Genomic DNA, 72089 nt, shown 5'->3' with positions numbered 1-72089 from the left:
TTATAGGGTGATGTATATAAAGGCTTATGTTTCCATATACTTATATTTAAATCTGAGCCGATCTGGGCATCATTTTTTACTATTTAATTTTCCCTCTTACTTTTTGTAATACAAATATTTTTTAACTAACAGGTTGGCTGATAAGTCCCCGGTCTGACACATAGATGGCATCGCTAGTATTAAATGCATATTATTTTTATATAGTACCAACCTTCAAATGATTCGTGTCAAAATTTGACGTCTGTAAGTCAATTAGTTTGTGAGATAGAGCGTCTTTTGTGAAGCAACTTTTGTTATTGTGAACAAAAATGGAAAAAAAGGAATTTCGTGTTTTGATAAAATACTGTTTTCTGAAGGGGAAAAATACGGTGGAAGCAAAAACTTGGCTTGATAATGAGTTTCCGGACTCTACCCCAGGGAAATCAACAATAATTGATTGGTATGCAAAATTCAAGCGTGGTAAAATGAGCACGGAGGACGGTGAACGCAGTGGACGCCCGAAAGAGGTGGTTATGGACGAAAACATCAAAAAAATCCACAAAATGATTTTGAATGACCGTAAAATGAAGTTGATCGAGATAGCAGAGGCCTTAACGATATCAAAGGAACGTGTTGGTCATATAATTCACCAATATTTGGATATGCGGAAGCTCTGTGCAAAATGGATGCCGCGCGAACTCACATTTTACCAAAAACAACAACGTGTTGATGATTCTGAGCGGTGTTTGCAGCTGTTAACTCGTAATACACCCGAGTTTTTCCGTCGATATGTGACAATGGATGAAACATGGGTCCATCACTACACTCCTGAGTCCAATCGACAGTCGGCTGAGTGGACAGCGACCGGTGAACCGTCTCCGAAGCGTGGAAAGACTCAAAAGTCCGCTGGCAAAGTAATGGCCTCTGTTTTTTGGGATGCTGATGGAATAATTTTTATCGATTATCTTGAGAAGGGACTATTATATGGCGTTATTGGAGCGTTTGAAGGTCGAAATCGCGGCAAAACGGCCCCATATGAAGAAGAAAAAAGTGTTGTTCCACCAAGACAACGCACCGTGCCACAAGTCATTGAGAACGATGGCAAGATTCATGAATCGGGCTTCGAATTGCTTCCCCACCCACCGTATTCTCCAGATCTGGCCCCCAGCGACTTTTTCTTGTTCTTAGACCTCAAAAGGATGCTCGCAGGGGAAAATTTGGCTGCAATGAAGAGGTGATCGCCGAAACTGAGGCCTATTTTGAGGCAAAACCGAAGGAGTATATATATATATATATATATATATATATATATATATATATATATATATATATATATATATATATATATATATATATATATATATATATATATATATATATATATATATATATATATATATATATATATATATATATATATATATATATATATATATATATATATATATATATATATATATATATATATATATATATATATATATATATATTCTGAGTCGTGGTGAAATTCTGAGTCGATCTAAGCATGTCCGTCCGTCCGTCGGACGCTAACTTCCGAACGAAACAAGCTATCGACTTGAAACTTGCCACTTGGTATTGCAAATGGGCTATATCAGACCACTGTTACGTATAGCCCCCATATAAACAGATTTGGCTTCCAGAGCCTCAAAGAAAAGTAAATTAAATCCGATCCGGCTGAAATTTTGTACATAGTGTTGGTATTAGAGGTGTGCACGTGACACGAAATTGTCGTGACTCACGAAAATTTTCGTGACTCACGCGTGAGACACGCTCATGGCAACGGCGTGATCGTGATTAACAAACCAAAATGTCGTGCGTGAGCGTGAGTCACGAAAATATTATCTCCATGAGTGTGCGTGAGTAAAGGTTTACGCTCACGAAAATAATCCCGCTCACCAACATAAAACGCATAAGAGTTAAATTATTTTACAATTTTAGTGACACCTGGGATGTTAAGAGTGAAATAACGCTCCCGATTTTAATAATGCTCATGTTTTCAGAGACGTCGTTAAGGTAAATTTGTTCGTGAGTCACGACATTTTTCGTGAGTTACGACATTTTCGTGCGTGAGTGTGCGTGAGCGTGAGTCCTACCAAACAATATCGTGCGTGAGTGTGCGTGAGTAAGATTTTTCCGTCGTGAGTGTGCGTGAGCGTGAGAAAAATATTACTCACGTGCACACCTCTAGTTGCTTTGTGGTCTCTAACAACCATGCAAAAATTGGTCCAAATCGGTCCATAATTATATATAGCCCCCATATAAACCGATCCCCTGATTTGGCTTGCAGAGCCTCTTAAAGGAGAAAAATTTATCCGATCCAGCTTAAATTTGGTACATGGTATTAGTATATGGTCTCCAACAACCAAGTAAAAATTGGTCCACATCGGTCCATAATTATATATAGCCCCCATATAAACCGATCCCCATATTTGGCTTGCGGAATCTCTAAGAGAAGCAAATTTCATCCCATCCACTGAAATTTGGTACATGGTGTTATTATAGTATTTATAAACCGATCCCCAGATTTGTGCTCCGGAGCCTCTTGAAGGAGCAAAATTCATCCGATCCGGTTAAAATTTGGTAAATTGCTCTAGTATATGACCGATAACAACCATGCCAAAATTGGTCCGTGTCAATCTAAACCGATCCCCAATCACAGAAAAATTGGCCCTTTTCGCTTCATAATCACGATTGCCACTCGAGCCAAAAATAATCTAACAAAATTTTATTTCTAAAGATAATTTTGTCAACATTTTATTTCTTTAATTTTGTCAAAACATAATTTCTATAGAAATTTTTTTTAAAAATTTATTTCTAAGAAAATTTTGTCAAAATTTTATTTCTAATTTTTTTCAGAAATTAATTTCTGTAAAAAAGTTTGTCAAAATGTTATTTTATAGGAAATTTATGAAGCACCTCTTAGTTGGAGAGGAACATTTTGCAAGATCTTCCAAAACATCAAGAATTCTATCAATCTACCAAACAGTAAAAAATCTGCCATATTTGTAGAATCGTGTTCATAATTGTATATATGGTACTTAGCCCCCATATAAAGCGACCCCCATATTTCAATTCTGTTTTTATAATTACCGCATAAAAGTTCATATCGGTTCGTAATTATTTCTTCCCTATATATACCGATCAAGAACTGAATATATACGTATTTAATCGGCCTTTGTTTTGCCTAATATATATTCCGCATGGACTAACTTACAATTTAGAAGATGATGTTAAGAAGCTTTAAGATGCCTTGCCATCGGCCGCAATCCAAGTAATTCAATTGTGGATGACCCAGTGTTGCCAGGTTAGGGGTTTCCCCCCAAATTTAGGGGGTTTTTCACGTTTAGGGGGATTTTTAGGGGTAAACTTTATTTGGGGGATTTTTGGGGGTAAAAAATTATTTCAGATCTTATAAAGTGGAGCAATTCTCAAGCAAATTCGGATCAATTCTAGCATGAGTTATGAGAAAAAAGATGCGGAAAGTCAACAAGAAGATCCTAAATACAAACAAGTATCCAATAGCATTATTTTCGTTATCTTTTTTAAACTCTTCTGTTGAAAGGGCATTTTTAATATTTGACAAAATTAAAAACAATCGTATTTTAACTTAGCAGCTGAAAGCTTTTTAAGAGTAAGGCCGCTTTTTAAATTGATATACATATTGTATTATTACATCCATAGAAAAAATAATTTCCTCAGGGATGACATTTTAAACAAATTTTATTTACTTCAAACAAAAAAAAATTTTAGCATCAAAAGAAAACTTAGTTTTTCTAAAATTTCGTTTCTCAGGAAAGAACTCTTCTTTCAGGATATATATTTATTTGTGTTAAATTTAATTTTTAAAGTGTATCACTACAGGATTTTTTTCACGTAATTTTGGGACCACTTTTTGTACTTTTATATTCTGAAATTTTTTGGGGGTTTTTGAAAAAAGCTTAGAGCAATTTAGGGGTTTTTTTCTTAAGATTTGGGGGGAAGAATCAAAAATCACCTGGCAACACTGGGATGACCGTCTTTAGTGGAAGTTTCTCCACAATCCATGGTACGGCCTAGCCGAACTTACTGCCGTATATACTTGTTAATATATAACCCTTTTCCTTAAAAAGTGTCATTAGCAACTAAGCTAAATGATCTGTATAATAGCTGCTTCTCATCTCTGAGCTGAAACATCAACTATTGCCGCCTCTTAGGTTAGGTTAGGTTAGGTTAAAGTGGCAGCCCGATTAAGATTCAGGCTCACTTAGACTATTCAGTCCATTGTGATACCACATTAACTAAAAGTACCTATTACATATGGGCACTTCTAGTTTTAACCGCTGAACCTTCTTGATTATTTTTCTTTGTTGAACCAACCAGATTGTTCCAAAAACAGTAGCAGACTGCTTAAGTTAACGTTTTCCAGATCCGCCAGTAATCTGAAGCTATATGCTCCTAAAAGTTGCTTGCGCTTTACACAAAATGCAGGACACTCACACAAGAGGTGTTTAATTGATTCTTTTTCCTCCGCATCATGACAGCTCATACAATAGTCATTATACTTCGCGCCAATAGTTTTTGCAAAATCGCCTATCAGGCAGCGACCCGTTATAGCAGATATCAGGAGTGATATCTGACGTCTCGAGAACATTAGCATATCTAGTGTGCGGTTTAAGTTGAAATGGGGCCATATTTGCTTGGTGTCGTTACAACCCTTGCAATTCTCCCATCGAACATTTGCCATCATAACAGCCTTCTCACGCAGCATGAGCTTGCAGGTAGCTAGGGGCATACCAACAAATTCTAGTTCCCCTGGAATATGTAAGGTAGTCCCTAGCCTTGCCAACTCATCCGCTTCGCAGTTCCCCGGTATGTTCCTATGGCCAGGCACCCATATTAGGTGAATATTGTACTGCTCAGCCATCTCATTGAGAGATTTGCGGCAGTCGATGGCCGTTTTCGAGTTGAGGAACACAGAGTCCAAGGATTTTATTGCAGGTTGACTGTCTGAGTATATATTAATGCCCACATTTTTTGGAACATTACTTCTCAGCCAATTCGCCACCTCTCTTATTGCTAATATTTCAGCCTGAAAAACACTACAGTGATTAGGTAATCTTTTCGCTATTCGAAGTTCCAGATCATTAGAATATACTCCGAACCCCACTTGTCCATCCAATTTGGAGCCATCAGTGTAGAAATCTATATATTCTTTATTCCCCGGGGTCTGTGTGCACCACGCCTCACTGTTGGGGATTAGAGTCTCAAACTTTTTGTCGAAAAGTGGACTCGCCAAAGTGTAATCCACTACGTTAGGCACATCTGGCATTGTTTTGAGGACAGAACTGTGACCGTAACCTTTTTCCGACCACAGCGATAGTTCGCGCAACCGCACAGCCGTTGTTGCAGCTGACTGTTTGGCCAAAATGTCTAAAGGCAATAGATGCAGCACGACATTAAGGGAATTTGTTCCTGTCTTGCTGAATGCGCCTGAAATACACAAACACGCCATACGCTGAACTTTATCTAAACAAGTCGGTTTCTGAAGTGCCGGCCACCAGACTACAACACCATATAGCATTATAGGTCTAACCACTGCCGTGTATAGCCAATGCACAATTTTTGGTTTCAGTCCCCACTTTTTTCCTATTGCCTTTTTGCACGAGTACAAAGCTACAGTTGCCTTTCTCGCCCTTTCTTCAATATTAAGCTTAAAGTTCAGCTTCCTGTCCAAAATAACGCCAAGGTATTTTGCACATTCACCAAAGGGAATTTCAATACCCCCTAAGGAAATAGGCCTAACCGTGGGAGTTTTGCGATCGTTGCAGTACATGACTAATTCTGTCTTTGCAGGATTTACCCCAAGACCATTGTCTTTCGCCCATTTCTCAGTCATCCGGAGGGCCCTCTGAATAATATCTCTGATTGTGGATGGGAATTTTCCCCTGACTGCCAGAGCCACATCATCTGCGTATGCCACCACTTGTATCCTTTCTTTTTCTAGAGTAACCAGAAGGCTATTTATAGCAACATTCCAAAGAAGAGGTGATAGGACTCCTCCTTGGGGAGTGCCTCTGTTCACATACCTTTGTATGTTTGCTTGTCCTAGTGTGACTGAAATACGTCTCTTCATTAGCAGTTCGTCTAACAGCCTGAGTATACATGGATCAACATTCAGAGTTATCAGTCCATTTAATATCGAGCTCGGATGGACATTATTGAACGCCCCTTCGATGTCTAGAAACGCCACGATTGTGTATTCTTTGACAGATAGTGAGCTTTCAATAAAGCTGACTAGTTCATGTAGTGCGGTCTCAGTAGACCTGCCCTTCGAGTATGCATGCTGTCGTTTCGAGAACAAACTTGAATCGATGCTAGTTCTAAGATAAATATCTATCATCCTCTCCAGAGTCTTAAGTAGGAATGAGGATAAGCTGATTGGTCGGAAATCCTTCGCCCTCGAGTGAGAGGCTTTTCCCGCTTTAGGTATGAAAACGACTTTTGTTTCCCTCCACTTTCCTGGGATATATGATAAGTTGATACATCCTTTATATATCACCGACAACCAGGGGATAATTTTGTCAGTTACAGCTTGTAACTCCGCCGGAGTAATTCCATCAGGTCCAGGGGATTTGAATGGTCCAAAGCTATTTAGCGCCCATCTTATTCTAGTTTCCGATACAATTTCCTCGACAGGAAACGACCGCTGAGCAACTGTGGCACCGCCAGTACATGGTTCAACCGTCTGATTTCCAGGAAAATGTGTGTCCAATAGTACCTCCAGCGTCTCCTTACTGGACGTTGTCCAATTGCCCTCCGATGTTTTAATGAAACCTGGAGCGGAGTTGGTGGATGCTAGAACCTTCCGTAGTCTGGAAGCCTCGGACGTATTCTCAATACTGCTGCAGTAAGCATTCCAAGAGTTATGCTGAGCCTTTCTCAGTTCTCGCTTGTATCCTCTCAGATTCTTCTTGTAAGCGTCCCAGTCCTCAGGGGCTCTGGTGGACTTTGCCTTGTTAAAGAGCTTCCTGCAGGATTTCCTCATATTACTTAATTCCGTAGACCACCATGGTGGTCGATGTTTCCCCCTTGGCTTTCCTCTAGGGCATGCAGCTTTCAGTGAGATGTTGAAGGCCTTAGTAATCCGCTCCACTGCGTGTTCGATATCTTGCACATTTCTCATATTTGTCTCTGTTATTTCCGGTATCATCATATTGAACGATTCCCTATACCTATTCCAGTCAGCTTTCCTAACATTTGGCGGAAATATGATCTTGGTGATATGAACATCAAATTTGAAACTGATGTAGCGATGATCTGAGAAGCTGTGTTCACTTAAAACCTGCCACTCAGATATCATTTCATTTAGTTCTTGCGAGGCCAAGGTGATGTCCAAAACCTCTTGCCTGTTTTTAGTGACAAAGGTTGGGACATCTCCCTTGTTGCAAACTACCAGATTAGTACGCAAAATAAACTCTATTAGCGACTCTCCCCTTGCATTAGTATCACTACTTCCCCATATACTATGATGTGCATTCGCATCGCATCCCATAATGAGTTTCGCCTTTGTTTTCAGTGACTCCTCCACTAAGGTCTTAACGGCATATGGAGGCATCTCCCTGTCATGTCCCATGTAGACCGAAGATACCCAATATTTGCATTTGGCTATTTCTAAACTTGCAACGACAGTGTCTGTATTGCACATTGAGGGAAGCAGAAACAAATTGAGCTCGTTTTTAGCAATTATACAGGCTCGATTTACATCATTACCAGTATACTGCAATAGTTTGAACCCCGGAGTACTTAATTCACATATTTTGTTTTTGTAAACATATGGTTCTTGAATAAGAACTATATCTATGTCCCCTTTCATCAGGAGAACTTTTAAGGCAGCACATGCAGCCTTACAATGATGAAGATTTATCTGGAGGATCCGTAGGACCATCGAGATTTTCAACAACCGTCACATCAGCCGCTTCGATCGAGTCATCAAGAATGTCCTCTTCAGAGATATCGGTGACTCTCGCAATAACCATAGGTTCGACTTTGGTGAGTTCTGAGGCAATAGAAGCCTCCTCACGCATACGGTATCTATCCATGTCTTCAACTTTGGTATCTCCCTCGACTTCGCAAGAGGATCCGCTTACTTCTGATTCAGACAGAGGCTTGTCCATTTCTGAATCCTTTAGCTGATCGTTTTTATACACCTTCATTTGGATATAATGAAAGCCATAACATACACGGCCCTGGGACTTTGCCAGATGTGGCAAAGACTGAGTGTTCAATATAAACACTGCATGCCGTCTTGGTCCATCCACTTCATCCAAACGGCCAACCTTCCAATCAGCTGTTGGAAGATCTGGATTGCATCGTTTCAGTCTATTTAAAATAGATTCAGGGTCAGAAGGGTTTGCAGGTATCCAGGCATGTGCTCTAGGTCTAGCCGGTATGTCTTTCTTCTCGACTAACTCTAGAGCAGCTCCTTCCCAAACTTCACCAATTAGTATCAGAGCAGCTTTAAAACATTCTATAGACCTCTGGTCCTCAAATGCGACTAGCTTAAATCGTCCTTGATACCAACCAGCCTCTTGGTGTCGAGGATCTGGGCCGGGAAACTTTTCCAGTACCTGTGAGTAGACGACAGATAGAGCATTCTCAATTTCCCCCCATTTTTGCTTTGGAACCATACCGTCCAATGCTCCTTTATTAATGATAGCCATCACAAGGCTATCTTTAGCAACTGAGGCAAACGATCTTTGATCCCTTTTGGAGGATGGCAGCTCATCCGGCGATCGTTCCCTTTTTCCAGTCTCAAGAATTCCTTGAGCCCATTTTAAGGAATCGCTTTGTTTAGCCGACAACGTGCTTGGGTCGACTGATCCTAACTTCTTTAGGATAAACAAAGCATTTCTGCGTTCCTTGAATCTCTTTCGTGAGGGATTACCTCCTTTTGATGTCGTTACCTTAGAAAAAGTTCGACTTGTCAGTGTGTCGCCACCTGTCGACCCGTCTACAGGTCGACTAATTGGGCCTAACTCTTGGTCATTGCCCAGATTTATAACTCCAGTCGATACCCGTCCACTGGGCCCTGAAGTTAGCAACCCAGTGGATGACTTGGAATTTCGCTGCATGGTGGCTTAATATCCCACCACACTTGAAATTCGTAGTAGGTACCTATTACTATGAGTTTATCCGCTATTGAAAAAAAAACACGTCCGTTCCGTTCGACGGTTGAATAGGAATTGCCGCCTCTTAACAATTATGTCAATAAAATGTCAATCCAACATCTCATCTCAAACACCTCATTACAAAAACAATACAACAATAATGTTTTCACTTCACTTAAAGTGCTATAAATTCGATATTAGAATTCAATCACTTTGCTACTCCTCCCCGTCCTCTCTCACTCTCTCTCACACATACACGCATGCCAATCAAAGTAATTCCATCACTATCGATATGTCTCGATTGCATGATGGATGCATTGCGATTGCATTGCACTGACTTCTCAAATTGAGTCATAGCGCATAACAAATGACATTTGAGATTCGATTAAATAGCATTTTACAGATGTACACGAGATTCTCCGTAAATCAGTTAAACGGCACGAATAACATTTATAGAAGGCAGAATTGAATAAAACAATTGATTGAAACGATACCTATTGGACAGACGATTGAACAAGTATAATAAACTATTATTAACAACTATTAGCATTAACAAAATACTTTCAGTGACAGAGATAAATTAACACTTTACCATTATAATGATCGAAGGTGGGAACAATGGGAGATCTTTTGTACAATAAATAAAAGAGAAAATCAATAAGATCAAATTCAAATCATCAGGGCCCAGACCAATAATACACTCAAAAAAATTATTTTGTATTGTTCGGAAACAAGAACCAAAGATATTGATTTTACCAGTTATTTCACTGCAAGAAATTTGAGGATATCTCCCACCAAATCCTCAGTGGTAAACTATGCAGCACCAGTGTGGACACCTCAAACGACCGACACGCAGTGGAATAACATACAGACATGTCAGAACGCTGTCCTTAGAATTGCAACAGGATGTCTCCGCAGTACACCCCTGGATCATCTTTATGCGGTGACCAAGATCATCCCAGTGCGATTACATGTTGTACCTCTTGGGTTGCTATCGAAGCAGTCATCCAAATCACCATTTTGTGGATAGACAACCTCCACCCAGGAATGTAAGGCTGACACCGTGGTGCAATGGTTAGCATGCCCGCCTTGCATACACAAGGTCGTGGGTTCGATTTCTGCTACGACCGAACACCAAAAAGTTTTTCAGCGGTGGATTATCCCACCTCAGTAATGCTGGTGACATTTCTGAGGGTTTCAAAGCTTCTCTAAGTGGTTTCACTGGAATGTGGAACGCCGTTCGGACTCGGCTATAAAAAGGAGGTCCCTTGTCATTGAGCTTAACATGGAATCGGGTAGCACTCAGTGATAAGAGAGAAGTTCACCACTGTGGTATCACAATGAAATGAATAGTCTAAGTGAGCCTGATACATCGGGCTGCCACATAACCTAACCTTACATAACCTAAGGCTGATCTTCTTCTTCTAGAACGCAAGATCACGCGTTATAAAAGAGAGCCTCTAGCTTTAAATCTATTTGTTGAATCAATTAAATTTTTTTATGAATATTTTTAAAACTCAATTAAGACTTTAATTGGAAAATTTTTTGGATTCAATCACGAAATTAATTGATCCAATTAATTTTTAATTGAAATGTCTTCAATCACTGAAATGATAGTATCAATCACCAAAGTCAATTAAAAACTTAGTTGATTCAATTAAAAAATTAATTGATACTATTAACTTTTGTTATTGATCATTGGTTTAATTTAAAAAATTGTTGAATCAATTACATTTTTAATTGAATATTTGTAACGTGGTTTTATCGTCGGCTGAGGTAGACCAGTGGTCGTCCAGGATCAACTGTAAGGACCCACAAACTTTAAATTAAGAACCCACGATCTGGTGGTATTTATACAATAATAGTAGTAGGCACTTTATTTATTTGACCTTCTATACGTATAATGCCTATGTTTGCAAGGTACGCTGGGAAGTCGGTGATTTATTATGTAGCTTCTTAGTAAAGATGTCGGCGGATCGGTTGTTGACGATTTTGTTCGGCTAAAGTCGCTGATACGGTGTCGGTGACGATCGGATAGTGATTCGGTTGATGGTTCGGGATTGTCGTTGACAATTCGGCGTCGTTGACTATTCGGTTGATGGCTCGGTTGATGATTCGATTGATGATTCGGTTGATGGTCGGGATTGTCGTTGACGATTCGGCGTCGGTGACTATTATGTTGATGGTTCGGTTGCTGATTCGGTTGATGATTCGGGTGATGTGGCGATTCGGTTTTGATTGTTGATTCGTTGTTAGGTTAGTAACAAAACTACAAACTACTTGCCGAACCTACTAGTGGAAGCAAGCTAATAGCCGAAGCTACTAGTGCGGAAGCAATCTAATAGCCGAAGCTACTAGTGCGGAAGCTAGCTAAATGCCGAAACACTTAGTGCGGTGGTAGAGTTCCTGTCGCTTAGTGTGAACTGACTGCGGTCGTGCCACTCGTCGTGTTTAATACCCTTCGGCTGTCGGGACTCCTTCTCGTTGCCCAAAAACCCTGAGTTTATATTCTCCCACAGCCACGACGTAAATGGGAATTATACTCATAGCACGCAAAAATAAATGTTGCCCAAAGTCAGATTGCCTTATAAATCATTTTTCCCATACCCACCCAGACTGGATTGAATGACAGTGGGTATGTGGAGAGTAGAGCAGTGGGTATGTGGCCACACAAGGAGTGTACCTTTATATTATACAACATGAGGCACAATCAATTAAATCTATGTAAGGACGAATACAATACAAAAATGTATTTCGTTCCGTTACATATTTTTTAAAATACATTTGAAATTTTAATTGGACATATTTTTCTGTATATAAAGGGTGATACGGTCAAAATTTGGTCAATATAAACTTGACGTATTTCTTTCAATTTTGCATTTAAAAAACCAGAACACTCCTCATTTTGAAGGTGTGTGTGTGTAGAATGTTGCTCCAATTTTGATTTTGGAATTCACTCTTCAGTTGTCGAAATGCCGTCCAAGCAAGAAGAGCAGCGTATCAAAATTTTGCTCGCGCATCGCGAAAATCCGAGCTACTCGCACCCAAAGCTGGCAAAATCGCTAAATGTTTGCCAAATCAACCGTTACAAATGTAATTAAAGTGTTTGGGGAACGTTTGTCGACAGCCAGGAAGTCTGGATCGGGGGGAAATCGAAAACCGGAAGCCGCTGAGACGACAAAGAGAGTTGCCGGTAGTTTCAAGCGAAACCCTAACCTCTCTCTCCGAGATGCCGCAAATAAGCTGGGTGTATCGTCTACAACCGTGCATCGAGCCAAAAAACGAGCCGGACTATCTACTTACAAAAAGGTAGTGACTCCAAATCGCGATGATAAACAAAATACGACGGCAAAAGCGCGATCCCGGAGGCTGTACACGACGATGCTGACGAAGTTTGGCTGCGTGGTAATGGACGACGAAACCTACGTCAAAGCCGACTACAAGCAGCTTCCGGGACAGGAGTTTTATACGGCAAAAGGAAGGGGAAAGGTAGCAGATATTTTCAAGCACATAAAACTGTCAAAGTTCGCAAAGAAATATCTGGTTTGGCAATCCATCTGTACCTATGGCTTGAAAAGCAGCATTTTCATAGCTTCCGGGACTGTCAACCAAGAAATTTACGTGAAAGAGTGTTTGAATAAACGTCTGCTGCCTTTCCTGAAGAAACACGGTTGTTCCGTACTGTTTTGGCCGGATTTGGCATCTTGCCATTACGGTAAAAAGGCCATGGAGTGGTACGCCGCCAACAACGTACAGGTGATTCCCAAGGACAAGAACCCTCCCAACACGCCAGAGCTCCGCCCAATTGAGAAATACTGGGCTATTGTCAAGCGGAACCTAAAGAAGACCAAAAAAAACTGCTAAGGAAGAAGGTGGACAAGGTGGCTGTACAAAATCTGATGGCAGGTGTCAAGCGTGAGGCCCGGCAATTAGGATTTGGAAAAGCGAAAGCCTAACTAAATATTTTTCCTGAATTTTATACTAATTGAACTTGAAAAAGAAATTTAATTTGATTTTTTAAATAAACGATTTCACCGATTTACACGCGTTTTCCCTTGACCAAATTTTGACCGTATCACCCTTTATGGACACCAGGAGAAGGAATAAAAAACATATTTCAAAAACAAAGTGTTATTTTTGGACGGTGAACATGTAACATTTTTATCGGAAAAATTTTGTTTTTTGGCAAACATACATGGTTGCCGAAATCAGATAGATTCCGTTGTCACCGTCCAAAAATATTATTTTGCTCTTGAAACCTGTTTGGGGTGGTCATATTTCTTTTCCAGACAGTGCATACAGGACGAAAAAATCGTAGTTTTAATTTAACTAACGTACACAAAAAATTATTAAAATTAAGGAAATTTTCTCAAAACATAATAATAATATGAACTAAAATAGAATTAAATTGGCTTTATGGTGTACACTTTTTTTGAGTGTAAAAAAAATGTTAAACTTGTTAACCACTTATTCCTCTTGAGAACAAGTAAATTCTTACAGACATAAATCATCTGACAAACATAAAATCTCCCATTGTGTCCAGTTTCATTAAACTATCGCCAAGCTAACCACCCAAGCCAGATATGTTCAAATCGCCCAGTCCATATGGTATGCAACCTTTGAAACAATGTGGTAGCAATAATTTAGATCCAATCGGAATTATCTCAACTTTGGAGGGTATAATTAAAAATTTATAAACAAACCATGCCCTGACTGTCCATCCAAATGAACAGTAGTCGGTTATATGTACATATGTATACACATGTGTTGAAATTAAATAATAAAAAAACAGGTTAAAAGAATAGAATATTTAAAATAGTTTAAAACGCAATAAATAATAATTAAAAAATCGAAAATATTTGGGATTTTTGAATTGAGAATAAATTCTAATGACTGTCAAGATACTCCAAAAACAGAATTGTGAAAATTTTTGGCCTGTCATTATTTATTTATTGTCAACCGTCAACTTTCTCAAATACTTGTCATTGAGATAACTGACAAATGGTCGGATTAAATAAAACGACAAAGACTTTGAATAAATATCATTTTTGTCATCAATCAAATTTTAAATGAAACTGATGAAAAAATTTCAATGATTCGATTGAATGAATTGAAATCCTATATAAACTGTATTCAGTTATTAATTGAGTAAGCAAAGATTGATTATGATTTTTTTATTAAGTATGTACTTAAAAATAAGATCCGGGTAAATATACCAATTTTTACAAAACTACACTAGTTTACAATTTTTTTTTTCATGTACATTTGATGAGATGTGACTTTTCTTTTGTATTTTGATCTGATGAATTCGAAAAAAATTTTTTTATGGAACAGTTTTTGAGATATCCCGTTATTTTCAGTTTTTTCCGATTATATCGTCGTTGGTACTTAAATGAAAGGTATTGAGATGAGACGAATAATCGTTTATAATTGGATCTGTGATAAATGGTTCAAAAAATATCGATGCAAAAATGACAAATTAAAAACAAGTATATACGGCCGTAAGTTCGGCCAGGCCGAATCTTATGTACCCTCCACCATGGATTGCGTAGAAACTTCTACGAAAGACTGTCATCCACAATCGAATTACTTGGGTTGTGGTATCTTAAAACTTCTTAACATCGTTTTCTAAATTGAGAGTTAGTCCATACGTGGTATATACTAGACAAAAAAGTTATGTATAAGTAAGTCTACAAATAATTACGAATCGACATGGAAATTGAAATTTGGGGGTCGCTTATATGGGGGCTATATCGAATTATGAATTTGATATGGACCAATTTTTGTGTGTTTGGGGATCGATTTATCTCAGGCCTATATATAACTATAGACCGATATGGACCTAGTTTGGCATGGTTGGTAACGGCCATATACTAGCACAATCTACCAAATTTCAACTGACTCGGATGAAATTTGCTCCTCCAAGAGGCTCCAAAACCAAATCTCGGGATCGGTTTATATGGGGGCTATGTATGATTATGGACTGATATGGACCACTTTTGGCATGGTTGTTAAATATTATATACTACCACCACGTACCAAATTTCAACCAGATCGGATGAATTTTGCTTCTCCAAAAGGCACAGGAGGTCAAATCTGGGGATCGGTTTATATGGGGACTATATATAATTATTGACCGATGTGGACCAATTTGTGTATGGTCATTAGAGACCATATACTAACACCATATACCAAATTTCAGCCGGATCGGATGAAATTTGCTTCTCTTAGAGGCTCAGCAAGCCAAATCGGGAGATCGGTTTATATGGGGGCTATATGTAATTATGGACCGATGTGGACCAATTTTTGCATGGTTGTTATATACCATATACTAACACCATATACCAAATTTCAGCCGGATCGGATGAAATTTGCTTCTCTTAGAGGCTCAGCAAGCCAAATCGGGAGATCGGTTTATATGGGGGCTATATGTAATTATGGACCGATGTGGACCAATTTTTGCATGGTTTTTATAGACCATACACTAACACCATTTCAGCCGGATCGGATCAAATTTGCTTCTCTTAGAGCAATCGCAAGCCAAATTTGGGGGTCCGTTTATATGGGGGCTATACGTAAAAGTGGACCGATATGGCCCATTTGCAATACCATCCGACCTACATCAATAACAAATACTTGTGCCAAGTTTCAAGTCGATAGCTTGTTTCGTTCGGAAGTTAGCGTGATTTCAACAGACGGACGGACGGACATGCTCAGATCGACTCAGAATTTCACCACGACCCAGAATATATATACTTTATGGGGTCTTAGAGCAATATTTCGATGTGTTACAAACGGAATGACAAAGTTAATATACCCCCATCCTGTGGTGGAGAGTATAAAAAATCGAACTCGAGATATAATTTGTTTAGTGAAAATGTTCGAAAAACTAAAAATAACGGGTTATATCAAAAACTGTTCCATAATTTTTTTTACATTTTTTTCGAATTCAGCAGATCGAAAAGTCATCTCCCATCAAATGTACATTTTCAGTGTAAACTAGTGTTATCAGACAAACAAAATGGACATAAAAAATTGTTTTAAAATTTTAAAATAAAAACCAGTATATACGACCGAAAGAAAGAAATTTTCTCCTCCTTAAGGCTCTAGAAGTAAATATGGGGTCTCTTCCAAGAGGCTCCGGAAGACAAATTTAGAGACCGGTTTGTATGGGGTCTGTATATAATTATGGACCAATGTGGACCAATTTTTACATTAAATTTTGAGATTTATTAAATTAACGAAAATTTTCCGACATTTTTGGATTTTTAATTACCATTTACGAAATTCATATTTTTCGAAAAGAAAAAATGAACTAAACATAATGAAAAATCTTAGGCGCCAGATCATTCCCATTTCCATTCCCACACTGTAGTTCATTCTTACTATTGTTGAGAGGTGTACAAAAAACTTCTTCTGTTTTAGTTAGAATTGAACTAATGTGTATATCATTGAAATTTTATTGCATTTAGTTCATAAAATTTTTGAGACATACATGCTGGAGATATGAAAATGGGAGTTCAGTCACCTTGTAATTATGAACGAAAATTTACTTCTAAATATTCAAGTGGTAAAATTGGGTGGTAGGTAACACGTTGCCAAAGTTGGTAGAATTCTACCAGAAATGGTAGATTTTTTATTGTTTGGTAGATTGGTAGAATTTTTGATGTTTTGGTAGATTTTGCAAAGTGGTACACGCACAGAAAAAACATGTTTGGACATGGTTGCCGCATCCATTTAATGCTTATTTAGAGTATGTAATTGTAGCAAAAACCATGTATTTTGTCTTTGTAAAAATAATTTTCGAGCGGAGAAAAATATATGTTGGCAATAAGCATTTAAATGGTTCTCAAATGCCGCAAACATGTTCTATTATTTAAATGATAGAATTTGACACCATTATATGGTCAGGAAAATCATGTACCTGACCATTCAATTTTTTTTACTTTTTTGCAGAGAAAAAAGTATTTTTATAGTTTACGTATAGACATGTCTACAACCATTACATGGCCATAAAGACCTGTATATTGTTTTCGTGACCATTTATTTTTTTAATTTTTTGGCAGCGACAAGAATTTTATAAAAACATTGAGCAGGTACACACGATTTTCATTCTGCGCGTCAGTCGTGTGTTGATTGTTTCTTGGAATGGACGGAGAATACGGAATGGCACGTGGTTTTATGTGAATACAAAAAAGGAAAGTGTAATTGAAAAGAATGTACCTGGTTTTTGTTCTGCATTTTAATATATGGTATAATTTATTTTTATTTGCAGTTACATGATGTCTGCGTTTGTACATTTGATGGGCACGAAGTAAATATGGAATGATTACTTATTGTTGAAATTGAACCAAACTAGAGTGTGTAAAAATATGTGAAGTTTGCTTGCACGACATTATAAATACAAATAAACAATGAATTAGTTTATAAATAAATAAAAACAAATAAATAAAGTTGATTTTGTGTTTTCTTTTCTCAAGTGGCGTCCTTTTTTCGACGACGAAAAAAGTTTTTTCATAAAAATCACAACATTTTAGGTTGTGACCATGTTTTTTTAACTAGAAGAAAAACATTTTTGACGAATAACATAACGTTTTGGATCGTGACCATTGTATTTTAATGGAAACAAAAGCCAACATGGTTACAGGTTAAAATGTTACATGGTCGCCGCAAAAATAGCTGCTATCATATTATTTTGCTCTTCGAATATGATTGTGACAATCCTGTTTCTTCTCTGCGTATATTCCACAAGTTTTCTATAGAAATAAACTTCTGACAACATTTTCTATATAGAAATACAATTTTGAGAAAATTTACTACATAGAAATAAAGTTTTGATAAAATTTCCTATAGAAATACAATTATGGCAAAATTTTCTATGGAAATAAAATTTTGATAAAATTTTGTATAGAAATAAAATTTTAACAAAATTTTCTAGGGATAAAAAAATTTTAACAAAATTTTCTATAGAAATAAAATTTTAACAAAATTTTCTATAGAAATAAAATTTTGACAAAATTTTCTATAGGAATAAAATTTTGACAAAATTTTCTATAGAAATAAATTTTTGGCACAATTTTCTACAGAAATAAGATTTTAACAAAAATTTTGATAAAATTTTCTATAGAAATAAAATTTTAAGAAAATTTTCTATAGAAGTAAAATTTTGACAAAAATTTCCACAAAGGAATAAAATTTGGACAAAATTTTCTATAGAAATAACATTTTAACAAAATGTTCTATAGAAATACAATTTTGACAAAAATTTCTATAGAAATAAAATTTCAACAAAAATTTCCACATAGGAATACAATTTTGACAAAATATTCTAGACAGGAATAAAATTTTGAGAAAATTTTCTATAGAAATAAAATTTCGAGAAAATTTTCTATAGAAATAAAATTTTAACAAAATTTTCTATAGAAAAAAAAATTTAACAAAATTTTCTATAGAAATAAAATTTTTACAAAATTTTCTTTAGAAATAAAATTTTGACAAAAACTTCCACATAGGAATAAAATTTTAACAAAATTTTCTAGATTGGAATAAAATTTCGAGAAAATTTTCTATAGAAATAAACTTTTGACAAAATTTTCTATAGAAATAAAATTTTGACAAAAATGTCCACATAGCAATAAAATTTTGACAACATTTTCTAGATTGGAAAAGAGGTATTTCATAAAGGTATTTCATAAATTTTCTATAGAAATAAATATCTGACAAAATTTTCTACATAGAAATAAAATTTTGAGAAAATGTTCTACATAGAAATAAAGTTTTGACACAATTTCCTATAGAAATAAAATTTTAACAAAATTTTCTATGGAAATAAAATTTTGATAAAATTTTCTATAGAAATAAAATGTTAACAAAAATTTCTATAGAAATAAAATTTTGACAAAATTTTCTATAGGAATAAAATTTTGACAAAATTTTCTATAGGAATAAAATTTTGACAAAATTTTCTATAGGAATAAAATTTTGACAAAATTTTCTATAGAAATAAATTGTTGGCACAATTTTCTACAGAAATAAAATTTTAACAAAAAATTGAAATAAAATTTTGAGAAAATTTTCTATAGAAGTAAAATTTTGATAAAATTTTCTATAGAAATAAAATTTTGATAAAATTTTCTATAGAAATAAAATTTTGACAAAATTTTCTAGGTGGTAATAAAATTTCGAGAAAATTTTCTATAGAAATAAAATTTTGACAACATTTTCTATAGAAATACACTTTTGACAAAATTTTCTATAGAAATAAAATTTTGACAAAAATTTCCACATAGGAATAAAATTTCCAGATTGGAATAAAATTTCGAGAAAATTTTCTATAGAAATAAAATTTTGAGAAAATTTTGTATAGAAATAAAATTTTGACAAAAATTTCCACAAAGGAATAAAATTTTGACAAAATTTTCTGGTTGACCATTTTATTTATCTTTAACAATTATTTTTCATAGTTTCGGCTATAGGTCGATTAAAAAACATAGATATGATGTTTTTCTTTTATTTTTATTTCCAAAATTTCGGTTGACTTCGTCAAAACCGTTTTCTAGGATTTGTTCTGGTGTGCACAGCTTCAGTGTAAAACAGAGTGTGAAGCTGTGCACACCATAACAAATCCTTGAAAACGGTTTTGACGAAGTCAACCGAAATTTTGGAAATAAAAATAAAAGAAAAACATCATATCTATGTTTTTTAATCGACCTATAGCCGAAACTATGAAAAATAATTCTTAGAAATAAAATTTTGCCAAAATTTTCTATAGGAATAAAATTTTGACAAAATTTTCTATAGAAATAAATTTTTGGCACAATTTTCTACAGAAATACAATTTTAACAAAAACTAGAAATAAAATTTTAAGCAAATTTTCTATAGAAATAAAATTTTAATAAAATTTTCTATAGAAATAAACTTTTGACAAAATTTTCTATAGAAATAAAATTTTGACAAAATTTTCTAAAGAAATAAAATTTTAACAAAAATTTCCACATAGGAATAAAATTTTGAAAAAATATTCTAGACAGGAATAAAATTTCGAAAAAATTTTCTATAGAATAAAAATTTTAACAAAATTTTCTATAGAAATAAAATTTTAACAAAATTTTCTATAGAAATAAAATTTTAACAAAATTTTCTATAGAAATAAAATTGTAGTATATATGATGAGAGTATGTTGATAACATTAACAAGAGAGTGAGATTGAATTAAGCTAAGTGTTATAATAAGCAAAAGAATATGTATATATATAATGCTCTGCTGCCTAACAGAGAGCTAGAACAGAGTATCATTTTTGTTTAAGAATTCATTCCTATTGTAACTGTAGAACTGAGTTGTCACTTGAATAAAACCTTGGAACATAAATACATAACATTTTTTGGCGACGAGGTTGTAAATAAATATATAGAACCCGTTAAAAAATTTGTTGAAGCAAAAAGGAAAAATTCAAGTAAATTGGAACACATAAAAAAAACGTGATCGTGCAAAATGCCGCTAATAGGTTCTATTGAACAATTTATTTTTGGGGATGACTTCGAGGAGTACTTAGAGAGGATGGAGGAGTTATTTAAAATAAATTCTGTGGATGATAAAAACAAGGTGGCTCTGTTTTTAACTCTAGTAGGCCCAGAAACATACAAACGCATAAAAAGTGTTGTGTTGCCTGATAAAGCTACCAGTAAAACGTATAAGGAGTTGATTGAAATCATTTTACCCCATTTCACCCCAGAGCGAAATATCATTGCTGAGCGGTTTAAATTTTACAATTGTTCACAAAAGCCAAACGAAACCGTTGGAGAGTTTATTGTGAATTTGAAACTATTAGCTGGCCAGTGTCTCTTTGGAAGTTTTTTAAAAGAAGCCTTGCGTGATCGCATGGTTTGTGGAGTCTGTTGTGCTCAGTTACAAACCAAGTTATTGTCGACGCCAAATTTAACATGGGAAGATGCTTGCAAATTGGCTCAGTCTTTTGAATTAGTAAACAAAGAGCAAAAGAGTATGCAACCGTCATCGTCATACGAAATGAATAAGTTACAGCAACAGCAAGGAAATCAGAAGGGTAACCACAATTCATACGAGAAATGTCCTAAATGCACTACAAGACATGAATTTGGTAAATGTCCGGCGAGAATGTGGAATTGTTTCAAGTGTGGGAAAAAAGGTCATTCTGCCAAAGCATGTTTTGCCAGATCATACTACAAAAATCAACATGGGGACAGCAGTCAGCACGGAAATTCTAGATTGAACGAAATGGATTTTAAACTTGCTACCATCAACTGGGTTAGTAGAGAAAATGGGCCGTTGCTGGTGCACGTTCCAGTCCAGGGCATAACTATGGTGATGGAGATTGATACGGGGGCCGTAGTGTCTGTTATATCTAAGTTTGATTATGAATCTAGTTTCAAAAATTCTAAATTACGTATTGCAAATTATCCACCTTTGCAGGTTATAACAGGGTCAAGAGTTGAGGTACTTGGGGAAATTTCTGTGATGGTGAACAATGAAAATATGCCATTATTGGTAGTGGACTCACCCCGGCCTTTCAAGCCCCTGCTTGGTAGAAATTGGATGGATATATTGTATCCCACATGGCGTAGTTTTTTCGCTGGTCATATCGGTAAGTCAGACGAGATAGTTTGTATAAAGAACATCTGCCAGAACAATACGATGGAGGTACTGAAATCTAGATTTCCCTCGCTGTTTGTTAAGAATAAAAATCCAATAAAGGGATTTACGGCTGAAGTAGCGGTGCAAGAGGATGCACCACCGAAGTTTTTTAAGCCATATTCGGTTCCGATAAGTTTAAGGTCTAAGGTGGAAAGGGAGTTGAAGAATATGTGCGAGGAAGGGTTTATACAACCGGTGCATAATAGTAGATGGGCGGCTCCAATTGTGTGTGTTTTGAAGAGGGATTCGAGTCTAAGGATATGTGGGAATTTTAAGGTGACCATAAATCCGGTAATCCATATGGATGTGTATCCGTTACCTGTAGTGGACGATATTCTTACTAGCATGGCGGGCAAATCTTATTTTTGCGTTTTGGATTTGAGTAAGGCGTATCTGCAGTTGCTAGTAAGTGAGACATCTCGGTCGTACTTGACGATTAATACGCACATGGGATTGTTTGAATTTTGTCGATTACCTTTTGGAGTGTCTACGGCGCCGATGATTTTCCAAAGGGTCATGGACCAGATAGTACAAGGATTGGAGGGTATAGCAGTTTATCTGGACGACATTTTGGTCGCAGGGGTCGATAAGGAAGACTGTTTTAGGAAACTAGTTTGTGTTTTAAGTAGACTTGATGAACATAATGTAAGGGTTAACTGGGAGAAGTGTAGACTGTTGGAAAGTAATTTGGAGTATTTGGGTCATGTGTTGACCCCTGACGGAATTCGCCCTTCGAAAAGGAAGGTTGAGGCAATAATGATGGCTCCCGAACCTGTAAATGCTGATCAGCTTCGTAGTTTTTTGGGACTAGTAAATTATTATTCGAAATTTTTGCCGAATAGTTCTACGGTGTTGGCACCACTCTATAATCTTCTTCGGAAAGAGGTCCAGTGGCAGTGGGATAGTAAGTGTTCTCTGTCTTTTTCAAAGTGCAAGCAATTACTTTGTGAAAATGACTTACTAGCTCATTTTGATCCCAGAAAGCCGATAGTAATTGCTTGTGATGCATCTTCGTATGGGGTAGGAGCTATACTGAGTGTTGTAGAAGATGGTGTGGAGCGTCCGTGTTATATGGTTTCAACTACTCTATCAGAGGCAGAGAAAAATTATCCTCAGATACATAGGGAGGCCCTCGCTGTCGTGTTCGCAGTTAGGAAATTTCACAAATTTGTTTTTGGCTATAGATTCACTGTGTACACTGATCATCAGCCTTTGGAGCGGCTATTAGGTGATCAGAAAGCATTGTCCAATATTGTGTCGGTTCGGTTCCATAGATGGATACTATTTTTGTCGAATTATAATTGTATGATTAGATACCGCCCTGGATCAAAACAGGAGAATGTTGACGCACTTTCGCGCTTACCATTGGAAGGAGGCACGGATATCGAGAACTTGAACTTAAATTTTTTTAATTTCGATACTGACTTCATGCCGATATCATTTTCGGATGTAGTAGAATTCTCGAAGAAAGATCCACAGATGAGGCAGGTTATGGATCTAGTTTTGAATGATTGTTGGCCAAATTTTCGGAGTGTGCAGGATTGCTTGAGACCATATTATAATATACGATTTTCCTTAGAAGTGAGGAATGGCTGTTTATTTTACGCTGATCGGTTGGTAATACCGACTATTTTGCGGGGTAGGATTTTGGGATTGTTGCACGATACGCACGTGGGGGTGGTGCGCATGAAATTGTTAGCTAGGAGCTGTGTTTGGTGGCCACTTATTGATCAGGAAATCGAAAGATTCGTTCTGATTTGTTCTGCGTGCCAGAAGACTAGGAATAAAGTCAAGGATTGTCCGAATTTCACATGGGCCCCCACATCGTATCCGTGGGAGCGGGTGCATGTTGATTTATTTGAATTCAACAATACAGATTTTTTAATAGTTGTTGACGATTTTTCGAAGTGGATAGATGTCCATATTCTATCGTCTACTACGGCTGATTATTGAAAGATTGAAGTTGATATTTTCGAATTTTGGGTTTTGTGGGACATTGGTTAGTGACAACGGACCTCAATTCCGTAGTGAGGAATTTGCTTTGTTTTTGAGATGCAATGCGATAAGTCAACTTTTCAGTCCGGCTTATCACCCCCCTAGTAATGGTTTGGCAGAGAGAGGGGTACAAACTATCAAACACAGTTTAAAAACATATTTCTCGTCTGACCAAGTGAAGAAACTATCCGTGCAGAATGTAATTTTCAATTTTTTGTTTAAGTATCGTAATACCCCGACTACTGTCACAGGTGTTTGCCCAAGCGCACTAGTCTTAGCTTATAAACCAATTACCCCGTTGTCATATAGTAAGGACAAAATGTTTTCGAATGTAAGTTCTCCCACTGATTATAAAAATAAGAAACTACAAGATAAAAGAGATTTCATGAATGGTCGAAAATCAAAAGATTTCAAATTGGCAGTTGGAGAACAAGTTTTGTATTTGAATCCGGACGTGAATTCGAATGCAAAGTGGGTCAAAGGTATCATTAGGAAGCATATTTCAGAATCATTATATTTAGTGGAAGTGTACGGTAGGCATCGAGTAACTCATCGAAATCAATTGAAAAGAATTGAAAAAGATGTAGTATTACCATTTACAAATGAGGCTGGTGAATCACATGTTACACCGGAAAATGAGTTCCTTGATGCCGAAGATGAAACAACAGAATATGTACCAACAACCATTAAGGATAGGTTGAGGCAGAAACCCCGGGTGGACTATAAGCATATGGTTCATGGTAAATAAGGATTTACGTCATATTGTATGATTTGTCAAGGTGGATTTATTACATATACCATATAGTTATTATTATTTGAATATTGGTTCTTTCTGGATATATCTATACATATATATATTATTTTTTTTTTCTTTTTGAAAAAGGGGGAAAATGTAGTATATATGATGAGAGTATGTTGATAACATTAACAAGAGAGTGAGATTGAATTAAGCTAAGTGTTATAATAAGCAAAAGAATATGTATATATATAATGCTCTGCTGCCTAACAGAGAGCTAGAACAGAGTATCATTTTTGTTTAAGAATTCATTCCTATTGTAACTGTAGAACTGAGTTGTCACTTGAATAAAACCTTGGAACATAAATACATAACAAAAATTTTAACAAAATTTTCTATAGAAATAAAATTTTTACAAAATTTTCTATAAAAATAAAATTTTGACAAAAATTTCCACATATGAATAAAATGTTGACAAAATTTTCTATAGAAATAAAATTTTGACAAAAATTTCCACATAGAAATAAAATTTTGACAAAATTTTCTATAGAAATAAAATTTTGACAAAAATTTCCACATAGCAATAAAATTTTGACAAAATTTTCTAGATTGGAATAACATTATTAAAAAATTTTCCATAGAAATAAAATTTTGAGAAAATTTTGTATAGAAATAAAATTTTGTTAAAAAAGATTAAGTCGATTTCTCGAAAAAAATCCCCACAAAAACCCAAATTTATGGAAATTCCCCAACAAGTCCCCAACTCAGAAATTTCGTCCTCATTTACGAAAAAATATCCCCAATTTGTGGACAAATACCCAATACTGTCTACACTGTATGCTTGGAATAAAGAACAAATCGTTGGGCCTGGGAAAATTTCTTACAAAATTTTAAAAATAAACTAAAACAAAATAAAATGTTTGCAATAAATATTAGTTCTTTTTAGCATCATGCATTAAATTTTGACACGATCGGATAAAATTTGGTCTTCCAAGAGGCTTCGGATTTCAACAGACGGACGGACGGACGAACATCCCTATATATTATAAATTATTTGGATTAATTAATTTCGTGATTGAAGACAAAACTATTTTTTTTACTGTGTAGATTGGCTCGGACTTTCACCACGTTTCACATTATATATACTCTGTTGTGCCACTTTAGTGGCAAATTTGCTACTTTTTTCATGCGGTGATACACTTGTGTCACCTTTTTTGTTTGCCACTAAATGTGCAAAAAATATCTTTTACTGTGTAGTTTGGCTCAGATCCATATTATATATGTACTCAGTTGCGCAACTTTAGTGGCAAATTTGCCATTTTTTTAATGCGGTGATACTTTTGTGCCACTAAATACACTTTTTCTCTTTTTTGTGCCATTTTTCGACATACGGTGCCAGTTTTTAATTACATTCCTCTATATTGTATTAAAATTTTACACATTTCAAACGCAAAAAGCGTTAGGGAGACAGATATGATTGGATTCTTAACAAATAATCGAGTTCACGTGTTGAATAATGTATTTGTGAGTATTTTTTCTTTTTTTACCATAAATGTATTCATGAATATTTTTCTATAGTAGATAAACCGGGACTAGACTAGCTAAGATCTAGATTAGAAAAAAAATATTTCACTACGCTATATAATATACTGTTATATTTGCATTTAATTGTTGAATTTTCTTTATGAAAAAATGTGTCACCTTTTTATGAGTGTGCCACCTTTTTATGGTTTGCAACACTTTTTGTGCCACTTTCTAGAAATTCTCAACACTAACGCTGTATATACATTATAGGGTCTGAGACCAAGATTTAGATGTGTTACAAACGGAATGATGAAGTTAGTATACCCCAATGCTATGGTGAAATAAACGGCTTTTCGAAGACCACTTTGGCTATGCCAAGGGCCATGCGAAAATTGACACCCAGTATCTCCCATACTGGCCACCCACGTCACTACTATGCAAGTAAAAATTTCTCATATTGTCGATATAACCAAAGGAATTCCTCAAAAATGTAAATGAATGACAGGAGCAATATCATAAATTTCTATATTATCACAACAATAAAAATTTAGGACTTTTAGTTAATAGTAAATATAAATAATAATAATGCAAAAAATAGGTCAAACAACCAATAAAGTTTTGCAAAAACAAGAAAACAGATCTTAAAAAATTCCCCAGAAAAATTTTGGAAAAGCAAACAACCGAAATCTTTTTATCTACATAACCAGCTACCCTTAGCCTACTTAATGACTGTGTATTAAATATTTTTAGTGAGAATTATTAACACAAATATATGTGCAAATGAATACTAAAAGATTATTACAGTGATTAAACGCATTGCTTCATTTATATGGTAGTTACTGATAAATACACGTTTTAAAGGTCATAAATCAAGGAGGATTTGAAGATTTTTTTGGAAACATGAAAAGGCATAAACAATCCACACTTTTCTGGAAAGTCGAAAGATAGTATGTTATCATATTTTAAAACTGAGAATCTTTTTATTAATTAAGCTTCATTGAAAACAGTTTCAATATTTCCCAAGAAACCCGGATAAATTTACATCTCTAATAAATAGAAAAGTTCGTCCTTATTTTATCTCTGTAGAAAATTATGTCGAAATTTTATCTCTACAGAAAATTTCGTCGAAATTTTGTTTCCATAGAAAATATCGTCAAAATTGTATCTCTATAGAAAATTTCGTCGAAATGTTATCTCTGTAGAAAATTATGTCAAAATTTTATCTGTACAGAAAATTTCGTCGAAATTTTATCTCTACAGGAAATATTGTCAAAATTTCGTCGAAATTTAATCTCTATCGAAAATTTCGTCAAAATTTTATCTCTATAGAAAATTTCGTCGAGATTTTATCTCTATAGAAAATTTCTTCGACATTTTATCTCTATAGAAAATTTCCTCGAAATTTTGTTTCTATATAAAATTTCGTCGAAATTTTATCTCTATTGAAAATTTTGTTGAAACTTTATCTCTATAGAAAATTTCGTCGACATTTTATCTCTATAGAAAGTTTTGTCTAAATTTTATTTCTATAGAAAATTTCGTCAAAATTTTATCTCTATAGAAAATTTCGTCAAAATGTTATCTCTATAGAAAATTTTGTTTCCACAGAAAATTTCGCCGAAATTTTATAACTATAGAAAAGTTCGTCCCTATTTTATCTCTGTAGAAAATTATGTCGAAATTTTATCTCTACAGAAAATTTCGTCGAAATTTTGTTTCCATAGGAAATATTGCCAACATTTTATCTCTATAGAAAATTTCTTCGAAATTTTATCTCTATGGAAAATTTCCTCGAAATTTTATTTCGTTGAAATTTTATCTCTATAGAAAATTTTGTTGAAATTTTATATCTATAGAAAATGTCGTCGAAAATTTATCTCTATAGAAAATTTCGTCGAAATTTTATTTCTATAGAAATTTTTGTCTAAATTTTATTTCTATAGAAAATTTTACCACAAGTTTATTTCTATAGAAAATTTTATCAAAAGTTAATTTCTATTGAAAATATTGTTAATTTTATTTCTATATAAAGTTTTGTCAAAATTTTATTCCTATGTGGACATTTTTGTCAAAATTTTATTTCTATAGAAAATTTTGTCAAAATTTTATTTCTATAGAAAATTTTGTAAAAATTTTATCTCTGTAGAAAATTTCGTCGAAATTTTATCGCTGTAGAAAATTATGTCGAAATTTTATCTCTACAGAAAATTTCGTCGAAATTTTGTTTCCATAGGAAATATTGTCAAAATTTTATCTCTATAGAAAATTTCGTCGAAATTTTGTTTCCATAGGAAATTTTGTCAAAATTTTATCTCCATAGAAAATTTCGTCGACATTTTATCTCTATGGAAACTTTCGTCAAAATTTTATCTCTATAGAAAATCTAGTTGAAATTTTATATCTATAGGAAATTTCTTCGAAATTTTATCTCCATAGAAAATTTCCTCGAAATTTTGTTTCTATATAAAATTTTGTTGAAATTTTATCTCTATAGAAAATTTTGTTGAAACTTTATCTCTATAGGAAATTTTGTTGAAATTTTATCTCTATAGAAAATTTTGTTGAAATTTTATACCTATAGAAAATTTCGTCGAAATTGTATCTCTATAGAAAATTTCGTCGAAATTTTATTTCTATAGAAAGTTTTGACTAAATTTTATTTTACTATAAGTTCATTTCTATAGAAAATTTTATCAAAAGTTAATTTCTATTGAAAATTCAAAAAAAATAATTAATTGTTTTTTTTTTATTACATAAGAAAAAAACTATATAAAATTCTGTTAAAATTTTATTTCTTTAGAAAATTTTGTCAAAATTTTATTTCTGTACAAAATGTTATTGCTAAACAATTTGGTCAAAATTTTATTTCTTTAGAAAATTTTGTCATAACTTTATTTCTATAGAAAATTTTGTTAAAATTGTATTTCTATAAAAAATTTTGTCAAAATTTTATTTCTATAGAAAATTTTGTTAAAATTTTATTTCTATAGAAAATTTTGTCAAAATGTTATTTCTATAGAATTTTTTTTTCAAAATTTTGTTTGTCTAGAAAATTTTGTCAAAATTTTTTTTATTTCTATAGAAAATTTCGTCGTATTATACAAAATCATCAAATTTTTTTTCTACCACATTATTAACAGTAACAAACCCAAAATAGATAAAATAATGTGATATTTAATAGAACACATGCCTCCAGCGTTAAGCCTTGGAAAACAAAAACGAATATAGATAAATTCCACAACAAATTTTAAAATAAATCTTAGAAGAATAACAAAAATAAAACCCCTCATTGTAAATAACAGCGTAAATTTAATAAAAAAAGCACTCACACTCGACATTAACAACATCCAACACCTATATTCTTATGATACCTGCAACTGATTTACAATCTCATTTAAATGAGATTAAAATCATTACGAAAAATCTTATTTTGCTAAAATGTTGTGAAAAGAAATCTCTTATGAAATTTGAAAATATTAAGATCTGTTGACATTTCAATAAAATTATCGCTAAATAAATACACTGATGTTCTTGACCCTCACGGCCTGGATGTACCCATTTTATTTGAAAGAAATCACGGCAGAGGTGCGTGCACCTTAATGGAATATTTTGAAATCTGCCCGAAATCTGTGATTAATGATCTACAATAAAATGACGAAATATCCCAAGTGGTAAATTTATAAAATTCCGCAGACATTGTTAACAACATAATAAATTCCAATAGAATGACATGCTACCAATGGTAATTTCTCAAACACTCTTAAGCTAACTTTTACACATATCAGTGAAATCAGTGAAAATAGAAGCAATATAAGCGTGTTTTTTTTTCCTTATTATTAGATTAATGTGGTCCGCACTTGCTCCTAGAAATTAACGAATTATTAGTACGTCCTTAAAAATCATAAAGAGTGCCAGGCATACTTGGACGTAAAAAATAAATTGTTCTTCGTACCTTTGATCACATATTTCATTTGGGCTTGTTATGGTTCGAAGGTATATTTGAACAATTTTTGAATAAAAACAGAATGTAATAGATAGATAAACCAACTTGAAATCCAACATGGCGGGTAATGTGGTCGATAAGAATGTGACACTTTGAAGTTGCATAGTCTGTGTTTTATAAACAATATTAAATAGTAATTAGCCGCACGGATGGCCAGATAAATGTTAACACCAATTTAATTCAGCCTAAAAGTATGCTCGCATTTTAAAACACCAAATGATGAATTAAAAAAATCTAAGAATTAGATATAAGCACCTTTGAAAGCCTTTTGCAGTATGTACAAACCCACCTAATAAATTTATTAAAATAAAAAAATATTCTTCAAGTAATTGCCAAAATGTTAAGCCAATAAAATGTGATGAAACAAATCGCAATGCCAAGAAATTCTAGATTTGTTCGATTTTTGTTACGCGACTTGTCAGATGCCAGATGAGGTAGGTATAGGGCCAGCCATTATTTGTTTATTATTATTTTATGGGTATTAAGTTCGAGTTTAGCCGCTAAAATCGCTAAAGTGAAAATTAAATCTGTAAAAAAGCGATAAAATTTACATATTTGTTGCAAATTTTATTATAACTTGATGGGGAATAGCCCAAAGCAAATTTTCACAAAATTTGTATTCCTTAAAGTGGATTAATTAAGAAAAGTAATTGCGATTTTAGCGGCTAAAGGTAAGTACTATGTTCGCTTTTCGCGTTGAAATTTTCGTGGTTACCTTATTAAAACAGTTCAATATAAAGCAGATAAATTAACTCAATTGATGCGCTGTTTCTTGTTTCTCTAGATTTCGGCAAGACTTTACAGGAATAAGTTTGTTTCCATTTATAATTTTGATTATTTGAGGTAAAATAATCGCGAAAATAAAGTGGTTTTCAACTCGAAAACCGAACATAGTACCCACCTTAAACTCGAACTTAATACCCACCTTTAGGCTTATTCAGGTGGTGAACTTCAATTAGACTTCGATCAAACGGATTTTTGGGTCGAAGTCGAAGACAATGTTCGACAAAAATGAGAAATTTGACGAAGCCGATTGTGTTATATAATTATTTATGTTTCGAATGAAAAGTGTAAAAATTCAAGAGTTTGGTTCATAATAATTCAATACAGATTTTTACTTTAAGTTGGGTATTAAGTTCGAGTTTAGCCACAAAACTCGCCATTTTTCCCGTTTACTTTCATAATCAATCTATTTTATAGAAATAAATCTTTAAGAAAAGTTGCTTTGGCCTTTACCCCAACAAGATATAATAAAATTTGCATCAAAGAGGAATAATTTTATACTTTTGATTTTTTTTTTTAATTTTTTTTAGGAAAAAAATTAATAAATTGTTTTTCTGTCACAAAAGAAAAAAAAACTATATAAACGTTGCAATGTACAACCACATCGAAAGAAAGCTATGATCGAAAGCTAAATAAAGAAAAGACACAAAATTAGAATTCATCGATAAATTTAAAGTTTTTTACATATTAATCTGCAAAACTAGCATTTTAAAAATTAACTATGTCCTCAAACTAGCTGAATTGTTACTGAAGATACTAATGGGTGATAATCGACGAATGCCGAAGCTGATTCTCGATACAAAGGACCTCCTTTGTATAACCAATTCTAGTCGACGGTATAAACTACCGCTGAAAAACTTTTTAGTGATCAGTCGAAATTGGCATTGGCCCCGTGTGTGCAAGGCAGACAATTCCACCACGGCAGAAATTTTGAATATAGGGAGCATGAGTAATGTAAAATAAGAAAAAATTAAGACAAATTCTCCGAAGGCAATTTGGTGTCAGGTCTGCACAAACCTGTTATATGAAAGGCGGGCATGCTAACCACTGTGTTTTCCACGTGTATATTTTGCTTTTAAGCCTTTTGGATCCCCTAGCAGTAGGCCTCTGAAAAAATCGCTAAAACAAAAATATATCAATAATCAAAATTGTTCATATCTCATTTATTAATTTTTATTTATTTAGCAAATCTTAATTTGTATAAAAAAGAGCAAAAATTCCAAAAGTTATGGAAATCAAACTTTACTACTAAATGCTAATCAACTACAACTATCATGAAAAAAACTCGTGTATATCGTCGCATTCATTTAACCAGAACACCCTCTACATCCGCAATGAACACATTCCACAACACGACCTTCCTCCAATTTGGATTTGGGCACTCGGCAAATACAATTTGTACCAAAATTTGTATCACGTGTTTGAATACATCGCAGACAACAAAGATTTTCATAACCAGACTTTTTCCATTTGGCAATTAAATTACCATCTGCTATTTTCTCTTTGAGACAATAATCGTATAGTTCACGACTAATGGCCTTGCGACGGTAGAATAGATCGTATATGTAACGGGATTTTTGATGATGGATTTTAAAAATTGGCCATAGTGATTCTGTTATACGTTTACCCTCGTGTGGTTCAGTTTCGGCTAGAAATAGAAAAACAAATTTTACACAGATTTATAGATCATATTAGGAAACAAATGAAAGTTAATAATGGCTTTTAGTAGCTTGTTGGACCCAAGGCATATCATTGTAACAAACATCAGAGCTAACTCCTTATTGAACAAGTCTCAGCTAGAAAAACCTCTAGAAACACTATATTTTATGGCAAATTCAAGGAACCACGTTAAATCCATCCTCTAGATTTCACGTTTTTTACTTGAATTTATTTTTGGATTTATTTATTTGGAGATATTTAAGAAAAATTCATGTGTAGCGAAAACCCCGCAAAACAACACAAACTCTGGATTAGAATTACGAGTCGTAATTTACGAAAAACCTTTTTCAAAGCTACGGTGTGGCTCAAGCATTGTTACTAAGAAACCAACTTGATAGATAATGTAGACACACGCCGAAAATATTTATACTGGTCAGAAAAACATTATACGAAGTAGGTTACAATCCTTCGTCTGGGACAGCAGGTATCGACCACAATGTAGTCTGTATTAAATGTCAAAACAACTTAACATTTTTGCACAAGTGTTTTGTCACTGACTATCTTACTCCAAATTATAAAACTCTATATTTAACACTCCCAGTTTCTATTTCTATGAGAATAAGATCAACAATCTTAATGGGAGTCAAAGGTTTGTGACATCTCTAAATCATGCCTGGACTGATTAAATCTAAATTATTTTATTCTAATGATAGTTTGAGATCAGGCGACTATAATATTGGGAATGATTTAGTTCAAGGAGAACGAAGTATAGGACAACATACCTTCTCGCATTTTCTGCTCCAATTCTTCCAACGTCGGTTCTATTAATTCCCAGCCATCCGGTGGAGGTTTACGGGATCTTCTAACTTTCGGCATTGTAACTTTGTTATTAAATAAGTTTTATTTGTATAGCCTTGATGTCAATAGTAAAAAGAATACTTAACAAATGCCAAAAATAATGGATTCGTTGGTAATAAATTCGATCCAAAAAATAAATGTTATGAATCCGATGTCTTCTTCTTCTTCTTCTTCTAATAAATAAAAAGCTGTTCCTGACAGCCTATGTGCCTCAAATGAAGCATTTCATAGAATGAGATCTAAATGAAAACCAAAGCGTCGTGAATGCACTAGGGGACCTTCAGATGGAAGATATGATTGAGATATTTGAAATTATTATTTTTTTTTAATGTTTAATTTGCAAAAACTCGTCGGAAAAGCGCAGTCACTATTGAGAAGTTGTACCATGCCAAGTTATTACAAAAAAGTTTCTCATCAGTGCAATTATTAGGTGCCTTTTTAGATCAATTTAGAACGACGCCAATAAGAGCCCCTTCAAACTATTAGAAAAAGTGCACTTTAAGGTAGTAGTAAAAGAAGCATTGTGGTCAAGTAAAACACGATTGTGTAGATGTTTATTAATTTGATTAAAAATTTATAAATTCTTATAGGTATAAAATTTTTCCATTTCCCTGCCAGCATTTCAAAGTTCCGTTTCATCCTCATCGTTACCACAGACTCGTAAGTGACACTGCAACAATCGCCAACTGTGATAGTATTTTGCCATCACTATTCGCATGAAAGTATTTTGCCATCACTATTGTTACAAGAGCCATTTTATATTTTGTGAAACACCAAGCGCAACTAGCTTCTTATAATTTTTTTAAATAAAAACGATAATGAAGTGCTGAAAACATAGTTCTTTCGCATAGTTCTTTCGCTTAAAATGTATATTGGTGAACAATTTTTGACTTTCCAAATGGAATAAAGTGATAGTTTTTCAAATATTTTTCCAGACACGCTGCCTCCAATGGAAATAAAAGCACTGCCTGGTAGACGCTACATCATGTAACTTGAAACTTGTAACTCAACATAAATCTTTTATTAATGCATAAAAATATGTCAAATGTGATCCCTGCCAGCATTTCAATGTTCCATTTCATCCTCATCGCTACCACAGACTCGTAAGTGACACTGCAACAATTGCCAACTGTGATAGTATTTTGCCATCACTATTCGCATGAAGGTATTTTGCCATCACTATTGTTACAAGAGCCATTTTATATTTTGTGAAACACCAAGCGCAACTGGCTTATTATAATTTATTTCAATGAAAACGAAAATAAAGTGCTGAAAACATAGTTATTGCGTTTAAAATTGTGAAAAGTAAATTGGTGAACAATTTTTGACTTTCCAAATGGAATAAAGTGATAGTTTTTCAAATATTTTTCCAGACACGCTGCCTCCATTGGGAATAAAAGTACGGCTGATAGACGCTACAACATTTAACTTACAACTTGTAACTCAACATCAATCTCTTATTAATGCATAAAAATGTGTTAAATGTGATGTGATAGCCGTATAAATCTTAAAATGCACTTTGTCTGATTGTTTGAAGGGGCTCTTATTGGCGTCCTTCTAAATGTATCCAGAAGGGGTCCTAATAATTGCACTCATGCGATACTTTTTTGTAGTAACTTGGCGTGGTACAACTTCTCAATAGTGACGGCGCTTTTCCGAGGAGTTTTGGATATCGTATACGACTGTTTTCGACGTCGTGGGGATTCTCTGAAGCGCCCCCAAATTCAAAAAATTTTGGCAGGGATGTTAAAGTCGTACAAATGATATATTTATGATAATATATAAATGTTTAATAAAATTAATAAACATCTAAAAAATCGTGTTTTACTTGACCGCAATGATTCTTTCTAGTTGTACTATCTTATAATTCACTTTCTCTGATTGTTAGAAGGGGCTCTTATTGTTGTCCTTCTAAATGTATCCAGAAGGGCACCTAATAATTGCATTCATGCGATACTTTTTTGTAGTAACTTGGCGTGGTACAACTTCTCAATAGTGACGGCGCTTTTCCGAGGAGTTTTGGATATCGTATACGACTGTTTTCGATGTAGTGGGGATTCTCAGAAGCGCCCCCAAATTCAAAAAATTTTCTCATCACATTTAACATAACTTTTTTCATTAATAAAAGAACGATGTAGATTTACACGTAGCAAGTTACATGTTTCAGCGTCTATCAGCGAATGTTTTTATATAAAATGGCTCTTCTAACAGTAGTGATGGCAACCCTGCCAGCATTTCAAAGTTCCATTTCAACCTCATCGTTACCACAGACTCGTAAATGTCACTTCAACCATCATGAAAAGGTACATCAAAAAGTACATGCAAGTAATTTGCCATCCCTACTGTTAAAAAAGCCATTTTTTTTGTGAAACGCCAAGCGCAACCAGCTTGTTATATTTTAATTAAATAAAAACGAAAATAAAGTTCTGAAAACATAGATTATACGCTTAAAATTGTGAAAGGTATATTGGTGAACAATTTGGTGATTTTCCAAATGGAATAAAGTGATTGTTTTTCAGATATTTTACAGACACGCTGCCTCCATAGAATAAAAACACTGGTTGATAGACGCAGCAACATGTAACTCGCTACTTGTAACTCAACATCATCATTAATGCCAAAAATTATGTTAAATGTAATGTGATAGTGGTATAAATGTTATATTTTTAAGAATTTGTAAATGTTTAATCAAATTAATAAATATCTAAACAAACGTGTTTTACTCGACCACAATGATTCTTTTACAACTATCTTAAAATTCACTTTTTCTGATTGTTTGGAGGGTCCCTTATTGGCGTCGTTCTAAATTGATCTATAAAGGCACCTAATAATTGCACTCATGCGAAACATTTTTGTAGTAACTTGGCGTGGTACAACTTCTCAATAGTGACGGCGCTTTTCCGACGAGTTTTTGATGTCGTATATGATTGTTTTCGACGTAGTGGGGATTCTCAAAAGAGTCCCCAAATTCAAAAAATGTTGGCAGGGAAAATACTTTCATGCACATTTGTACTTTTTGATGTGCTTCCCCCATTACAGTTGGTGATTGTTGTAGTGACATTCATGAGTCTGTGGTAGCGATGAGGATGAAATGGAACTTTGAAATGCTGGCAGGGAATGCGCCGTTCAGTCTATAAGTTTATCCCTACGACAGTATTCGTGTCGCACCCCTGCCAACATTTTTTGAATTTGGGGACGCTTCTAAGAATCCCCACTACGTCGAAAACAGTCGTATACGATATCCAAAACTCCTCGGAAAATCGCCGTCACTATTGAGAAGTTGTACCACGCCAAGTTACTACAAAAAAGTATCGCATGAGTGCAATTATTAGGTGCCCTTCTGGCTACATTTAGAAGGACGCCAATAAGAGCCCCTCAAACAATCAGAGAAAGTGAATTTTAAGATAGTTGTAAAAGAATCGTTGTGGTCAAGTAAAACACGATTGTTTATTAATTTTGTTAAACATTTATAAATTCTCATAAATATAACATTTATACGACTATCACATCACATTAAACATATTTTTATGCATTAATAAAAGATTGATGTTGAGTTACAAGTTGCAAGTTACATGTTGTAGCGTCTATCAGCCAGTGCTTTTATTCCCAACGGAGGCAGCGTGTCTGGAAAAATATTTGAAAAACTATCACTTTATTCCATTTGGAAAGTCAAAAATTGTTCACTAATATACCTTTCACATTTTTAAGCGAAATAACTATATTTACAGCACTTCATTATCCTTTTTATTTTCATAAATTATAAGAAGCTAGTTGCGCTTGGTGTTTCACAAAATATAAAATGGCTCTTGTAACAATAGTGATGGCAAAATACTTTCATGCGAATAGTGATGGCAAAATACTATCACAGTTGGCGATTGTTGCAGTGTCACTTACGAGTCTGTGGAAGCGATGATGATGAAATAGAACTTTGAAATGCTGGCAGGGACATATCCCAAATATTGGCCACACCATAAATTGTGATCCATGCTATAATCGATGGGATTTATCGTTAAAATTGAATACAGAATCCCACTACTACTAGGCAAAAATGGAGATTTCCTGCCCTGTGTGAACGTAGTATTATCGACTTTAAAATAACGACTATTAGCAGCGTCCTTATGATATAAACGCCCCATATGGGTATTTCGATATAAATTTTTAAAATATAGGCCGATATATAATCGATTGTAATGATAATAAATGGTATCGGTAATCCTCGTAGTCGATTTCCCTTCACTACGGAGTAAGTGTTTCTGTCACATACAACGCAAAATGTAAATAATTCATTGTAAGGGAAAGTTGAAAATTATTGTTTATTTGCGATAGAAAAAACCGTGAAAAATGTGGGTGTTTAAAATCTAATTATTGTCAAATGATACAAATGCAAAAATAAATTAAAAAGAAATAATAAATCTCATGACCATTTACGCACTTAATAGCAACAACAACAGCAGCCCGAAAAAAAACCAGATACCAATTGTTAAGCAATAATATTAAGTTAATCTCTACTGTGTGTGTGTATTATATTTTGCTTTATCAAATTAGTGGATCATTTTTAAGTTACTAATATATTAAACAAATTGTGAAAATATGAATGACGATACAGTGCGAAAAAATAGCATATCTATCCTATTGCGCCTCCGAAAAGACTCAGATAGGATCAGTAAAACGGGAAAAAGTCATTAACAAACAATCACACCTTATACATCATCGCAATGACACACAAATACAAGTACAAACAACATTTTCGGTGATTTATTAACTAAATTCGTACATATTATGTATGTCGCATAAAACAGAGCTATGTAAAAAACAAAAACAATTCGCCTCTCAGCAACCGACATCATTTAATTTGGATCATTCTCCATTACTTATTTCTTTTCCTGTCTGGTCATCTGTTTGTGTGGGTATGCCTGTATTTTTGTGGGAGGGCATTGTATACACATTACTTATTATGAAGTGGCTGACGGGAAGTGCATCCATACTTGCCGTCTATCCCGTCCGTCCATCCGTTCCCCTAGCCACTTTAGTTTAATTCAAAGTGATTGTGTTGTGATTTTTTTTTTGTTGGTGTTTTTCACTTGCATTTCTGGTTTCTCGTTGTTTTTGCATACATATGTGTCTCTTTAAATGTATTTTTTTATACATTGTTTGTTATATGTATAATTTATTTATATTTATTTTGTATATATGTCGAGTTTCATTGGTGTTGTTTTTTGCACAGTTTTTTACCCAAATTATTGTTTTTAGTGATAACCATTTTAAATTTTGTTTTACTTATATATGTGTTTGTTATGTATTTGCACAATTGTTTCCATTCCAAAAGTTATGACAATAATGGGTGTTTTCATCGGGAATTTGCCAACAAGTGAATAAAAAATTTTCTTCGAAAAGTTAAACACAAGTTTATTTTGTCATTAGTCAAAATAAATATGGACTTATCGCTGAAATAAAAACTAATGGAACACTTTTAATTCCATATTGAGTTCTGCCATTAGGTTTTATACGATTTTATAAGATTCCTCATTGTCACCAAATTCTGGGTCCATACGACTGGGATGGCTACATTCAATTAAAAAGCTCCATATCATATGTCATATCTCTTTCAACTCACCAGTTTCGAAATATCTCAAATCATTGCTATTCTACAGGGTAGCTGAAATGTAACGCTAAGCGCTATATATATTTTTTTCAATTTTTGTCAAATTTTATTGTTTGAAAGCAAAATATATCCTAAATAACATCAAATTCTACAATCAGTTTGGATTTGCTCGAATTTGCTACCTTTGTCTTGAATTATGGAATTATGGAATATGGAGAATTTGGTACTTTTTATTTTTAGCGTATATCTTATACTCCTAAGTGCACCCACCATGCGCAAAAGTCCAACGAATTGAGATCAGATGATTTTAGTGGTCATTGTGCGATAGAAATGGAGCGAGGGACCTCCATTTTTAAGTCATCGGCGTGCTTGAGTACTGTTAGCCAATCTAACGTGTACATTTTCAGCTGAACTCTTTGGCAAGCAAATCCGATAATATTGTTTGTTCGCAAAATGCTCAATTTGGTGTGGCTTCTCATCGGAGGAAACATAATACAGTAAGTTAGGTTAGGTGGCAGCCCGATGTAACAGGCTCACTTAGACAATTCAGTCCATTGTGGTACCACATTGGTGAACTTCTCTCTTATCACTGAGTGCTGCCCCGATTCCATGTTAAGTTCAATGACAAGGGACCTCCTTTTTATAGCCGAGTCCGAACGGCGTTCCTCATTGCAGTGAAACCACTTAGAGAAGCTTTGAAACCCTCAGAAATGTCACCGGCATTACTGAGGTGGGATAATCCACCGCTGAAAAATTCTTTGGTGAAAAATTATTGGTGCTGAAAATTTTTTTTGTGAATCGGTGAGCTCTTGAATTTTCGGCACTTAGATAGCTTAAGTCCAAAGTCATTTTTCGTCGTGCAATGGTCGGTGACAGACGAGGGCTTTTGAAATTATCACATCCTACGGTTGGTTGCAATAGAAAATTGAATAAATGGCTTATATGAAAGAATAAACCGATTTAAACCATATTCAGCTCGTCGTAAACCAAACTCTAAATTAAGTTAGGTAAAGTGGCAACACGATATTTGGACTATTCAGTCCATTGTGATACCACAGTCGTGAATTTCTCTCTTTTCAATGAATTCTGCCCGATTCTATGTTTTTTTATAGCCGAGTCCAAATGGGGTTCAACAAAACCTTGAAAACCCTTATAGAAGCTTTGAAATATTAGGTAATATCACCAGAATTATAGAGAGGGGATTCTTTATCACCCACACATAGTTGAGATTTTTAACAAAAAACAAATCAAATCAAAAAATTTGGCTTCATTAATAAAATTAAACGTACTTAATTTTTGGACATAATATGAGCATCATTAAAGGATAATTTTAAAATTGTACTTAGAAGAGCCAAATCAATATCCGTTTTGAATGCGTGACGAGCATTGGCACAGCTAGTAATTCTACCTAAATTCTCTAAAACTTTTTCGAGAACAACATATCAATTCCTTCGTATTAAGTTTTTTTTTCAATAAAAAACTATATAATCGATATCAAACATCACGCGAAATTCCATTGTTTTTATCCCATGTTATCGTCAGAGCTGTTTAAATTATTTTCATTTTTGAATGTTTTGTAACAATCAAAAAAAGTATTGTGTTGATAAAACGTTTTTTTATTACAAGCTCTATAAATACGTTGTACATTTCCAAATTGAGTACGAGGTACGTGCCATAATTTCAAAATGGCAAATATTTATTAGTAAAATATGTATAAAATGAATATTAGATTTCGCTGTGAACTTTTTGAGAGAGGAATATAAGCAGCAGTGAGATGACCTTAAGGATGCTGTTGGTGGGTCATTCTTTATAACTTATTTACGGTCGATATCCCTCCAATTACACGACCTGAATTGAGAGTAATTAATTCATTCATTCGAGTTAGTTAAGAGTAAGATTGAAAAGATAAAAGTAAAGAAATGTTAGCATTTTAAACAGTTGTATGCAATAAGTCGAATTTTTAATAATCGCCAATCGAAAAAGTTGTAGTCGTTTTTTTATTATTGTTGAAACTTTTGGAAATATTTTAAAATTTTAAAAAGTCTAAAAATCAAAAAAGGAATTTTTTCTGAAGTCGACATTTGATTTTTTTTTTTTAATTTTTGGACATGTTAAAATTTTGAAAAATGATTCTGTTTACAATCCTTACCTTATAAAATCCTTCAAGTAGCTCATTCCAAACAAAACATCATTTCGTTTTATAATTTTCTAATATAGTTTATATTTTTACTGTACAATGTAACATACAATACTTACGAGGATTGCTTTTTATATACCGGTATTGGGCAACCTTAGTGTAAAGCTTGACATTTTTGAGGTCAGTACGTTTTGACATACGAGAGCTATTTTTGTTGTTTACTTCAACTTAGAAGATTCATCTCGCCCAAAAATTGAATTAATTCGTGAACATTTTCGTTGGTCTTTTTTATACAACTTTCGGTCTTCGGATTAACTCAACAACAGTGCATAGATGACCTTAATTCAATTTTTGGCGATGAAGCTTCGTCCGAGGTCGTAGTTCACTCCAGGACGAAATAAAATTTTGACAAAATTTTCTATAGAATTTTGACAAAAATTTTCTATAAAAATAAAATTTTGACAAAAATTTCTATAAAAATAAAGTTTTAACAAAATTTTCTATAGAAATAAAACTTTGATAAAATGTTGACAAAATTTTCTATAGAAATAAAATTTTGACAAAATTTTCTATAGAAATAAAATTTTGACAAAATTTTCTATAAAAATAAAACTTTGATAAAATTTTGACAAAATTTTCTATAGAAATAAAATTTTGACAAAATTTTCTATAAAAATAAAATTTTGACAAAAATTTCTATAAAAATAAAGTTTTAACATAATTTTCTATAGAAATAAAACTTTGATAAAATTTTGACAAATTTTTCTATAGAAATAAAATTTTGACAAAATTTTCTATAGAAATAAAATTTTTACAAAATTTTCTATAAAAATAAAGTTTTAACAAAATTTTCTATAGAAATAAAACTTTGATAAAATGTTGATAAAATTTTCTATAGAAATAAAATTTTGACCAAAATTTTCTATAAAAATAAAATTTTGACAAAAATTTTGTAAGAAATAAAATTTTGACAAATTTTTCTATAGAAATAAAATTTTGACAAAATTTTCTATAGAAATAAAATTTTGACAAAATTTTCTTAGAAATAAAATTTTGACCAAAATTTTCTATAAAAATAAAATTTTGACAAAAATTTTGTAAGAAATATAATCTTGACAAATTTTTCTATAGAAAAAATTTTTTGACAAAATTGTCTATAGAAATAAAATTTTGACAAAATTTTCTAAAAAATAAAATTTTCTATAAAAATAAAGTTTTAACAAAATTTTCTATAGAAATAAAACTTTGATAAAATGTTGACAAAATTTTCTATAGAAATAAAATTTTGACAAAATTTTCTATAGAAATAAAATTTTGACAAAATTTTCTATAAAAATAAAACTTTGATAAAATTTTGACAAAATTTTCTATAGAAATAAAATTTTGACAAAATTTTCTATAAAAATAAAATTTTGACAAAAATTTCTATAAAAATAAAGTTTTAACATAATTTTCTATAGAAATAAAACTTTGATAAAATTTTGACAAATTTTTCTATAGAAATAAAATTTTGACAAAATTTTCTATAGAAATAAAATTTTTACAAAATTTTCTATAAAAATAAAGTTTTAACAAAATTTTCTATAGAAATAAAACTTTGATAAAATGTTGATAAAATTTTCTATAGAAATAAAATTTTGACCAAAATTTTCTATAAAAATAAAATTTTGACAAAAATTTTGTAAGAAATAAAATTTTGACAAATTTTTCTATAGAAATAAAATTTTGACAAAATTTTCTATAGAAATAAAATTTTGACAAAATTTTCTTAGAAATAAAATTTTGACCAAAATTTTCTATAAAAATAAAATTTTGACAAAAATTTTGTAAGAAATATAATCTTGACAAATTTTTCTATAGAAAAAATTTTTTGACAAAATTGTCTATAGAAATAAAATTTTGACAAAATTTTCTAAAAAATAAAATTTTCTATAAAAATAAAGTTTTAACAAAATTTTCTATAGAAATAAAACTTTGACAAAATTTTCTATAGGAATAAAATTTTGACCAAAATTTTCTAAAAAAATAAAATTTTGACAAAAATTTCTATAAAAATAAAGTTTTAACAAAATTTTCTATAGATATAAAACTTCGATAAAATGTTGACAAAATTTTCTATAGAAATAAAATTTTGACAAAATTTTCTATAGAAATAAAATTTTGACAAAATTTTCTATAGAAATAAAATTTTGACAAAATTTTCTATAGAAATAAAATTTTGACAAAATTTTCTGTAGAAATAAAATTTTGACCAAAATTTTCTATGAAAATAAAATTTTGATAAAAATTTTGTAAGAAATAAAATTTTGACAAATTTTTCTATAGAAAAAAATTTTTTGACAAAATTGTCTATAGAAATAAAATTTTGACAAAATTTTCTAAAAAAAATAAAATTTTGATAAAATTTTCTATAGAAATAAAATTTTGATAAAATTTTCTATAGAAATAAAACTTTGATAAAATTTTCTATAGAAATAAAATTTTGACAAAATTTTCTATAGAAGTAAAATTTTGACAAAATTTTCTATAGATATAAAAATGTTGATAGAATATTCTATAGAAATAAAATATTGAAAAAATATTCTATAAAAATAAAACTTTGATAAAAATTTTCTACAGAAATAAAATTTTGACAAAATTTTCTATAGAAATAAAATTTTGACAAAAATTTTCTTTAAAAAAAAAGAAAATTTTATAGAAATAACATTTTGACAAAATTTTCTATAGGAATAAAATTTTGGCAAAATTTTTTATAGAACAACAATTTTGGCAAAACTTTCTATAAAAATAAAATTTTGACAAAATTTTCTATAGAAATAAAATTTTGACAAAATTTTCTATAGAAATAAAATTGTAACAAAATTTTCTATGGAAATAAAATATTGAAAAAATTTTCTATAGAAATAAAATTTTCCCAAAATTTTCTATAGAAATAAAATTTTGACAAAATTTTCTATTGAAATAAAATATTAACAAAATTTTCTATAGAAATAAAATATTGACAAAATTTTCTATACAAATAAAATTTTGACAAAATTTTCTATAGAAATAAAATGTTAACAAAATTTTCTATAGAAATAAAATATTGACAAAATTGTCTATTGAAATAAAATTTTGACAAAATTTTCTATAGAAATAAAATTTTGACAAAATTTTCTATAGAAATAAAATATTGACAAAATTTTCTATACAAATATAATTTTGACAAAATTTTCTATACAAATATAATTTTGACAAAATTTTCTATAGAAATAAAATTTTGACAAAATTTTCTATAGAAATAAAATTTTGACAAAACTTTCTATAGAAATAAAATTTTGATTAAATATTCTATAGAAATAAAACTTTTATAAAATGTTGACAAAATTTTCTATCGAAATAAAATTTTGACAAAATTTTCTATAGAAATAAAATTTTTACAAAATTTTCTATAGAAATAAAATTTTGACAAAATTTTCTACAGAAATAAAATTTTGATAAAAATTTTCTATAGAAATAAAATTTTGATAAAAATTTTCTATAGAAATAAAATTTTAACAAATATTTCTATGGAAATAAAATTTTGACAAAATTTTCTAAAGAAATAAAATTTTGATCAAATTTTCTATAGAAATAAAACTTTGATAAAATTTTGACAACATTTTCTATAGAAATAAAATTTTGACAAAATTTTCTGTAGAAATAAAAATTTGACAAAATTTTCTGTAGTAATAAAATTTTAACAAAATTTTCTTTAGCAATGAAATTTTGACAAAATTTTCAATAGAAATAAAATTTAGACAAAATTTTCTATAAATATAAAATCTTGACAATATTTTCTACAGAAATAAGATATTTTGACAAAATATTCTATAGAAAAAAAATTTTTCTATAGAACCGTGCATGTGACCAATATTGCATGAACATTTGACGGTCAAACAAATTTGTTCACATTGAATACCATACAATTTGTCAATCGCACAAAAAATACGAGAAAGAACAAAGCTATTGATGATTCATATTTGGTTTGGTCTCTAATCCCGAAATATAAAAGCCAACCCTCGTCTATAATATAGTATATCTTATAAAAGTCACCGATAAAAAATTAACTCTATGAATAATTGATAATAATTAAAGTGTTGTCATCCATCCAAATTTACTTCTCATACCACCTTCGTACCGGGTATATACAAACGAACTTATCTACGTCATACGCTAAGTACTTGTTAGCGCCTTGTACAATTATTTCCCCAATCGTTATGCTGCTGTTGTTGTTTGTGCTGCAACAATTTTCCTAATATCGGTCATGACTGATAATAGCACCGCCCTCATATAAGTTCAAGTTTATATTTACTTTATATTAATTTTGCTAAGTTATATTCTGTTATTTATATTCGGCTATGAAATTAATTTGGATGATGGTATTTTTTTTCAGTCTTGTAATATTTAATGTTTGTAAAGGACGAAATTAAAATCCCTAACGGAGAAACTATCTTGAAATTTTGTTATAATTTGGAGAGAGAAAAACATCATTCACGTCATTCGAAACAATAAGCCACAATGGAGTCGAATACGGAAGGAAATCTCTTAGAGATTATGGATTTAGCACGTACACTAAGGCAGGAGCAATTATTCATACAACAAGAACAGGCAACATTTCTACAGCTTACCGAAGCATTGTCAGAAAATTCATCATCAATAACAAAGGTAAGTTACGTGCTTGTGAATTGTTGATTTTTTTACAACTACTTTTTTATGTTTATTTTACAATAAGTACAATTTGCTTTGTCCATAGCTTGTTGGCATTAAAATTTAATATCATATGTTTTTTTTTTGTTTTTCAGTTGGCTTATATATGTGCCCAACAAAGACGAAATCTTAATGATTTAATAGTCTCACGTCCAGAATTGGGTCCTTCATTGTGTTGCCGCCGTGCCAATAATTATGAAAAATCAAATTTCATTGATTCCAAGAAAGTTTTAAACTATGAAGTAAGTCGGAATTCCTTTACAACAAAACAATTTACACTCAATTTATTTTTGATTTTTAATTTTCAGCATGCCATTGCCTATGAAGAACTCTTCAATTATCTGTATAAATCTCCTTTTATTTTGGCTGTATCACTTGCTACAGGTGATAGCATTGCTGAAATCTCACCCGCCCATATGAATTCAGTTATACAAACCATAAGTACTGGAATTTTTGGCAATGCCATAAATAGCAAAGATGTCGAAATGATTTTGAAGCTATTAAGAGAGCTCATTGAAATACAAATTGTAACCAGTGATAATCCAAGAAGACTACTGCGTGCCAATGCTTCATCGTTTGCACGTATCTATCATCGTTTAAATGAGTCAATGTTTTCGGCGAAAATCTTTTTGACCGCTGCTTTATTTCAACCCATAATGAGTGTATTAACTGAAACTGATACCATCCTGGATGTTGATCCACAAAAGGTCATACAACGTTTCAGTACAAAGGAAAGAATAAGAAGGTAAAACATAATTTGGTATTATAATCTCAAAAATATATTGGAAGCCCAAATTAAAAATGCCGGATTGACTACAGTTGGCATCAGACAAATATTCATGACATATTCATAGGTTAGGTTTGGAGTAGTGGCAGCCAGTTATAATTTTTAAAGCTTATTTACAATTTTCAGTTCTTTGTAATACTACAAATAGAGAGTGTCAATGAGTGCTGCCCAAGTCCACACAGAAAAAAATATTCCTAAAATACTATAATTAAAATTGTATTTGAATTTTCAAAAATATTCAATTAAAAATTTAATTGATTCAACAATAAAAAACAAAAATCAATCACAAAAATTAATATTATCATTTTTTAATTGAATCAATTATTTTTTAATTGACTTTGGTGATTAATACCATCATTTCTGTGATTGAATACATTTTAATTAAAAATTAATTGGTCAATTAATTTTGTAATAGGATCCAAAAAAAACTTTTCTGCGTATGTTTAGCTCTATGACTAGGGACCTCCTTCCCTCCTCCTCCGAGGCGTTTCACATTACGTGAAACCATTTAGGGAAGCTTCGAAACTCTCGGAAATGTCAGCATTACGGAGTGGGGATTATCCACCGATGAAAAACTTTTTGGTGTTTTCGTCGAAATAGGGATTGAACCCATGACCCTTTCTTTGTATTCAAGCCGGGCATTTTAATCATTGCACCGCGGTGGCTTCCATAAGTTAATTTTTTATTATTATTTTTATAATCATTTATCAATCAAATAATTAATTAGAAATTAAAAATATTAAAAAAAATATTACATTATTAAATTAAATGTTTTTTTCGACGCTTTCTATTTATTTTTTAATTGGCCCAATTAAAAAAAATTATTTGGTATTTGCCACAAAACTCAATTTATTTTGTATGTGTGGTAATCAATTAATTAAATAATAATAATTAATTTACCTTTAGATTTTTGTACGATTTAGCACTTTAAGATGTTTTTGAATTTTCTTTAGATTTGGGGCAAATTTAATGATTCTAGTATACGTATAGAAAATAATTATTTCCAGACAAATTTTTCGATTACATGTTTTTATTTGGACTTTTTGTTTAATTTAATTAAAATTTTAATTCGGATAAAAACCCAAACGTTTAAATATTTTTCTGATATTTAATTTTATAAAATCTAAACCTATTTTTTCATCTTTCAGATTTGGCCCCGAAGATTCTGCTGAATATGCTGACAACATAGATAAATTCCATGCAGAGACTATCAATAAACTGCATAGCTTGGCGAAAATCTTCATCGATAGTTTACTCTACAATTGGTCACTTTTTCCATCGACACTACGCTGGCTAGTTCAGACAATGTGCCATCAACTCAAACAATCTCATCATTTTTCGGAAAAAGTTATGAATGAAATAATTACCGACATGGTATTCACACACTTCATATGCCCCGCCATAGTGAGTCCTGATGTTTTGGGCATTATTGATGCACCCATATCGGAACAAGTGCGTTTCAATCTTATGCAAATTGGACAAATTGTTCAAATGTTGGCTATGACTAAACATGATGAAATCGATGCGAGATATGCTGAAGTTTATGGAAAATTTGAATCGAATATGGTGACACGTTTGATAGACTTATTATTGGTAACCCAAACGGGAGAGGATGTAGTGGCAATTTTGGCCCAGCAAAGTGATTTCGATAGGACTCAATTGATGACCACTCAAAGGGAGTTGGGTTACTTCACTGAATTCTTTCGCATTTTGACCGCATCAGATGAATATGAAATTCCCGAAGAGGATAAGGAAAAATTAAAGAAAATTATTAAAAATTTACCCGAGAGCAGTGGTATGAATGGGGATGTGCAGCAAGGAGCAGCTGCTACATCCTCAGAGTCACCAGCTAAAGAGAAATCAAAACAATCACTTATAAGTAAAGCCACCAAAAGCAAGTTAGCCAAGACCATGAGTTTTGCGAATAATGGTAATCACAGTAGTGGAGAACCAACAAATGGCCTGGTGAATGGAAATCATGCTTTACACACCAATGGCTTGGGAGAGAGCAATGCTTCTAATCATAACTCAAATCACACGTCACCCACCCGATCTATGGGTCCGGAAGTGGGGCTTGACAACGAACCCATATTGGTTTTTACCCTCTACAATAGAGGCGATCAAAAGTTACAACCTCTATCGGAAGAGGAAGTCCTCAAAATGAATAGTATTGGTCAAGATATTAACAATAGTGATTTGGTGGATACTGAAAACTATCAGCAAGAATCAACAGTTGATAAATCTTCAGTCGTCAATGGTTTTGATGGTATCGATGGAATGTCTGATGTTCTTCGGCCTCTGCACAATAAGACTGCCAGATTTTCCCTCTCACATGACGATGCCTCTATAGGAAACTCAGATAATCTGGAAGCAGTTAGTGAGGTACCCTCAAATCATTCAGTAACCAGTTCCTTAGAACTTGAAGAGAATGTGGAAAATGACAATCTTTCCGATATGGTGTCGGCCAATGTATCGGGTAGAGGTACACCCAACATAAGTGGCAGAGATACACCTTCGTCTCAGGTTACTGATGGAGAATCCCTCAACAATGCATTGCCTACACCGCAAATGCAAAAATTGATATCGAAGGCTCGATCTGACATTGAGGATAAATTTTGTAAATTTGAAATTAAGAAATTTGAGGGAGACGAAACTGTCTCAATTATTTCAGATACTTGGTCGACCGATGTTCTGGCCAGTGATTCCGAAACAGTGGATGCCGTCGAAAGGGAACGCAATTTTTCTACACCGCTTATACCAGCGGCTGTCATACTGCCAGGAGACAATAATTTCGATGTGCGGGCAGGCTATTTGGATGCATCGGATCAAAGATCAGAGTCAAATTGGAGTACAGATGTCTTGGCTTCAGACTCGGAGAAATTGAATGAGTTAGACACGGATGACAATGTTAGCATTACAGCTAGATCAGATACCATGGTTAGTGAGCGCTCTGAGAGAGAGCGTAATCAATTGGCAGCTGCCATTTCATCGGGCCCAATGAATCGCCATGTACGTTCTTTAATACCCTCGCAATTTCCACCGGTATCAGGAATAAATGTGAGATCATTTAGACCTTCAACCGTTGGTGGTCATGGAATGGCACAAATAGCTAAATCCACATCCCGTGGAAGTGTAGACGATGTAAATGTTAGTGGTGGCAGCAGTGGAGGCAATGCAAGTGATCGCTCTCAAGAAGATTCAGCATTTTACGATGCCATTAATTCTTACGATGATAATTCCAAACCAATAGCCAATAATGGTCCACCTCATTATTCCTACTTCGATGGTTCATCGCTGGCAAGAAGTTCAGTGAGGACTACCAATCCTATGGGGGCAGCCGAAGATAGTTTCCAACAAAACTACAAATGTATAACAAATGAAGGAGATAAGGACACTTTTCTATCGCCAAGCACTTCATCGGCTGCCGCCAGTATGCATCGAAGTCGTATGAGAAGGCAGACATCGGCGGAGAGTAGTATTTCAAATCAAAGTCTGAGTTTGGAAGAGCAAGGAGCAAAATTGCCTTCTCCTTTGGCATCGCAGCCATCGTCATCACACAAAAAGAAACACCAAAATAATATCAGCAACGAATCCAAGGATCTAATTGATTTTTCAGATTTTTGTGATGACAAAGATCTAACACCACCATCGGCAGCACCACCGCAACCTCCAATTTTGGATGGCCTACTGGATGAAGTGGTAGAACACCGCACGAGCTCTACATTGCAAAGAAATGCTGGAGAAGATGGTCGACGAAATGGCATTATGGCCCTGAAAGGTGGACGCGAATCCAGTGAACGTGGTTCCCATTCGTCAGTGCATCTACGAAGGCATCAATCATTGAATTACGAAAACCATGAGATTGTTTTGAATAATGTACCCAATCGGGTATCAGCTATGCCAAATCTTTCACCTCAAACAGATGAAAAGCCACCACAGCAACAGTCTGCGGATGAATTGTTGCTTTTGTGTAATAAGACTTCGGATCTGAAAATCGATGATGTGGACAATGTAAACGAGGCTGCCCGCAATACTCCCACAAATATTATTGTGTCATCCAGTAGCATAATGATGCAATCGTCTAGCACAACTAAACCGAATAAATCCACAGGAGCTATACCGAAAAGCATTAGTTTTGATGCTTCAGCTGATAAGACACATGACCCTTCACCATCCTCATCATCAGCGGCGGGTAGACATCAGAGATCTGCCGGACGGTTTCATGAATCGCCACGTATTAATGGAGGCGGTTCGACAAACTTAAATTCAAATTCGGGCATTTTCAATAAACTGAAGCAAGGCATTTTTAAGCATCGACGAGGTCATAAGTCTCGTCATCCCACATCAAACTGTGAAGATATTTCCCAATGTTCACGAAATGTTTCATTCTCTAGTAACACAGGCGATGTTTCATTGGATCTCTTGAGTGCCAATTTACCAGTATCCAGCGGTTTACCCAGTGGTGGCGGTGCGGGCTACTATGACATGACGGAGGATATTTTGGCCAAATACAGGCGGAAAGTTAGTACATCTAGTGAGGCAACTAACTCATCTATAGGTAATGGGGCCGTGGGTGGTAGCAGGACGAACGATGTACTAAACAAGCAAGAAATGAGGTATGGTATTATATTGAATGGAAATGAAAACCAAAAGTTGTATTTTTATTTCTATATTTATGTTTGTTTTTTCCTTGCAGTAACCACACACATCCATCCATGCATGATAAAACGATGACATTTAATATCATAAAGAAAAAGATACGAACTGTACTCTCTAAGACTGATTTGCATTCAGGCGATTTTAGACACACCACTGTAAGTAGCTATACCTAAACATAAATATTTTTGGTTTTTATTACGAAATTAATTGAACATGGAAATATCTATGACACCAATCATTGACTTCAATTAAAAAATTAAATGATTCAAAATTAAATTTAAAAAATTATTAATTAATTAGATTGGCTTCAATCGAAGAAAATTCAATAATTTCAATCACTGACATCTATTGAAGAATTAATTGATCCAATTCAAAATTTAATTAAGTAAAGTTAATAACCGAAATCAATCATAATTGATCCAAAAATATTAATAATTTCAATGACTTTCCAATGAATCAAGACTTTACGGCACGCAGTTTAGTTTTTGTACAGTGGGTCTTATAGAAAATATGTAAAAAAAGTATCAGTATTTGCGCTGTTTAGAAAATCCTATCTAATGACTTTAGTGATTATGAAAACTGAGCTCTAACCCTTTCCAATGAACTTAGTTTCTATATCGCACGGGGCATAGTTTTAGTATAGTAAGCTAAATAGTAATATATCAAATTCTAATTTGGAAAACTAAATTCGTATTTAGGTTATTGATTGCCATACGAGCCAAAAATAATCTACCAAAATTTGGAAAACATTTTACCAGAAAACTACCAAACAAACAATTTTTTGTTTTTTGGCAAAATTTTAACTCTATAGAAAATTTTGTCAAATTTTTATTTCTATAGAAAATGTCAAAATTTTATTTCTATAGAAAATTTTGTCAAAATTTTATTTCTATAAAAAATTGTGTCAAAATTTTATTTCTATAAAAAAAATTTTGTCAAAATTTGATTTCTATAAAAAATTGTGTCAAAATTTTATTTCTATAAAAAAAATTTGTCAAAATTTGATTTCTATAAAATATTTTGTCAAAACTTTACTTCAATAGAAAATGTTGTCAAAATTTTATTTCTATAGAAAATTTTGTCAACATTTTATTTCTATAGAAAATCTTGTCAAAATTTTATTTCTATAGAAAAATTTGTCAAATTTTTATTTCTATAGAAAATTTCGTCAAAATTTTATTTCCATAGAAAATTTCGTCAAAATTTTATTACTATACAAAATTTTGTCAAAATTTTATTTCTATAAAAAAATTTTGTCAAAACTTTATTTTTATAGAAAATTTTTGTCAAAACTTTATTTCTATAGAAAATTTTTGTCAAAATTTTATTTCTGTAGAATTTTATTTCTATAGAAAATTTTGTCAAAATTTTATTTCTATAGAAAATTTTGTCAAAATTTTATTTCTATAAAAAATTTTGTCAAAATTTTATTTCTATAGAAAATGTTGTCAAAGTTTTATTTCTATAAAAAAATTTTGTCAAAAAATTTATTTTTATAGAAAATTTTTGTCAAAACTTTATTTCTATAGAAAATTTTGTCAAAATATTATTTCTATAGAAAATTTTGTCAAAATTTTATTTCTATAGAAAATTTTGTCAAAATTTTCTTTCTATAGAAAATTTTGTCAAAACTTTATTTCTATAGAAAATTTTTTCAAAATTTTATTTCTATAGAAAATTTTGTCAAAATTTTATTTCTATAGAAAATTTTGTCAAAATTTTATTTCTATAGAAAATTTTGTCAAAATTTTATTTCTAATAAAAATTTTGTCAAAATTTTATTTCTATAGAAAATTTTTCAAAATTTTATTTCTATAGAAAATTTTATCAAAATTTCATTTCTATAGAAAATGTTGTCTACATTTTATGTCTATAGAAAATTTTATTTCTATAGAAAATTTTGTCAAAATTTTATTTCTATAGAAAATTTTGTCAAAATTTTATTTCTAATAAAAATTTTTTCAAAATTTTATTTCTATAGAAAATGTTGTCAAAACTTTATTTTTATAGAAAATTTTTGTCAAAACTTTATTTTTATAGAAAATTTTTGTCAAAACTTTATTTCTATAGAAAATTTTGTCAAAATATTATTTCTATAGAAAATTTTGTCAAAATTTTATTTCTATAGAAAATTTTGTCAAAATTTTATTTCTATAGAAAATTTTGTCAAAATTTTATTTCTATAGAAAATTTTTTCAAAATTTTATTTCTATAGAAAATTTTGTCAAAATTTTATTTCTATAGAACATTTTGTCAAAATTTTATTTCTAATAAAAATTTTGTCAAAATTTTATTTCTATAGAAAATTTTTCAAAATTTTATTTCTATAGAAAATTTTATCAAAATTTCATTTCTATAGAAAATTTTGTCAACTTTTATTTCTATAGAAAATTTTGTCAAAATTTTATTTCTATAGAAAATTTTGTCAAAATTTTATTTCTATAGAAAGTTTTATAAAAATTGTATTTCTATATAAAATTTGGCAAAATTTTACTATTATAGAAAATTGTGTAAGTTCCTCTTAGTTGGAGAGGAATATATTGCAAAATCTACGAAACCATCAAGAATTCTACCAATCTATCAAACAGTGGCAACCGTGCTCACGACTCGGCCAGAAAGTAGGAAAAGTTCTCTTCTGCAAAGAAAACAAATGTCAAACGTATAAATGTCGCACAATGCATGCAGCTCTGGTATTATGAAGCGCTGTTTTGATAAATTGGTTATAAAAGCATCGGCAGTTATAATTTAAATAGTCTGCCAAAAAATTTAATAGGTTGAAAATATTTATAAAAAAGAACATTAGGTTAGGTTAGGTTAAAGTGGCAGCCCGATTAAGATTCAGGCTCACTTAGACTATTCAGTCCATTGTGATACCACACTCAAAATTTCCAACAAAAAGAACATTAGTTACTACAAAGTAGGTTCTAAATCCTAGTTTCCTTACGTTTCGTAAAGCCGGCAGAGAACTGAACTGGGTAACGCCGACGCAAACTATATGATATTTTAGAGAAACGCCGACAAAAACTGCATGATATTAGGGAAACTTTCTTCCTGACTGCCATCTACTGACGCAGTTTGATTGCACAGTTACGTTCTCTTGTATTTCCTTCTCTCTGACTGGGCTTAGTTTTTGCTATAAATTTGTCTTCACATATTTATTAAAATTAAAAACATAACTAATAATTAATATATTGTTTTTTTTTATTTAAAAATCAATAGAAACAATTTTTTAATAGAATCTTTAATAATTAAAAATTATTATTTTTTATCCATTTTTATTTATTTTAATTGAAAAACTATCAGCAATATTTTCCCATTTTATCCTAACTAATGTGTATCCTCAATATTTCCTTACTTTCAGCATGGCAATATCTCTCCTCTCCTAACATATCTACAAATTCAATTAGCCCAGGCAATTAATCTTCAAAATTTCCAACAAATTTCCTATGTATCGGAGGCAATACGTTGCATTTCGACCCTTGATGTGGCACAGCATACGCAAATTATGACTGAACTACAAAATGACATGCAAAAAAGGCAAAGCTATTTGCAGTATCTAATGCGTTATCGTCAAAATCTCCTTATGGTTATGGAAAACATTGAACAATTCGAATCGAGATTAAGAAGTGAGAGTTCAACATGTAATCGCTATTTAATGGCTGTATGTATGAGAATGTTCTTTGACAAACGACAAGATAGATTCTCGACATTCCAAGAAGAATTTGCACGTCTAACAGTGTACGATGATAAAGTCGATTTAATCGAAGAATTTTTAGACAGCCTTATAGCTGAGCTTGTAGCAATGGGAGGCATTCTCCATGGTATGCCGGAATGGCAAATTGTGGAAGCTCGTCTATCACTGGAGCGTATACTTTTACAAAATATGTATCAACAGGTTATGTTTCCAAATGAAGATGCTGATTTGTCTAGAGATAGGTGAGTGTATATAAAAATTACATAAGCTTGCTTTAAAGTCAAAGTTTTTAAAATTGTCAGATCTTTATATTTTATTGGATTCATTTCAATTTTTTTCGTGTTCTTCTTATTATTTTAGTGTGTTGTCTGAGCATATACGTAAATTACAGAAAGTTATAACACCATCCCATTCAGCTTTACGAATACCCCAAATATATCTCTCGGAAGCCCCCTGGAATTTTGCCCAACAACAATTGTCATTTATTTCAGCTTATAAAACTCCAAGAGAAAAACTGCATTGTGTTGAAAGGTAAGTCATAAAAATAAAACACCTTCTGTGCTACATATTAGTAACATTATTTGAATTCATAAAAGTTCAGACTGTTCAGACAAACAGTCTGAACTTTTAGTACTCTTGTACATGTAATGATATCATGGCTTATTCATTAGCCTATCATCAGTTTTTATGGTGCTAGCAAAGTTAAAAATGTTGTCCAAAATGGTTGGTTGTTTCGAATTTCTACATCCTCAACATGAAAAACATGCGATAAGTTGCTTGGAAGTACTTCGTAAGCGAGTAACTTTTCTTGGATTTGGCTCATCCTAAAAAACACCCATAGCGTCTAGAGCTATTTACTTTCGGGCTCATACTCGTAAATCCACGATTCATCAACTGTAACGACGTCATAGACGTGTTTCTAAGCAGAGTGATCGTATTTTTCTAGCATTTTTTTTTTTGGACCAATCGACGCTATAATTTTTTTTAGTGATTTACAAATTATGTGGAATCCGACGCTAACAAATTTTTTGTGACGCTCAAATGTTCATACAATATTGAATGTATGCTGGTCTCACTAATGCCTAAGGTAGTCTCAATCTTATGATAGGTTAGGTTACATATTGCAATATCAAGAAAATATTTGATTAAAAAAATTAATTGATTTGATTTTCAATTAAGTTTTAAGAATCAATTAATTTTTTAATTGATTCAATTAGTTATATAGTTAAACTTCAATCCAATTTTCAATTAACTTTTTAATTAAATGAGTTAAACAATTAATAATGTTTTGCAGTCATTTATTAAATTTTTAAATTAAATTGCTAATTGGAAAAATTATTTAAAAAAACGGAAATTTTCGCCACTTTTCTTAACTATTTTGATTTCTTTGCTTGATTAAAAAATGATTGTATTATTATTGCTTTTTTTAATTTTTGTTTTTATACACTCCATCATAGGTATATTAACTTTGTCATTCCGTTTGTAACACATCGAAATATTGCTCTAAGACCCCATAAAGTGTATATATTCTGGGTCGTGGTGAAATCCTGAGTCGATCTAAGCATGTCCGTCCGTCCGAACGAACAAGCTATCGTCTTCAAACTTGGCACAAGTAGTTGTTATTGATGTAGGTCGGATGGTATTGCAAATGGGCCATATCGGACCCCCAGATTTGGCTTGCGGAGCCTATAAGAGTAGTATATTTCATCCGATCCGGCTGAAATTAGGTCCATGGTGTAAGTATATAGTCTCTAACAACCATGCAAAAATCGGTCCATATCGGTCCATAATTATATATAGCCCCCATATAAACCGATCCCCAGATTTGACCTCCGGAGCCTCTTAGAGGAGCAAAATTCATCCGATCCGGTTGAAATCTGGTACGTGGTGTTAGTATATGGTCTCTAACAACCATGCCAAAATTGATCCATATCGGTCCATAATTATATATAGCCCTCATATAAACCGATCCCCAGATTTGACCTCCGGAGCCTTTTGCAGAAGCAAAATTCATCCCATCCGGTTGAAATTTGGTACGTGGTGTTAGTATATGGTCTCTAACAACCATGCAAGAATTGGTCCATATCGATCCATAATTATATATAGCCCCCATATAAACCGATCCCCAGATTTGGTTTGCGGATCCTCTAAGAGAAGTAAATTTCATCCGATCCGGCTGAAATTTGGTACATGGAGGAGCAAAATTCATCCGATCCGGTTGAAATTTGGTACGTGGCGTTAGTATATGGTCTCTAACAACCATGCAAGAATTGGTCCATAATTATATATAGCCCCCATATAAACTGATCCCCATATTTATCCTCCGGAGCCTCTTGGAGGAGCAAACTTCATCCGATCCGGTTGAAATTTGGAACGTGGTGTTAGAATATAGTCTCTAACAACCATGCAAAAATTGGTCCACATCGGTCCATAATTATATATAGCCCCCATATAAATCGATCCCCAGATTTGTCCTCCGGAGCCTCTTGGAGGAGCAAAATTCATCCGATCCGGTTGAAATTTGGAACGTGGTGTTAGAATGTTGTCTCTAACAACCATGCAAAAATTGGACCATATCGGTCTATAGTTATATATAGCCCCCATATAAACCGTTCCCCAGATTTGATCTCCGAAGCCTCTTGGAGGAGCAAAATTCATCCGATCCGGTTGAAATATGCAACTTGGTGTTAGTATATGGCCGCTAATAACCAAAATTGGTCCATATCGGTCTATAGTTAATTTTTTATTAAAAATTTAAAAAATTTTATAATTTTTTTAACTGATTAAAGGCCGAAACACAATGAAAAAAAGCAGGCGTATGCTTAGCTATTTTCTTTGCTTTAAAGCGGCTTCCTTTTTTCCAACACACATTGAAAATCTTATTTGTCGCTTCATAAACATAAACAAACTAATATTTCCATATACAAACCTGGAAGCAACAAATGTTTTGAAGCAACAAATGTTTTGAAGCAACAAATGTGTCAAAAGCAAAGCAGCCAATAGAAGCCGAAAAAGTTAAAATTTATTTAACTCATTTTCACGCTTCGGCGTCAAGCTTATATTTATTGTGCGCATTCTCATATAATTATGAACGTTTCAACTTTTTTCGAAGCAAAGAAAAAAGCGAATAATAAAGCTGCGTGTTCATTGTGTTTCGGCCTTTAATCTTTCGAGTTTGATTAACAAGTTAATTGTATCAATTAATTTTTTAATTAAAAATTTACAAATTTTCAATCATTGACCTAACTGACTTAATGCTTCTAGTTTGATTAAAAGGTTAATTGTATCAATTAATTTTGTAATTGAAAAAGTTTTCAAATTCAATTAACTTAATTGTAATATCTCCTCTATCGGCCCTAGGTTTCAAATTACACAACCGTGCAAATAAATAAATAAATAACTTTTTAATAGGTAATTTTTTGGTGATATTTTCTTGTGTGTAGAATTAATTGGAAATTACAAATATTCTTGATTAAAAATTATTGATATTTTCGAACTTATAGTTAATTTTTAATTGGTTTAGTTAAAATTTTAATTCACTTTTACCACAAAACTCAATTAATTTTTTTAATGAAATAATAAATTATTGATTTATTAATAAATTTTTACCTTTGAAAGAGGTTTCATTTGAAATGTAAAATGTTTTATTTGAAGTGGAAATTCTAACTGGTATACCGATATGAAGTGACCGTCGAGATACAAATGTTTCGATAGGGAAAATTTTTTGTGAACGAGCCCTTATTATTTTTTTTTTATGCTTGCTATGACACCTGTGAAAAATATTTAGTGTACATCAAGTCAACATCATATTTTTTCATCGAGATAAAAATGTCGAATTTTGTACCCAAAAAGTGATGTTTTGCGGAAAGCATTAATTTTTTGTTTTCATTTGAAGAAAAGTGCCGCAGAGTCGAGTGTTCGAATGCTTGTCGAGGTGATAATGCTCTATCAGCAGCAACATGCAAAAGATGGAAAATGGAGAACATGGAAGATCTCCAAAAAAAGTTTGAAGACGCCGAATTGGATGGAGATGACACTTTGAGTCAAAAGCAAATGGCAGCAATGTTAAATGTTGCACAACATACAATTTCCGTTTAAAAGCTATGCGAAAGATCCGAAAGTGTGGAAAATGGGTGCCACATGAAAAAAACGCTCATTTCATACCGGTACATCTGGTATATAAAAGACAACCTACGAGGGTTATTTTAAGAATATTGCCAGTTATTATTTTTTATTAAATGTTTCTACAGTAATTTTGTTTGTCTCAGTAAATGAACGCTTTCTTAAAAAGCTTTTATTTTTATTTTATTTTATTATTTCTCACAAATTTTCCGAAAATTTTATAGTCGGTAGCGCCCTGTTTTATTTCTTTCCTTTATATACATAATAAATATATTTTACTTAACATCTCGATTATTATCATATAATTCCCAGATGTATATCCAGTATAATCAGTTTACTACATATGTCAAGTGGTAGATTACCAGCAGCAGATGATCTTTTACCCGTACTCATTTACGTTGTTATTATGGTAGGTTTCCATTTTGCCATAAACTTTGAATTTCTTATACTAATATAAACAAATGTGTTGTATTTCCATATATATTTTAAAGGCTAATCCTCCTTATTTATTATCAACTGTTGAGTATATCCATTGCTTTATTGGTGGAAAATTGGATGGTGAAGAACATTTCCATTGGACTCTTTTCGATTCAGTGGTGAAATTCATAAAAACCATGGACTATTCAGAACATTAAAAAAAAGTGGGACATGGTGGAATCTTGTTTTGTGAAATGTGTTTTCTTTTTTTTGTTTGTTTGTTTTATAGTTGTAGGGCCTTGTTTTGCTTTCGGTTGTTTTAAGATTACTTTAATTTTTTTCGTATATAAGTATATATGTATATTAATTTTATAAGTTATATAATTGTTATGGATGTTTTGTAGAAAACCTAACACGTATTCAAATGGATTTAGAACAACAACAATATTTACATATGTTATAGTATAAACTTTTAGTGGTAATTTTAAGAGATTATTTATTATTATTATTATTACTTTACTACAAACAAAAACGGAATAAGCAATAGTTAATGCAATGAAGATAAAATTTTTTAAAAATTGTCCTGCATGTTTGAATGTTGTCATCGTTTCCAAAATTATTATCACTATCTACAAATACCACAACTACAACTACTAATTAAAAACTACATTTACACTATTCTTTTTTCAGAATGTTTAATGATATTGTATTTTCTTAAATATCTATATATGTAAAAAACGGTATTATATTTAAATTTCTATATATCCACCACGATGATTTATTGAAAAAATATTAAATATTTTTCGATATTTATTACAATATAAATATATACATCAATACAACTATAGTAACTACGAATATACAATTATAGTAAAACAAACACACACATATTTAATATTGATACATAATAAATATATTAAAAGTTTATAATTAATTTATTTGCGCTTATTGATTATAAAATAAAATTAATTAATAAATAAATTAAACTGACTACAAACATCAAAACATTATACATTGTGTTTCTGTTTTCTCTACTTACATGATCAGGTGAATAACAGAGTTCTCTGGAAATTGATTAAATAATGAATTTTATTCAAATAAACTGTTTGCACTTACTATTTTAATTGTCATCTTGTCCACAATTCTCTTATGTGATTTTTTTTAAGTGGCGCTTATCCAACTTGAAATAAACTCATACGCTATATAGTTTGATGAAACAATTAAAAGTTGTATGTGTTTGTGTTTCTTACCCGCATTTTATCTCAAATCAATCTATAGATCAATTAGAAAGAATTCACTTTTATTAAAACAGAAATTTATAGTAATGAATTCGACTTTAATTAGCTTATCATGTAGAATCAATTGAAAAATAATTGTTATCCATCACAATTTATTTATGATGTTTTCGTATTGCAGTGAGTAGCCACTCAACCACTATAGATGCATTAAGGGAAAAGTGCTAGTTGACACGCAGACAGATAAATACGAAATTCCATGTTGTTAAAATTCAATGGAAAATTTAAATGAATATTTATTGTCAATGAAAACAAAAAACAGGAAATTAATATATACAATTATTTGTAACACATTAGAATGATATTAAAATTTATTATTTGATGAGTGACAGTTAATCGTAAAAAAAATCGATGTTGACTTTTCATAATCTTCAGCTTTGAGTAACAAATGTTGCCGCAATCGTCTATTCATCGAAATTAACTTTTTAAATATATAAAATTTTCACAACATTTTCTATAGAAACAAAATTTTAACAAAATTTTCTATAGAAATAAAATTTTGACAAAATGTTCTACAGAAAGAAAATTTTGACAAAATTTTCTATAGAAATAAAATTTTGACAAAATTTTCTATAGAAATGAAATTTTGACAAAATTTTCTAAAGAACTAAAATTTTGACAAAATTTTCTATAGAAATAAAATTTTGACAAAATTTTCTATAGAAATAAAATTTTGACAAAATTTTGCTATAGAAATAAAATTTTGATAAAGTTTTCTATAGAAATAAAATTATTCTACAGAAATAAAATTTTGACAAAATTTTCTAAAGAACTAACATTTACAAAATTTTCTAAAGAAATAAAATTTTGACAAAATTTTCTATAGAAATAATTCTTGTTTTGTTATTGTTGTTTTTTTTTCTTTAATCATACATTGACTAAACTACAAGTGTAGCTTAACCAACAGAGGAAAAGTGTTTATGCCAAACATAAATTAAATGTAAATAATCCCCATTATTGTAATCCCTACTTGGATTTTAAAACACATCTATTCTCGTAGTTACATTATTAACGAAATCGATAAATATTAACGATAATCAAACCAAACCACGGCTTCAGTGCTTTGTGCGAACGAAATTTATATGCTTCCTTCTTATTCGATTTGATCTCGCATACTGTTAAGACGTAAGTTCCAAGCACAATAAATCCAAATAGATTCCATCAAATCTAAAACATATTCCTTGTGTTCATTCTTTTATTCCTATTGGCTATTGGATTTTTGTTCGTCTTCCATATATTTTACCGGAGTACAAAGTGGACGACTATTTCAAATAGTCTCCTACTTTGTTTTTGGCTCACGAGAGATTTCGTTCCATAGGTTGGCTTTGTATATATGCCATTTTATGACATAAAAGAACCATTCATTAAATTTTTCAGGGAACGCACATGTTAGTAGAATTATTTGATTTTGAAATGAGTAAATTCTAGGGAATTTATTGTTACTAATTACAGGTTAAACTAAATAACAGAAGCCGTTTGTTACTAACGGACAGACAAACTTATTAAAAACCCATCTTCGGTACACCACCTTTTGGTTCTGTAAAATATCGAAAACGAAGTTTTCTAATATACAAGACATAGATGCGTTGTTTCTTCATAAAAGTAGAGAGATATACCGAAAAGAAAACTGGAATAGTTGCATTTCTATAGAAAATTTTGTCAAAATTTTATTTCTATAGAATAATTGGTCAAAATTTTATTTTTATAGGAAAACATTTTTATTTTATTTTTATAGAAAATTTTGTAAAAATTTTATTTCTATAGAAAATTTTGTCAAAATGTTATTTCTATAGAAAATTTTGTCAAAATTTTATTTCTATAGAAAATTTTGTCAAAATTTTATTTCTATAGGAAATTTTGGCAAAATGTTATTTCTATTGGACATTTTATCAAAATTTTAGTTCATTAGAAAATTTTGTTTAAATTTTATTTCTATAGAAAATTTTGTCAAAATTTTATTTCTATAGAAAATTTTGTCAAAATTTTATTTCTTGAGAAAATTTTGTGAAAATTTTAGTTCTATAGAAAATTTTGTCAAAATTTTATTTCTATAGAAAATTTTGTCAAAATTTTATTTCTATAGAATAATTTGTCAAAATTTTATGTATGTAGAAATTTTTGGCACGCTTTTATTTCTTTAGAAAATTTTGTCAAAATTTTAGTTCTTTAGAAAATTTTGTCAACATTTTAGTTCTTTAGAAAAATTTGTCACGATTTTATTTCTATAGATTTCTATAGAAAATGTTGACAAAATTTTCTATAGAAATAATTTTGTTTTGTTATTGTTATTGTTGTTTTTTTCCTCTTTAATCATGCATTGACTTAACTACAAGTGTAGCTTAACCAACCGAGGAAAAGAATGTTTGTCAAATTTATTTGGGCAAAGCCCTATAGACTGCAAGATGTTTGGATAGACGCACGTTTCGGAATTACCACATTCCTCATCAGCATCCTCTACTTGCAGCAAAACTATCAACCAATTATCAGAATAAATTCAGGCAGTTCATTAAACCCAACAATGAACCACACTTGAACCTTCCGAAAAAAAGATTTTACATGATAGCCGGCTTATGCCGAAATAAATTCGTACAAACATATCTCTTTTCCTTTGCCACCGTCAAGTCATCGATTTGAGTGCAGTTGGATGGGTTTATTTTGAGCGTGCTTCCTCTTTTTTTCATTCGTTTTGTTATTGTTGGTTTATTTTTTTTTTCTTCTTTAATCATTGTTGTTATTTTTGATTTCAGCTTAAACCATGCATTGACAAAACTACAAGTGTAGCTTAACCAACAGAGGAAACGAATGTTTGTCAAATTTATTTGGGCAAAGCCCTATAGATACTTTTGACAAAATTTTCTATAGAAATAAAATTTTGAGAAAATTTTCTATAGAAATAAAATTTGGACAAAATTTTCTAAAGAAATAAAATTTTGCAAATTTTTTCTATAGAAATAGAAATAAAATTTCGACAAAATTTTCTATAGAAATAAAATTTTGACAAAATTTTCTATAGAAATAAAATTTTGACAAAATTTTCTATAGCAATAAAATTTTGACAAAATTTTCTATAGAAATAACATTTTTACAAAATTTTCTATAGAAATAAAATGTTGACAAAATTTTCTATAAAAATAATATTTTGACCAAATTTTCTATAGAAATAAAATTTTGACAAAATTTTCTAAAGAACTAAAACTTTGACAAAATTTTCTATAGAAATAAAATTTTGACAAAGTTTTCTATAGAAATAAAATTTTGACAAAATTTTCAATAGAAATAAAATTTTGACAAATTTTCTATAGAAATAAAATTTTGACAAAATTTTCTATAGAAATAAATTTTTGACAAATTTTCTAAATAAATAAAATTTTGACAAAATTTTCTATAGAAATAAATTTTTGACAAAATTTTCTAAAGAAATAAAATTTTTACAAAATTTTCTTTAGAAATAAATTTTTGACAAAATTTTCTATAGAAATAAAATTTTGACAAAATTTTCTATAGAAATAAAATTTTGACAAAATTTTCTATAGAAATAAATTTTTGACAAAATTTTCTATAGAAATAAAATTTTGACAAAATTTTCTAAATAAATAAAATTTTGACCAAATTTTCTAAAGAAATAAATTTTTTACAAAATTTTCTATAGAAATAAATTTTTGACAAAATTTTCTATAGAAATAAAATTTTGACAAAATTTTCTACAGAAATAAAATTTTGACAAAATTTTCTATAGATATAAAATTTTGACAAACAATTTCTAAAGAAATAAAATTTTGCCAAAAATTTCTATAGAAATAAAATTTTGCCAAAAATTTTTATAGAAATAAAATTTTGACAAAATTTTCTATAGAAATAAAATTTTGACAAAATTTTCTATAGAAATAACATTTTGACAAAATTTTCTATAGAAATAAAATGTTGACAAAATTTTCTATAGAAATAAAATGTTGACAAAATTTTCTATAGAAATAAAATTTTGAAATTTTTTTCTGCAGAAATACAATTTTGAAATTTTTTTCTATAGAAATAAAATTTTGACAAAATTTTCTATAGAAATGCAACTATTCCAGTTTTCTTTTCGGTATATCTCTCTACTTTTATGAAGAAACGACGCATCTATGTCTTGTATATTAGAAAACTTCGTTTTCGATATTTTACAGAACCAAAAGGTGGTGTACCGAAGATGGGTTTTTAATAAGTTTGTCTGTCCGTTAGTAACAAACGGATTCTGTTATTTAGTTTAACCTGTAATTAGTAACAATAAATTCCCTAGAATTTACTCATTTCAAAATCAAATAATTCTACTAACATGTGCGTTCCCTGAAAAATTTAATGAATGGTTCTTTTATGTCATAAAATGGCATATATTTGCTAATTAATAGCTCATTGACATATCTATTAATAAAAACCAAATGCTCAACAATCCTATATATAACTATACAGTACGTAAAGCATAGATTAAATATTTGTCTATAAACATTGTCTAGGTAAACATGAAAAATAACTCCAAAAACCAATAAACGTTTTCAATATATATTTTTTTATTTAAGCATTGTGAGATATTTTTTTATTGAACCCAAGTGAATCTACCATGAATGGAAATGTAGGTATCTTAAAGATTTCAGTATTTATTTGTAGAAAAAACAAGTGAGGAAAGTCTAAAGTCGGGCGGGGCCGACTATATTATACCCTGCACCACTTTGTAGATCTCAATTTTCAATACCATATCACATCCGTCAAATGTATTGGGGGCTATATATAAAGGTTTGTCCAAAATCTATAGACTCAAAATTTAAGTCGGCTATTGCACTAGATTGGAACACAATGTTAGTAAAAAAAACAAGTAAGGAAAGTCTAAAGCAGTGGCGATTTTACAAGGAAAATGTTGGTCGAAATCAGAAAAACATATATATGGGAACTAAATCTAAATCTGAACCGATGTCAACCAAATTTGGCACGCATAGCTACAATGCTAATTCTACTCCCTGTGCAAACTTTCAACTGAATCGGAGTTAAAAATTGGCCTCTGTGGTCATATGAGTGTAAATCGGGCGAAAGCTATATATGGGAGACATATCTAAATCTGAACCGATTTCAACCAAATTTGGCACGCATAGCTACAATGCTAATTCTACTCCCAGTGCAAAATTTCAACTAAATCGGAGTTAAAAATTGGCCTCTGTGGTCATATGAGTGTAAATCGGGCGAAAGCTATATATGGGAGATATATCTAAATCTGAACCGATTTCAACCAAATTTGGCACGTATAGCTACAATGCTAATTCTACTCCCTGTGCAAAATTTCAACTAAATCGGAGTTAAAAATTGGCCTCTGTGGTCATATGAATGTAAATCGGGCGAAAGCTATATATTGGAACTATATCTAAATCTGAACCGATTTCAACCAAATTTGGCACGCATAGCTACAATGCTAATTATACTCCCTGTGTAAAATTTAAGTGTAAATCGGGCGAAAGCTATATATGGGAGCTATATCTAAATCTGAACCGATTTCAACCAAATTTGGCACGCATAGCTATAATGCTAATTCTACTCCCTGTGCAAAATTTCAACTAAATCGGAGCAAGAACAAAAAATTTTACTGCTATAGAAAATTTTGTCAAAATTTATTTCTATAGAAAATTTTGTCAAAATGTTATTTTTATAGAAAATTTTGTCAACATTTTATTTCTATAGAAAATTTTGTCAACATTTTATTTCTATACAAAATTTTGTCAACATTTTATTTCTATAGAAAATGTTGTCAAAATTTTATTTCTATAGAAAACTTTGTCAAAATTTTATTTCTATAGAAAATTTTGTCAAAATTTTTTTTCTATAGAAAATTTTGTCAAAATTTTATTTCTATAGAAAATGTTGTCAAAATTTTATTTCTATAGAAAATTTTGTCAAAATTTTATTTCTATAGAAAATTTTGTCAAAATTTTATTTCTATAGAAAATTTTGTCAAAATTTTATTGCTATGGAAAATTTTGTCAAAATTTTATTTCTATAGAAAATGTTGTCAAAATTTTATTTCTATAGAAAATTTTGTCAAAATATTTTTTCTATAGAAAATTTTGTCAAAATTTTATTTGTATAGAAAATTTTGTCAAAATTTTATTGCTATGGAAAATTTTGTCAAAATTTTATTTCTATAGAAAATTTTGCCAAAATTTTATTTCTATAGAAAATTTTGTCAAAATTTTATTGCTATAGAAAATTTTGTCAAAATTTTATTTCTATAGAAATTTTTGTCAAAATTTTATTTCTATAGAAAATTTTGTCAAAATTTTATTTCTATAGAAAATTTTGTCAAAATTTTATTTCTATAGAAAATTTTGTCAAAATTTTATTGCTATAGAAAATGTTGTCAAAATTTTATTTCTATAGAAAAGGTTGTCAACATTTTACATCTATAGAAAATTTTGTCAAAATTTTATTTCTATAGAAAATGTTGTCAAAATTTTATTTCTATAGAAAACTTTGTCAAAATTTTATTTCTATAGAAAATTTTGTCAAAATTTTATTTCTATAGAAAATTTTGTCAAAATTTTATTTCTATAGAAAATTTTGTCAAAATTTTATTTCTATAGAAAATTTTGTCAAAATTTTATTGCTATGGAAAATTTTGTCAAAATTTTATTTCTATAGAAAATTTTGTCAAAATTTTATTGCTATGGAAAATTTTGTCAAAATTTTATTTCTATAGAAAATTTTGTCAACATTTTATTTCTATAGAAAATTTTGTCAAAATTTTATTTCTATAGAAAATTTTGTCAAAATTTTATTTCTATAGAAAATTTTGTCAAAATTTTATTGCTATAGAAAATTTTGTCGAAAATTTTGTCAAAATTTTATTTTTATAGAAAATTTTGTCAACATTTTATTTCTATAGAAAATTTTGTCAACATTTTATTTCTATAGAAAATGTTGTCAAAATTTTATTTCTATAGAAAACTTTGTCAACATTTTATTTCTATAGAAAATTTTGTCAAAATTTTTTTTCTATAGAAAATTTTGTCAAAATTTTATTTCTATAGAAAATTTTGTCAAAATTTTATTGCTATAGAAAATGTTGTCAAAATTTTATTTCTATAGAAAAGGTTGTCAACATTTTACATCTATAGAAAAGGTTGTCAACATTTTACATCTATAGAAAATGTTGTCAAAATTTTATTTCTATAGAAAACATTGTAAAAATTTTATTTCTATAGAAAATTTTGTCAAATTTTTTTTATAGAAAATTTTATCAAAATTTTTTTTCTATAGAAAATTTTGTCAAAATTTTATTTCTATAGAAAATTTTGTCAAAATTTTATTGCTATGGAAAATTTTGTCAACATTTAATTTCTATAGAAAATTTTGTCAAAATTTTATTTCTATAGAAAATTGTGCTATGGAAAATTTTGTCAACATTTTATTTCTATAGAAAATTTAGTCAAAATTTTATTTCTATAGAAAATTTTGTCAAAATTTTATTGCTATAGAAAATTTTGTCACAATTTTATTTTGTTTTTTTTTTTTTGTTGCTAAAAATATATGTATGCGGCTTTTTTAAAATTCTGATTTGGGCGGAGTCTTCGCCAAAATCTTTAAGACTCCGACTCCACAACCTTGGGTTCCACATAATAATTATTTTATCCTAACTAAAACATGTCTTAGATAATACAGATTGCAAAATAGTAGCCAAAGTTTGCTATTTTCGCCAACATTAAATTTTCATCCTTTTTACTAATACATTTCTTTGAGTACGCAATTTTTTAGAGATGTATTGTCATTGAAAATAATATTCTCACATATTAATATGCACATGGTCAAGGTGAATTCAAAATATTAATCCTATTCTATTACGCACTTTGAATAGAAAGCCAATTAAGTAATTAATTCGTATGACATGTAATCGTGCTAAACATGTTCTTTAATAATACAAGTCATCCAATGAACCGATTGGTTTGCTAATATAGTAAAAAAAAAAACAATATTTTCAAATCGATTTCTAAGCCACTGATCGATCGCGTGTGAATCACAGAAACATTAGTGGTTTATTTTTTTAAAGTTAAAATTTACGTCAGTTGTCTAAAATAATATGCTACATCTTTTTTCTTGTTGCCGCGGTAAACATATCCAAAATGCAAATTAAATCAATAAATAACAAAAGAAATGCTAAGATTTTTAACAATGCTAAACTAAACAAAAATATTGTATTTATTTGCAGATATTAATTTTTCTATTGGCTCTTATTCTAAGGCGGATATTTTGAAATGTTAGTGTACACAGAAAAAATATTTTTTTCCGATTTAATCACGAAATTAATTGATTGACATTTTTCATTCACGAAAATGATAGTATCAATCACGGAATTAATTTGAAATATAAAAAAAATATTTGTTTAAAAAATGTATTGCTTTTTCCACCAATTTTAATTTTTTTTTAAATTAAAATTTTAATTTAATTAAATTAATTCAAATATTTAATTGATTTTCTTCGAAAAACTCAAATAGTTCATTATAATTATTTTTTCCTTTGTTTTGTTTTTGTTGGTTTCTTCTTCAATAATTATTAACGTTTTGATTTCAGCTTAAAATCACCCTTTAGACTGTAAAATGATTGGAGGGACGACCAGTTCGGTATTACCACATTCCTCATCAGCATCCTCTACTTCTTTATATAAAATAATTTTCTTGTAATTTTACAGAGGTTTATACTTTTTTCGATAATAGTTATAGTTTGATTTTCTTTTGATTTGAGTCAATTTTAGTCTAAATGTAATGTACCAATGAATAGTTTGAAACTTATTATTTCCGAATAAAATTTTGAATTTTTATTTAGAAATATTTTTTATATAATTAAAATGTTTATTGGAAAGCTGGAAGATGGGATATTTTGAGTGTATAAAGTATATTCTTTAAAGGCAAATTAAACTCAAATTCATGACAATATTCCTAACTAAGAGGTACTTCACATACAAATCAAATCTTGGTAAAATTTCCTATAATTCTATAGAAATAAATTTTTGACTAAATTTTCTATAGAAATAAATTTTTGACTAAATTTTCTATAGAAATAAAATTTTGACAAAATTTTCTATAGAAATAAAATTTTGACAAAATTTTCTATAGAAAAAAAAATTGACAAAATTTTCTATAGAAATAAAATGCTGACAAAATTTCATATAGAAATAAATTTTTGACAAAATAAAAATTTGGATCAAATTTTTATAGAAAAAAAACGTTAACAAAATTTTCTATAGAAATAAAATTTTTACAAAATTTTCTATAGAAATAAAAATATGACAAAATTGTCTATAGAAATAAAATTTTGACAAAATTTTCTATAGAAATAAAATTTTGACAAAATCTTCTATAGAAATAAAACAAAATTTTCCATGAAAATAAAATTTTGACAAAATAAAAATTTGGATCAAATTTTCTATAGAAATAAAATTTTGACAAAATTTGTTACACAAACAAAATTTTAACAAAATTTTATATAGAAACAACATTTTGACAAAACTTGCTACACAATTAAAATTTTAAAAGCAATTTCTATATCAATAAAATGTTGACAAAATCTAATATAGCAATAACATTTTGACAATATTTTCTATAGAAATACATTTTAACAAAATTTTCTATGGAAATAAAATGTTGAAAAAATTTTCTATAAATGTTGAAAAATAAATAAAATGTTGAAAAATTTTTCTATAGAAATAAAATTTTGACAAATTTTCTATAGAAATAAAATTTTGACAACATTTTCTATAGAAATAAAATGTTCATAATATTTTCTATAGAAATAAAATGTTCATAATATTTTCTATAGAAATAAAATGTTGATAATATTTGCTATAGAAATAAAATATTGGCAAATTAAAACCATTAAAATTGGAATATATGTACCCAAAAAATTGACGCTTATATGAGAGATCATAATATATAATAGTGCAAATACTGATATAAACTTCTAACATAAAATAATAAAACAATTCCATTAATTTTTTTATAATAACCACAAAAGTTTGATCGACAACTTCAAAATAATTTTTTTCAAATTTTGGTAGATTATTTTTGGCACGAGTGGCATCTGTGCAAGCGATCCAATGACTGCCTCTAAGCTTTTTTATTTGCTTAAAAAGGTTTTTTTAACATTAAATGTGGGTATTAAGATCGGAATAAAATAATAACTTTTTTTGGCAATTTTCAGAAATTGATGTGGAATGATCCATGGCAATATTTGAAAAAGTTTGTTTTCTATAAAGAAAAGTATCAGTGAAAAATAGAAATTTTGGGCGCGATAATGCGAAGTTAATAGAAAACATGATTTGTCTAAAATTTTGTTACTCAACAAAAGAAAACTGCTATTTCAGTGTCGGTTATTTCATATTCACTTAGACTAGTTCAGGCCATTGTGATATCACAGATGGTGAACTACTCTCTTATCAATCAGTTCTCCCCCTTTCTATGTGTAGCTTCATGACAAATGACCTCCATTTTATAGCCGAGTCCGAACGATGCGTCACATTACGTATTAAACTACTTAGATAAGCTTTGAAACTGAGAGGAGATAAACCACCGCCGAAATATTTTTCAGTGTTCGACAGAAACTTGAACAATGGCCAAAAATGAATACATGCCTCTTTGTATGTAAACAGCTAAAGGGGTTGGTATAAAAATCAAAAAGTCCAGTAATCTTCAAATTCATTTGAAATTGACATATTGAACTTTTATGCTTTTGATAGAGACCAAAATCTTCTAATCGACTTCTAAAACGAAAAACCGATTTTGAATTGTAAGGAAAATATGTCGTAATTTTGATCGTTTTTGGTAGACAACCACGGTTGCCACTCCTGCCAAAAACAATCTACCAAAATTTGAAGGAAATTTTACCAAAAATCTACCAAAATGGAAAAAGTCTTATTTTGAAGTTTTGATCAAATTTTTGCGTTGGGATATAGGATTTAAAGATATGGAATTTATAGAAAATTTTGTCAATTTTTTTTTAATTTAGTTAAAATTCTATTTCTATAAAAAAATTTTGTCTAAATTTTATTTCTATTGAAAATTTTGTTAAAATTTTATTTCTATAGAAAATTTCGTCAATTTTGTTTTTTTTTATAGAAAGTTTTATTTTTATAGAAAATTTTGTCAAAATTTTATTTCTATAGAAAATTTTGTCAAAATTTCATTTCTATAGAAAATTTTGTCAAAATTTTGTTTCTATTGGATGTTTTGTCAAAATTGTTTTTCTATAGAAAATGATTTATTTCTA

At 30.9% G+C, this 72089-nt stretch overlaps 2 protein-coding genes and 1 long non-coding RNA gene across 5 annotated transcripts; 2 read left to right on the top strand and 1 right to left on the bottom strand.

Moving 5' to 3' along the window:
• Positions 1-31992: 31992 nt before the first annotated feature.
• Positions 31993-33560, bottom strand: l(1)10Bb (BUD31-like protein). Its single transcript, XM_075301077.1, has 2 exons — positions 33299-33560; positions 31993-32505 (listed from the first exon to the last, which is right to left on the bottom strand). Exons 1-2 carry the CDS (start codon positions 33390-33392, stop codon positions 32165-32167), a joined length of 435 nt encoding a protein of 144 aa, XP_075157192.1. The 5' UTR covers positions 33393-33560; the 3' UTR covers positions 31993-32164.
• A 2027-nt stretch (positions 33561-35587) lies between these two features.
• LOC142231739 (uncharacterized) lies at positions 35588-36107 on the top strand. Its single transcript, XR_012720891.1, has 2 exons — positions 35588-35836; positions 35894-36107. It is a non-coding gene; the product is annotated as an uncharacterized LOC142231739 (long non-coding RNA).
• A 1488-nt stretch (positions 36108-37595) lies between these two features.
• Gapvd1 (GTPase activating protein and VPS9 domains 1) lies at positions 37596-60530 on the top strand. Of its 3 annotated transcripts, none has more exons than XM_075301075.1 (10): positions 37596-37662; positions 45528-45799; positions 45937-46083; positions 46150-46586; positions 47777-51244; positions 51325-51442; positions 54649-55223; positions 55342-55512; positions 59416-59512; positions 59595-60530. In XM_075301075.1, exons 2-10 carry the CDS (start codon positions 45653-45655, stop codon positions 59736-59738), a joined length of 5304 nt encoding a protein of 1767 aa, XP_075157190.1. In that variant the 5' UTR covers positions 37596-37662; positions 45528-45652; the 3' UTR covers positions 59739-60530. The 3 variants fall into 3 exon arrangements, with proteins under 3 accessions (XP_075157190.1, XP_075157188.1, XP_075157191.1); XM_075301073.1 differs by having other exon boundaries at positions 37601-37717; XM_075301076.1 differs by having other exon boundaries at positions 37609-37648.
• The last annotated feature ends 11559 nt before the right edge of the window (positions 60531-72089 follow it).

This window comes from Haematobia irritans, chromosome 3 (assembly GCF_050003625.1).
Source record: "Haematobia irritans isolate KBUSLIRL chromosome 3, ASM5000362v1, whole genome shotgun sequence".
Lineage (NCBI taxonomy): Eukaryota > Metazoa > Arthropoda > Insecta > Diptera > Muscidae > Haematobia > Haematobia irritans.
Note: the sequence above shows the minus strand (reverse complement) of the source record. Positions and strands in the feature narration are given on the sequence as shown.

Coding starts and splice junctions, on each gene's coding strand:
- Gapvd1 (XM_075301075.1), top strand. CDS start 45,653: ATGGAGTCGAATACGGAAGGAAATCTCTTAGAGATTATGGATTTAGCA. Junction 46,084..46,149: donor AGAAAGTTTTAAACTATGAA/GTAAGTCGGAAT, acceptor TTTAATTTTCAG/CATGCCATTGCCTATGAAGA. Junction 51,443..54,648: donor GCGATTTTAGACACACCACT/GTAAGTAGCTAT, acceptor CCTTACTTTCAG/CATGGCAATATCTCTCCTCT.